This window comes from Convolutriloba macropyga, chromosome 10 (genome assembly GCF_964194025.1).
Source record: "Convolutriloba macropyga chromosome 10, txConMacr16.3, whole genome shotgun sequence".
In the NCBI taxonomy this organism is placed as follows: Eukaryota; Metazoa; Xenacoelomorpha; order Acoela; family Convolutidae; genus Convolutriloba; species Convolutriloba macropyga.
The window spans coordinates 53,586,024-53,646,971 of record NC_134477.1 but is presented as its reverse complement, the minus strand read 5'-3'; the positions used below and the strand labels follow the sequence as shown (position 1 = coordinate 53,646,971).

General features: G+C 35.3%; 2 protein-coding genes across 4 annotated transcripts; both read left to right on the top strand.

The window, feature by feature from the left end:
* The first annotated feature begins 1,104 nt into the window (after positions 1-1,104).
* Positions 1,105-26,674, top strand: LOC142348704 (uncharacterized). Its single transcript, XM_075400157.1, has 7 exons — positions 1,105-1,682; positions 7,250-7,393; positions 11,584-11,721; positions 15,061-15,183; positions 19,594-19,971; positions 22,195-22,282; positions 26,456-26,674. The coding sequence occupies exons 1-7, from the start codon at positions 1,223-1,225 to the stop codon at positions 26,616-26,618; spliced, it is 1,494 nt and encodes a 497-aa protein (XP_075256272.1). The 5' UTR covers positions 1,105-1,222; the 3' UTR covers positions 26,619-26,674.
* A 12,580-nt stretch (positions 26,675-39,254) lies between these two features.
* On the top strand, positions 39,255-58,049 carry LOC142348703 (uncharacterized). Of its 3 annotated transcripts, none has more exons than XM_075400156.1 (3): positions 39,255-39,327; positions 55,960-56,227; positions 57,474-58,049. In XM_075400156.1, the coding sequence occupies exons 2-3, from the start codon at positions 55,997-55,999 to the stop codon at positions 57,858-57,860; spliced, it is 618 nt and encodes a 205-aa protein (XP_075256271.1). In that variant the 5' UTR covers positions 39,255-39,327; positions 55,960-55,996; the 3' UTR covers positions 57,861-58,049. The 3 variants fall into 3 exon arrangements, with proteins under 3 accessions (XP_075256271.1, XP_075256269.1, XP_075256270.1); XM_075400154.1 differs by lacking the exon at positions 39,255-39,327 and adding an exon at positions 43,462-43,564; XM_075400155.1 differs by lacking the exon at positions 39,255-39,327 and adding an exon at positions 46,209-46,335.
* The last annotated feature ends 2,899 nt before the right edge of the window (positions 58,050-60,948 follow it).

Genomic DNA, 60,948 nt, shown 5'->3' with positions numbered 1-60,948 from the left:
CACAAAAATTGGTTGAACGCACGATAATTGGGTGAACGCACGAAAGTCTGGACATGAACGCACAAAAATCGGTTGAACGCACGAAAATTGGGTGAACGCACAAAAGTCTGGACATGAACGCACGAAAGTCTGTAGAACGCACGAAAGTCTGGACATGAACGCACAAAAATCGGTTGAACGCACGAAAGTCTGGTGAACGCACGAAAGTCTGGACATGAACGCACGAAAGTCTGGTGAACGCACGAAAGTCTGGACATGAACGCACGAAAGTCTGGTGAACGCACGAAAGTCTGGACATGAACGCACGAAAGTCTGGCGAACGCACGAAAGTCTGGACATAGGCAACTTCCGTCTGGGACGGTCTGGACATAGGTACTTTCCGTCTGGGACGGTCTGGACATACTTGCTTCCGTCTGGCACCTCAGCCTGGGTACACTTTCAAAAAATTCGAGTTAAAAATGGTCGAGTTCTAATGTACTAATAGTTTGTCGAGATGAACTTTTAATTTTCCCACTGAAGCTGACAAATTTGGCAGGCTTTGATGTGAGAACTTGCTGCTTTTATTTTTGTAGATTGTCAAATTGAGATTGTGTTATGCACGGGTCATTTGCAAATAACAGCTTTATGAATTATCGATTTGGATCTCCTTATTTTTCTCTCTAGTAAGTGGGCCATTGTTATAAAACATTGAGATAGATCACAATTTGGAGTAATTGAAACCAAAATTTCAAAACATGTCGTAAGTAATAATGAAATAATGAATATGCTTGAAATTGTTTCTGTTATCATTATAATTTGATAAAAGTACAAAAATTTGAAAAACAAGTAATTATATTTAAGTTGAATGGTGCTTGCGATAAAATGGTTCAAGTTATTATTTGGTTGACAAAATCTATAATAGAAAGCACTACAAATTTGACAACCTTTTTCACAATCAAAGCACTTCAAATCTCAGTGGACAAATAATGTTTTGTGACGCGAGTTTTTTGTTGCACTTTAAAAATGAATAACGTTGCATTTTATTGTTTCTAAAAAATAAAGTGATCATTGATCATCTTGGTCAAGCTTACCCACAATCGTAAATGCTTTCTTTTGTTCGGCAAACAAAAATACAAAACTAAGTAGGGCAATTTACAAGCATCGCTTAGAAAGTTGATAATTTCAAAGAAATAATCGCATCATAAGCAGAAAAATAAGATACTAAAAACTGTAGTCAAACTAAATGAAGAAATACAAACACAACACTTTGAAGCTATTTCAGAAGTTAATTTTGATCGCTGTTGCATTGATTGGGTGGTTATCACTTTCTATTGCTCAAACAGCAATTGCAAATTCCGAAATTTATTCACCCAGAAAAGATATTTGTTCAGACGTTCGACCAATTGAGCAATGTTTGTTCCCAATCCGCAAATACCCAATAGCCCGAATAGTAAACGTCGTTCACGCGGGTATCGGCAAACATGCATGCGTTGATAAAATGGCGAATTTCAAATGGCCTGTAGGAGTTTATTGCCCAAAAAGTGAATTTTGTGGGTTTGGAATCAACACGAACAGGGATTACAGAGATGACTTTCCGAATGTTGTCGAGCCAACTCGAGAACTTTGTGAGGTTTTGATCAACTCAAAAATGACTGATTGTGATAGTGTGGAAATACTCCTGGATGATGCAAAAATAATTCAAAGTAAGCCAGATATTTATTTCATCGCTTTTTCTTTTTTGTTCCAACGTTTAATTAGATTCATGATAAAAAGCTTAAATACTTACATACCAAATAATACAAATCAATACAAAATTGTTGTTTAGAAATGAAAATTATATTTATAGCTCATAATAGGATATCGAATGCTTGTTGACGTGAGCAAAAAAATAGGACAAATGATCCCAACTCTCTCTTCATCGGAAATAAATTCATGTTGACTCATTAAAAGTTCTGCTAAATTCTTTTTGATTAATCTTAAGCGACTTGGACTATAATATCCAGATGACATTTTGAATTTGGCCTTACTTGTGAGCGCAAATTCGCTCCAATATAAAAAAACTCATTTTATGTTAACACATGTTTGTTAATACAACAAGGAAGCTCGATAATGTGCGTTTGCACATAATGTTCCGACTCCTCTTGTCCATATTTTTGTTACAAAACATCTACCAAGTGAGGAACAGATACAAAAACGCCCAAAATTTTTTTTTTCCAAAAAAATCTGTAAAAAAAATCGCCTCCAACGCAAGTAACTCAGTGGAGTTAAAAATGCCGGATTAGACTGATGAGATCAATCATTTTTAATAAAGCTAGTCAAGACGAATGACAAATTCAAACAAAAATAACAACAAACATTAATTACATCCAAAACTTATGTCCAAGTTTTTAAAAAAAGAAAACCCTTTAACAAAGTCAAAACAGATAACACTCAAACTAAATTGTCAGATAAAAGTAAAACTAAAAAAAATAACTTGTACTACATTAGAAAAGATATGGGACAGTGGGCCGACTCCATAATAAGGCTTGGTAACAATTAGACAAAAAAGAACAAAAAACAACAAGTTATAAAATTGGCTTATAATTTTAAAAACAATTAATTTCAAAGAAATGAAAACCATTAAATATCAATTGAAAGCATCCAAGATGTTTATGATCACATACATCTCTACAAAACTGCATTAGGACCTGTCACCATTAAATTTTTTAAGTGGTTACAAAAAGAACAACAAATAGAGACAACAAACGAAAATTCAAATAAAACATGCGAGAAAATACTGTCGAAGCCGTAAATCCATGTTTTGCCCCTCAAAATTAGTCCAATTGAGCTTTCATCGAACGCCAATAATGTGGAATGGAACTTCTCATTAATAGGAACAGGTAATAAGTAGACAAAAAAGGGGTCTTTCTCATTATAGCCCCCATGAAATTATAGCCGCCCCATTATGGTATTATTACCATGATTGGGAGGCTTTAAGTTATCTGACCGCTCAGTTGGGCGGCTATAATGGAAAGAACCCCCCCCCCCCAAAAAAAGAAAAATGTTAAAATTTAGTAGTACTTTGTGTTCTTCGAAAACAAATTTTCTCAAAGCCATGAAAGCCTTTAGCTACAAAAAGAAAAAATTTAAATAGGTTCGTTTATTTGTTCAAAGGAAGCGCTTGAGACCTGTAATTTATCAGAGTTCGCCTTACGTCTGCATAAAAAACGTCAAATATACGCAAAAATCAAAAACTGGTTTACATTTTTTGTGTATAAACCCGTGTCGAAGCCTTTAAACTCATAAGAATTCTTTGAAAACTTTAGTTTTTGTACAATTGCACCATCAGCCAACAACAAAAATGTTATATAAGACCTGTGATTAACGATACTAGATAACATATAGCCAAAAAAACAACAGTAATGCAAAGTCAGAAAGTGTTTTTTTAAAACAATTTTTTTCAAAGTCATGAAGGAGATCAGCTATCTACTCAAATCAGAATATGGTTTTTTCCTCCATAAAAGAACCAATGAGACTTGTCATTATCCAGGAAACTTCATGCGACTAAAAAGAAAAAATAAAATCGAGAGTTAAAGAAAATGAGTTAAAAAATACAATCCAATTCTTAGAGAAAGTGGGAATCGAAGCAGTTAAAACAATAATCCATGCTTTTAAAAACTTTATATGTTCGATTTCTTTTTAATGTGAACGGCAATAAAGAAATATGTGAACTGTCAATTCTGTGATAAATTTGAAAAACGAGAAAAAACGTGAGAAATGGGCCAATGCCTAAAAAAACAAACTGTGAAATCTAGTACTATCAAAGCCAGAAAACCATAACTTAACGCCTAAAACCGCTAAAGGATAAAACTTTAATTCAGTAAAAAGAAAAGGAAGAATAGTCATTCTTTCTTTGCTGACACTAAGCTACATATTGACCCAACTTAGAGAAAAAATAGTTACAAAGTTTAATAAGCCACTGTTTATTTAAAAATAAAATATTTTTAACTTAAAACGACCATAATCATTAAAGTAATTGAAATAGACCCAATAATTTTGGAATGTTTATGAAACCAATTGAAACTACCGACAGTGAGTTTTGATTTGAATTGTTCTGTTCTTTAATTAACATAAAAGAACAATTTTTTAAAAAGACTGACTGATTACAATATGATTTTTCTTTGGAAAAGGACAGTCCAAGTTTGAACCAAAACCAGCACTGCTAATGCTGTTTGTCCATCAGGAACATTCAATTGTGTCGATTGATTTATATCCAGATAATTTGTTACTTAAAAGATTAAAAACAAATACTGAATTTCTGGTAATCACAGAGGAAAGTAAGCAACAAACGGCAAACATTCAATTCAAGACTACTTTCGAGGGAGGTAGAAATAAGACCAGCTCCACTGTAGTTTTAAAAGACCATGCTGGTTGTTTTTGGATATGTACTTCCCGCAAATTTAATCAAAGTAGACTAAAGAGGGTTACTTTGTGCAATTTTGATGAAAAAGTCTGAATTTTGAAATATTTAGCCGAAAGATTAGCCAAAAAGTATAAATCAAAATAGTCAAAAATATTTTTTTGCGTCTTTAATAATAAACTCAAAAGTACTATTGTTAACAATTTTTGGCATTTTTTAGCAAAACTGATGAAATTTTAGGCAAAAATTCCGGAAAATGTGAACAAAATAAACGGAAATTGGTCTGATATTCACAGAAATTCAAACAACGATAACTCGGTCTAAAAAGCAAACTTCAAAAAAATCTTTTTAATTTCATATTTTATGCTAGACGGGCCTTTGAATGATGCTACCCACAATTAACTCTCTTCGATGAATATATCGATCTGTCAAAATTATCTGAACAAAAAAAAACAGTTCAGTATATAGATCCTCACCCCTCAAGACGGTTGGAACAATTAGTTTTGCCAAAATTGATGAAAATAAAATTTTGAGCAACAAGTAAGCGCAATTTTACCTTATAAGAAGAATTTGTGATATATTTGCAAGGAAATGTAAAAAAGAGGAATGTTTACATGTTTTCAAATGTATTTCACTAAGTTGTAATTTTTGTTCATGGAAACCCCAGTTTTGTTTCTATTTTGTTTTTATATGATTGACATTGATTTTTTTTCTTTTTTTCTTTTAGAAGTTTTTAGCTTTAGCGATATAGTTTTTGCTCCCAGTACAGTACTTTTGACTCACAAAATGCGATTGTTAATTTTCTAATTCAATTCTTACGTTGAACTAAGAAATGAATTAAAAGCTCAGAGGTTGACACGCGAGTACGGATTCAAAGCATTCAGACCACCTCCACAGCTCTCGACTTAGTTGTTTTATTCCCGGAATTTGATCGCAGTGCTTTTCAGCGCTGTACCATTGACTTTCTATAGAAACCATTACTGTACAAGACAAAAAAGCGTATAAAAATTTTTGTCAGTCTGCACACACTCAATTAAGAAACTTCTCAGCATGACCTCAGGCTGACTATCCATTTGGGCCCACTGTACATCGTCTTCGCGGCCTCAATTTACTTATTTTACGAAACTTAACGGAATGTTTCACATTTCTCTCATAATCAGACTGTACATAAAAAAAACATAAAGCGTTATGAAAAGCGTTATTTTTTGCGTAGATTACAGACAAGAAATTCAATTTGGGGCTCAATTTTTGAGAGAAATTATTTTTAAAAATGTTAAACTCAAGGTTTTTAGGGCTCTGACCGACTGTGTTCGTAAAACTTAGTTGACTTCTTATAGTTAACTTGCATTTGTAATACTTTTCTGTCCAATGACGTAGTCTTTCCAATCAGAGCTCCAATTGATTTTTTATGAGGTCTAAATTAACCTAGAAAATGAGTTCAGTTTATATCTAATGTCTCTTATGACTTTGAATGTATTTGTGTTAAAAAATGTCAGTGAATTTTTTGAAGGTCACTGTTTTACCTCTTTTATCTCAACCTCCTGCAACTTTCGGCTTTGTTACTACTGTTACTACGAGATCTCATAAAATGTTGACTTTTGTACATTTGAACATTTAAAATGATTTTTGTTTTCTTTTTTCAATTATAACATTGATGATGGTTAATAAGCTTTGAAATATTGCGCAACTGAACATTTTGAATGCTCAAAGTGACAAGCTTAAGGTTTCAATGGCTTCAACGCCATTGCCATTTTTGCGCCAAATTGATTTGAACTTTTTCTTTTTGCCGGTTTTTTCCTTCTTTTTGTAGTCGTATGACGTACTCTGGTTAAAGACCGGTCTAATTTGTTTTCTATGGACATATAAGGTAACATTTTAGTTATTTTCCGTTAATATCTGATGATATTAATCATTTTGAAGTTAAATGTTCTCAAAAATAGAAACTTTGATTTCCGCACCTTTTTCGCTCTTTTTGTCAAGGTGTTGCCCAATCGATCGGGGACAGGTGCCATAATATTTCTAATGAAGTATATGTGTTTGTTTTGCTTTGCTTTTTTCTCAGGCGAGTTTGTTTTTGTTATGATTTTTTCATTATACACATCGAGTTATACACATGTGGTCGTAATTAAAGTTTGTTATTTGATTCTTAGATTTGTCTTTTCTAGTAGTCCTATTAACATTAAGTTTCATCTGCCCTCTAACGTAACATTAGCTTATTCCATTAGTGGTCTATTCAACGGTTGTATTTTTTTGAAGGTTTTCATCCTTTGGTAGCCAAATTATTGTAGCCATTGGTAGCCATTTGGTAGTCAATAATTTGGATGAGCGGGGTCGCAACATTATGTGCTTACGCATATTACCGATTGTTTGTTTGGTTGCTAATACCAAGCAAAATTTAGTGGAGTTTAACCTTTGCTTTCCTGCTCTTTTGAGCGAAAAATCATGCTGAACTTGTCACTAAAAAAGTTCTCTCGAAAAAATTTATTTTGAAAACTGTTTTGGACTTAATTTACTTTGTTCAATTTTCAATAACAAAATTTAGAAGTTGAACATCTTTCTCAGTTCATAACAATTTTTTTAATCAGGAAAATCATTTCTATTTTTGTTTACAACTTTCAACGTTGTAGGTTGCAATAAAATATTTTAGTCTGAGAAAAAGATTTCAGTTTGATGTTTCAAAAGTTGTTGACGAAAGCGAATGTTTAGAATTTTTTGAGAAACTGGACATAGAATGTTGAAGATATTAAACCAGCGCCGGCTAATTGCTTTTGGTCGCACACTTAAATGCAGAGTTTAAACTTTTTCTATTTGTCTCTTACTAGATATTTTCATGCGTTGTTATATTATATTATATAATTATTTTTCTTTCAGCTCCCTATTCGTGCGCCAGACGAGGTGTGGACTACTGTTTCCAGTTCTTTGCCTCATGTGTTGATGTGACTCTGGGGTTCGAATGCGACAGTTGTCTTCTGGGGGCTACTGTTGAAAGCTCAAGGGGTGGTCTCAAATGCCGAGGTACTCTAAGACAAGATTTTGAAACCTATTTCACAATTTTTTAATATTTTAGGAAATTGTTCAGAAAATTAGACTATTTTTTTGAGTTCAGTACAGAGATTGAGGCGAAGATTAAGCACTAATTAGTGAAAGCCATTTACTCCTATCTCTTTTTGTAAAAAATTTTAGCATCTCAAAAATTTTGTCACCAAAAAATTTGAGAAGTTTTTACAATAGGGGGAGCTAAGAGCCAAACGAGAGCAGAACCAAAACCGAAACCGGGGGGGGGGGGGGGGGCGAGGTCGTCGCAAACGACAGATTTTTGTTACGCCGGCTTGTAACTATTTTTTCCACAAAAAAGCTTAAAAAGCAAAGTCTTCGTGAGCGACCAATCAGATCTCCGGAATAACGTGGTTCTGAATGACGTCAACTGGCAGTCAGTTCTACGGTTGTTTAAGCGCTACAAACGCCCTGTGCTTAGAACTTACAGAGTTGCTCGCATGTATTAAGTAAGTAAAATCCAAGCTATATGAGGATTAAGCAAATAATTAGGAGTTTATAAAAGCGATTTCGACACAAGCGACGTGATTTTATTGCCGTTTCGTGAGATAAACTAATTTTAGGTGATTCCGGATAATTCTTTAGTCAAATCTGATGGTTATCGTGCAAGATCTTGCATAAATTTTGCAAGCGTCCGTATGATTCTTGTAAGAACCGTAAGAATCTTGTAAAAATCATAAAAGGTCTTGGAGTCTAACAGTCGGATTTGGAATAGAGTGATAGGAATCTTATGTTAAAGTGTATAACCACTAAGAATTCTGTATGCCGGCAACCCGGGACTAATAATTTATTTTTAACCATGAGTTGAATAACCAATAAAAATGTTGGTTCACATGGGAAATTACTTTTTGTATGACTACCGCTGTTTTCTTGTTAGAATCCAATGATTCGGATTGTATTAGGGCGCTGCCATTTTTAAGATGTATTTACACATTTATCCGACATTTTAATATCAATGAGAAGTCAAGATTGAGTGGTGATTTTAGTCGCGCATGTGCACTAACAAAAGCAAATTGGCAAATTAGTTTGAAGCCCAATTTCGTTCAAAATACCCTTAAATATAAAGACAATTTTGGTGTTTGCTCGACATTTCAGTTTTCGAGATTGAATTTTTTATTTCGTGCGGCATTTTGACTCCTGTTTTCAAACTATTTTCTCTTGAGCTCTATAAAAATTGTTGCACCTATTCTAATTTCGTCTGTTTGCAATTGCTTGAATCTGTGAACCAGTAGCTAATGCTTTTTAGGACTTTGAAACCGTATGTTGCTATAATTTGTTTTCGAAATTATTTCCTCATTTTTTAAAAAAATTTTTGTTCTTTTACTTAGCCCCATGAATGGCAGGTCTCATCGGTTGCCAATGAGGCAAAAATAAAGATCATCAATGGTTCAAGTTCTCAACCAGCAGTTTTCATAACTTTGACACTAATATTTTCCGAAAAGTATTTAAGAACTCGAGTTTAGCTTATGAGTTTGCCTGTTTTTTTTGCATTTTGTTGTTTTTGTTGACCTATCAATTAATGCTCTTAACGAAACGTGTCGGTGGTTGCGCGCGAAGTTTGAATGAATCTATCTAGACGCTTGAATTCAAAGCAGCAGTTTTAATGACTTTGCCCCATTTATTTCTTCCAATCTCACAATTATAGTTCCTAGTGGCCTTCTATTGGGGGTTAAATTTTCTGTTCTTATTCAATTTGTCGACTTGAGTTTTTGGCTGTTATTTTTGGCGACTAAGATACCAGTTGTTAAAATGTTTTGGCAGGATTCGAATATTGTTTCCATTTGTCTTTTTGTCATTTTTTCGCCTACTGGAACTTATCAGTTTTGTCAACTGTAAACTTGTATGCTGTGCTGTTATTACTGATTTTGTTATATGGTTTTTACTTTGAGGCAACTAATTTTCAAAAAATTGTGGCTTTTGCACTTTTATTTTTACTTTGCCTCTCTTTGATTGTGGCAGGGTTGTTGTATAGCGTACCCGTTCCAGGAATCTTACTGTCTATGAAATGTTGGCATTTATGTCGGTCATTTTTAATACGCTAGTTTTTTGAGAATTAATTATTTTTAAAGGGTTTGCAGAATTGTTTACCTTCGTGCATTTGTTAATTTTCGTGCATTCGAACTCAAATGCTTAGTTGACTGGGAAAATTTGATAATGGCGGACAAATTGATGTTCAATTTACTAATTAGTTGAATTTTTTGCATTGTAATTCAGGATTTGTAAATCAGGATTCATGTTTTTTTAAGAAACTTGGAAAATTGGCCAAAAAGTGGTTTATCCAACAGAGGAAAAATCGAAAATTTATCCTAAAGCATGATTCTAATTAATTGTCAGTTTTATTAGTCAAAATAACAATTGCTCGTCCCACCATTCCAAGTTATGCATTAATGCAAGATTCTTGCAAAAACAAATGATTATCTTGCAAGATATTCCAATATTCTGGTAGAAATTCTTGCAAGGCGACGTTTCGTCTGGCAAGATTCTGCCAGATTCTTGCACGATCTTGCAAGATAACCATTCGTTTCCGAAAAGGGTTGTCAATGGTTAGTTTTTTGGTTGCCAGGAGTACCCCCGAGTCGGCAATTTGTGCTAGGTTGTAAAAGTTACCTGCTTTTTTTCCGTGACATTTACCCACGATTGGTTTATCGCTTTATCATCGTGATTAACAATGATTTTAAATACATACGAGAGTATGATGCAGTATTGTCACTGTTGTCCGGGAACTGCCACCTCAAATTAAAAACTCGCAATTGTATTTTTTGCCACATAATGCAGCGATCGTTACAAAATTAACTTCAAAGTGTGTTGTTTTTCGGGTTGTAAAGTAATCATATTAATATAACGTGATCCACTTAAAAACTAATTTAATTTTTGCTCTCGAACAAAGTTTGTAGCAATTACATTAACCTGCTGGTCGTTTTTATGCAATTTTTTGTTCTACAAACCTTCCGTCTAATCTTTTTGGTTTTCTGATCGTTTGATTTTCGGCCTCCTCAAAAAAGTGATAAACAGTTAACGCGCGGAGGGCCTTATGTTCTCTCAGAGCCGCAGCTAGCTACTAACAAAGCCGACGGCTCGCCAGTCGTTTGAGAGCAATTCGGCTGACTTTATTCCATTATGCCCAGGTTTTGGTCCAGACCCAAATTGAGCTTTGATCAAACCCAATCGAGCGCACATCCCTGTGTTCCCAGACCGAAATTACAGGGTCCGGAAAGCGGTTCGAGCGCACAATAGTCTGGAACATTGTCTGATATCGGTCTGATCAGAGGTCAATTCGGTCTGGACGGTCTGATCATAGTCTTTATAGTCTGGACCATGGTCTGGGTTCGGTCTGATCAGAGGTCAATTCGGTCTGGAAGGTCTGATCACAGTCTTTATAGTCTGGACTATGGTCTGGGTTCGGTCTGATCAGAGGTCAATTCTGTCTGGAAGGTCTGATTTCGAGTGCATTGTTTTTTCAATTTTTTTTATTGAGGGATGTTGGCTCTGCCAAGAGGCAACAATAAAGCAGCGTTCCGATCAGAGACTCATCTAAAGTCCAATGACTCTGATCAGAAACACGGAGTCCAGCTGATAGCAAATGCCGGTCACCTCAAGAGGAAATTTCGATTAACTGAAGACCACGACGTTTCTTGTCGAAAGCTGTCTAAGTTCATCCATTGAGTCAGAAATATGAACTAAGGGGTATGGTAAATAACATTTTTTCTCAACAGTTAGGTTTCGTTTTCATTAGCAATATTTTCAGAATTGGTTTTTCCTTAGACGATTTTAATACTGCAAACACCAATTTTTATGAAATGAATATATTATAGCAAAATTAAGAAATTCGTTCATAATTAAAATCTTTCTCTGGTCGGACTATTTTGAGCGCACTTGAGTCTGATAATAGTCTGATTAAGGTCTGGGCAATGGTCTGAAATTGAGTCTGGACCATGGTCTGAAGATGGTCTGATCATAGTCTGTTTATAGTCTGGATAATGGTCTGGTTTCGGTCTGATCATAAGCGCACTATAGTCTGGGCAGCGGTCTGGGTTCGGTCTGATCAGAGGACATTTTGGTCTGGAAGGTCTGATCTGAGGTAAATTCGGTCTGCATAGTCTGATCATAGCTAAATGTGGGTCTGGACCTAAACCTGGGTGTTATTATTATAGATGTAAACGAATGTGTCGAGACTCAATACTGTGCTGGACCAATAACCATCAGCTGTCAAAACTATCCACTGTCTTACAATTGTATCTGTCAACAAGGATACAGACATGAACAGTCCCAATATGGAGATGGGTGCACTGGTAGGTAATCCTGAGTTTCATTTCACAAAGCATAAGGATCAGACAGTCGAAAAATTTGAAGTAAATCAGATAGCCGAATTATTTGAAGTGTATCACATCGCAGAAAAATTTGAAGTATATCAGATAGCCAAAAAATTTGAAGTGTATCGAAAATTTGAAGTGTATCGAATCGCCGAAAAATTTGAAGTGTATAAGTACCTTGAGGAGTAATGAAATTAGCTCAAATTAGCATGACTCAGCTGATCATATTAATTTGTTCGGTTGTGATAAATTCAGATGAAAACACACGGGCCGCTGAAGCGAGGCCTATGAATTGAATCCAAAATTGAACCCATAAAATTACCTCGATAAAAAAATGTAAATGTTACAGGTTTGGCGCTTGTAAAGAAAACAGTTACGGTTTAAATCATGACTATCAGAAAAGAATCAGAATTTAGAACAGTTCACAAAAATAACTACTGAATTGGAAAGGATGAAGCCGGGACAAGGTTTTAACGTCAAAAACCGCAAAGTTATGTAAGATTGGCGGCGAATGCTATAAATAAATTTATGTAAGATCTACGCTTAAGCGTAGATATTACATAAGTTCAATTTAACACCGCTACTCTTACATAATTTTGCATGCTTTCTTACACAGTTCCTCTTACACAGTAGATCTTACACAGTTTAGCGTTGAACTTAGCGGAGATCTTGCACAATTTTGCGTCGAATTTAGTGTAGACCTTACATAAATTCAACGCAATAACCGCGAATTTTATATAATTTTGCGTATAATTTAGCGTAGATCTTACTTAAATGCTTGTTGAATCTACCCAAGTTGAAGTCCAGACCAAAATGGCCTCTGATCAGACCATCCCAGACAACAGTGACCTCTGATCAGACCGACCCAGACTGATTTGTCCTCTGATCAGAATATAGCGCGCTCGAAGCTGCTTGTGCGCTTAAAAGGCGCTCGAAAATTTCCTCTGATCAGACTATAGTGCGGTCGAAAGTCATCCCCTGATCAGACTAGTGTGCGCTCGAATCCTTCTCTCATCAGACTGAAGTGTGCTCGAAATCGCCTTTGATCAGACTGAAGTGCTCTCGAAAATGCTTATGATCAGACTAAAGTGCGCTGCATATTAACATCAGACTAAAATATGCTCAAAGTAGTCTGATCGGAGAATGGATTAGAACATGAAAAATTGTTATAATACATTCATTTCATGAAAATAGATGTTTTCAGAAATATATTCAACTCAAGAAAAGTCAATTTCGAAAGTTTTGCTAATGAAAAGAAGTTCCAAGTGCCGAAAAAAAATTTGTTGAGTATGCCATTAGTTCAAGTTTTTGACTAAATAGATGAAGTCAGACAGCTTCGCTTAATAATGTCTTGATTTACAGTTTTTCCGAATCTATTCCAAAGGGACCGGTAGTTGCCATCAGCTACCATGAACTTGACAAAACCCACTTTTGTCTAACCCTAACCACTATCCCCACGTACGCAACTACCCCTCATCCCCAGCCCTCCTCTTACCTATCGCCAACCCCCCCGCTCAAATCTCTCTCTCTCACACTCACAACCCCAGACTTAGTTCCCCAAAATTATGTAAATTCAATGCTTTGAAACCCAAAATTATGTAAGATCTACGCTTGAAAACGCAAATATATGTAAGATCTACGCTGCCCAGGTCGAGGTGACCAGACCGAAGTGACCTCTGATCAGACCATCTTCGAGTGCACACATCTTCTCGGTGCGCTTGAATTACATGGTCTGTAAAAAAACTTCGAGCGCACTTTTATCTAGACAATGGTCTGGAACTTGTCTGATCAGAGGTCACTTTGGTCTGGGACTGTCTGAACAGAGGCAATTTTGAGCGCAAACTAGTCTCATCAGAGGCCAATTCGAGTGCACACTGGTCTTTTCAGAGCCTGATTCGAGCGCACACTAGTCTGATCAAAGACCAATTCGAGTGAATATTCTTTCAAGTTTCTTTTTTTGTTGTTTTTACTGAAAGATGTTGTCTCTCACATCAGTCGAGAATACAGCAGCAATCTGATCAAAGACTCATCGAGAGCTTGATGAAATGATCGGAAACAAAAGACCTAGGTGCGTTGAAAACTCGTTTAAAACTCAAGTTTTATATTGAGGAAACTCAGCAATTGTGCATGGAACCCTGAAATTTGGCTGAATGCCACTATTAAGAACTGAATATTTGTAAGAGCTACGCTTGGAATAGAAAAACTAATTATAATCTACGCTTTGAACCCGCAAAATTATGTAAGATCTACGCTTAGAAACGCCAAAAATATTTGCAAAGCGATGTTACAATCCAATTTATAAAGAGTGCTGCTCGTGTGATATATAGGGTACTGTGGCACAGTGATTGAAGAGGCGACAAGCATGCTAAAAGCAGTGGTTCAAGTCATTTAAACATTTGTCTACGCGTTGACTCTTTGTTAGATCAACGCTGAATTGAAAGCAAAATTGGGTAAAATCTTCGATAGGAAACGCAAAATTTTGTAAGAGAAGCGGCAACTAGTGTTCACATGCCGGAAAATTCACTGAAAACTTTTTACAAAAATGTCCGTTGAATGTGTTGAATTTACTACTATAACATTAACACATTGGACGCCAAATTATGTAGGAAAATTGCGGTGAACTTTCCGGCTTGTCGGCGCTAGTTACCGCCTATCTAACATAATTTTGGCAAAAATCCTTGGGCGGGGAACCCAGTGTTGCTTTAGGTCACTTAGACATAATTTTCACTTAGAACGTGTTCTAGGATTTAATGGAGCTTGAAATAACGAACGGGTGAAATGATTGGGTACAGATGATAAGGAGTTGAAAAATGTTTCTACTTCTTTGTACCTCAATTCAAAGAACCCCGAATATTTTAACACAATATCGTGACACCACGCAAATTTTTCACCTCAAAGACCTTTTCTTAAAACTTTCGTTTCCCTTATTTTGATTGTAAATGCCAAAATTCGTTACCGAAACCCTTCGTTTCCTAGTCACTTTTAATGGTACCATAGTAAAATGTTAATGGCTGAATAAAGGATTAAACTCAGGGTGGAATGATAGAGGGGTGAAACAATCGGCATGAACTGATAGAGGGGTGAAATAATCATGAAATGATGGAGGGGGGGGGGGGGTGGGTGGGTTCCATGGAATTCCCAGGTTGAGTTCCTAGACTGAAAGTTGGTATATCCACACCACCCCAGACGGAAAGACTTTCGTGCCTTTAATTAATAGGGGTTAAAACTCGGGACACCAATGATAATACGGCTGCAAAAGTGTTGAAGAAGTGTTGAAAATATATTGGAACAAATTTTCACAGCAGCAGTCAATTTCAGACATAAACGAGTGTCTGGTTCCACTGGCGTGTGGTGTAGGTTCCACTAACTGTACTAACACACCGGGATCCTTCCATTGCGACTGCAAAGAGGACTTCTACTTCAATGGAACCAAATGTCGAGGTACTTTACTAAAATTCAAGCTCGCAGTTTATTTTATTGGAGACCACAGTTAACAAGGATTCTCTCGTGAGTATTTGTGTAGCACAGAATGTTCAAGCATTCCTAGTTCAATACATGAATACTAGCATTTAGAGCGCAGACCTATGTTGCGGGCAGTGGAGATTCGTGCAACATCTCGAACTTGAAAAATCTGTCCACAACCCTGTTGTTTACTCTGTTGTTAAATTCTGTGAGGGAATTTAAGCTATGAATGCTCGTGAAAACAAAAATACGTTCGCTTCGTTGCTGGTCACATGTTCACTTTTCGTGTAAGTTCTGTACGAATTAAAAAATTGTTTATTTTTCGTACTCCGTGAGCTAAAAATCTGCGTTTGCTGTTATCTCTATCGTATTTTGGATGAACTTCTTGAAGTGTCATGGTTCTTCTGTTAAAAAAAATGAAACTCGGCATCAGATGATATAACCAATCAATTATTGAAATGTCTTCACAAAATGAGTCTTAAAAATCAAAAATTTAATTTTGGTAAACTGAATCGCGCAACCAACAGTTCGCCCTCGGAAGCTTTATTTAAAAACCAGAATTAAATAGGTTCTAGTTGATCGCGCTCATTAAGACTATTCTGAGAATAGTAAAAAAAATTCAACTCTTTCATCCAAAATTCTAAAAACTTTTACATCCAAAATTCGATCTTTTCCATTTCTGCACCCAGCTTAGTGTGTGCATATTATTCGCACTGGGCATATTTTGCACTCTTTTTTGCACGCGCCCGCAGACGCACGTGCCATACTTTTTTATAATGATTTGCTACGAAATACCAAGCCCGTTATCTGTAACGGGGGTTGCATAATGTACTGGGGACACAAACGGAAAAGATTCCAAAAATTATGCAGTAAGATTTGCATTTTTTTAATTAAAAAAACAATGAATAAATAATAAATAATTAATTGTTCCGACCCCTCTTGAGGGGGGGGGGGGAGGAACTATATACTCAAATGGGTTTTTTTTGTTCAGTCAATTTTGGCCGATCGATATATTCATCGTAGAGAGTTGAGACTGGTATCATTAGAAAGCTTGTCCAACGTAGAATTTGGAATTAAAAAGATTTTTTTGATTTTCGTTTTTGACAAGGAGAGATATCGAGGTTTAAACTTTCGAGAAAATAGACTGAATTCCGTTGATTTCGTTCACCTTTTTTCGGAATTTTTCATTAAAATTTCGCCAGTTTTGATAAAATTTAATAAAATTTTCAAGAAATTGTTGTTGATTTTATGTTTAAAGACAAAATATCTTGTCGGCTGTTTTCGTTGAATTTTTTGTCACAAATTCCGGCTAAATATTTCACAAAATTCAGACTTTTTCATCAAAAACAGCACGAAATAAGTTTCTTTAGTCAACTCTGATTAAATTTGTAGGAAGTGCACACCCAAACACCACTAACACAAACGTTGTAAACTGAAAATGGGGCTAATTCCACTTGAACTTCCGTTGAGAGTGCTCTGTATATAAAACGTTGCCGTTTTTTACTAACTTTATTCGTTGATTATCAAAAACGCAGCATCTATTTTTTTTCCTTTTTTAACAAACAAAATGTCTAAATCAATGACATTCCACAAATTAAATATTCCTAATCGACAATCAGCATTAGCAGGACTAGTTCTCTACCAATCTTGGACCGTTCAAATCCAAAAACATTTCGGATTGTCATCAGTCGGTTTTTTATTTTAAAAAAATCGATCTTATTTATATTAATTAAATAAGAGAACATTTCAAATCAAAGCTCACTAGTGATAGGTCCTATTGACTTCCTAATTAGCTCGCAATTAATTTATCTTGTTGTTTGATTGCAAGCTTATGGTCGTTTTGACTTTTAAATATTTGATTTTTAAATAAAAAATTACTTATTGAAGTTTGCCTCAATTTTTCTCTTAATTTGGTCAACTTGAGCTTAGTGTCAGCAATCAAAGAGTGCTCCTTCTTTCTGCTGAATTCAAATTTAGTCTTTATTGCGCTTTTACGCCTTAAATTATGGTGTTCTGGCTTTGATACTACTAGATTTCACAACTTTTTTTTAATTTTTAGGTTTTTGCCCTATAGATTTTTCATGTTTTCTATTTTTGTCAAATTATCACGTTAATATCAGTCCAAATATCACATTTTTCGCGTTCAAAATAACGCACAATTGATAATACTTAAATCCTTAAAGAAATAGATTGTGGTTCTTTACCGCTTCGACAGTACATTCTCGAAGAATTTAATCAAATTTTTTAATTTTGTCTTCAACTGTCGTTTTTACTTTGTCTTTTTAGTGGTATTTAATTTCCTGTACAATGACCGGTTTGATTGAATTTTCCTAGAAGATTAGATGAGCCGATGTTCTGATATTAGAAGATAGATAATGGCTTCCATGACTTTGAAAAAAATTGTTTTCCAAAGTGAAAAAAAAACATTCAATTTCGCAATTTTGTTCCTTTTATTGTCTGTTTATTACCTGGTCTCGTTAATTAAAGGTTAAAGATGACATTACTTTTGTCGAGGGAAGGTGTCAAAAGGGATTGGTGTCACAAAATTACTGGCTTCGACATGGAATTTTCACAAAAAAAAGTAAATTAATTTTCGGTTTTTGTCATATTTGACGTTCTTTTTGTAGACGTAAGACTTGTTCTGGATAATTGCAGGTCTCGAGGGCTTCCTTTGGAAGAATAAACGAACCTTTTCAATCTTTTTATTTCATAATTAATGGCTTTCATATCTTTGGAAATAAATTTTTTTCGATGAAATTAAGTATTACATAATCTTGCTTTTTTCTCTTTGGTCTAATTGTAACCTAGTTTCATTAATGAGAGGTCACATAATAAGTTTCAAGGGAAGGTATTGAAATGGATTGTTGTCACAAAATCTAATCTTTTAGGGGAATTAGTTATGACTTTACTGGTTTCCACACTGGTTTTTAAAAAAAAAAATTAAATGAATTTTTGATTTTTGTCATATTTGACTTTCATTTTGTAGACGTAAGACATATTCTGGATAATTGCAGGTCCCAAGAGCTTGCTTTGGAAGAATGGACAAACCTATTCAAATTTTTCATTTTGTAATTAATGGTATTTGTGTCTTTGGAAATAATTTTTTTTCGAAAAAAAAACAAGTATTACATAATTTTGCTTTTTTCTCTTTTTTTTTGTCTAATTGTTGCTTATTTTCATTAATGAGCGGGCACATAATACATTATCGGTGTTCGACGAAAGTGCAACCGAACATATTTTGGGGGCCAAAGTATGGCTTTATGGCTTCCAAAGCATTTTCTGGCAAGTTTTAATTGGTTTTTAGTTTGTTGTCTATTTGTTGTTCTTTTTGTAATTGCAAAAAAATGAATAGAACGAAGAGCTCTGAAATATTTTTTTTTAAAATTCAACGATTTTTCTAACTGTAAAATTTCTGCTCTTTTTTGTCTAATTGATGCCAAGTTTTATTATGAACTGGTGAATAACCATTTTTTTTCTGGTGAATTACAGGATATTTTGTTTATTTTCCGTTTTATCTCACGCTATTTTGACTTTGTTAATAAGTTTTGATTTTTAAAACGGACATAAATTTTTTGATGTAATTAATGTTTGTTGCTGTTGTTTGATTTTGCCGCTCGTCTTCGCTCGCTTTCTTAATATCGGCATATCTCATCAACATAATGCATCATTTTTACTCCACTGAGCTATTTGCTTTGGAGGCTATCTTTTCGTTCATACACCAGTTTTTTTGAAAATTAATTGAATTTTTTGTGTTTTCCATCTGCTCTTCATTTGGTAGACAATTATGCCAAAATTGTGGATGAGTGGGGGTCGGAACATTATGTGCGATCGCACATTGCCGAGCCGCCTTGTTAATAAATAATAAATAAATAAATAAAAACAATAATTAAAAAGAAAACTTTGTTTTGATCAGATTTTGATGATACAAATAGCGGAAAGCCAGCTCGATTAGATTCATTCTGGCAAATTATTCTAACATATTTATATTAGATGAAGATAATTGCCGATTCTATTATTTCAAAGTCGTGTGCCTCATGAAAATTGCTAACTCTTATTGAACCGATTGCTACGTTTTTTTCTGAAAATTTGTGACACTGCATCACTATTATATTACATTGCTATTTTGATTATTATATTAAAACAATGGGTACATAAATTTTGCGCGCATTTGAGCGATCACGGGGGGGGGGGGCACTTTAACCTTCTGACATATTGTGCTGAAGAAGGGGAAGCTATAATGACCCTGACTTCAACCTTAGAGCATTTCAGCGCTGAAACAGTACATCCCATGAGCAAAAATATTAATTCAGTTCTGAAACATTTGCATGTTCAAAATAATTTATGTTTATTTATGTGCAGGTTTTCTTCATTATCCTAATTTTCTTTTAGCGTCATTTCCAAATTTTGACAACATCCTGACGTGCAAAGTTTCTGGCTCCTGTGACTTTGACTCAATTTATAAAGACGGAATCAATAATAGATGCGTAAATGAAGACTGCTTCGTGACAAATGACTTCGAAGGCGATATCAAAAATGCCCAAGAACTTCTGATGACGGTTAACTACACAAAAGGGACACTCAAATTGGTTTTGTACTTTCGAGGTTGGAATGGTTACGATTTATGGTTGAGTGATTATAACCTAATTGAGGCGATTGCGGAAGTTGATGGAGTCGAACGGCATTTGGATCCTATTCTGATTACATTGATGCAACTCCACAATGGTATATTGGAACAAAAATTAAAGCTAGAGCTGCGCGATACATCAGGTAAATATACGCTTTCCCTTTTTCTGCCCCCTCCCCCTCACCCCAGCTTAGTGGGTGAACATAACATGCAACCGCCAAGCGCACGTGCCATATTTCTAGATTATGATTTACTCCCATTTATAACTTATAGTCAAATTTACACAGCGTACGTTACAAACTTTTAAACTGAATTAAGAAATCTCCGATAAACGGATAGGAAAAAAACCCAGATTGCAAAATTAAGCAGAGCTCGACCGTAAAAAACTCTTCCGATCGTTTGCAAGTTGTTGCAAATGTAATATTATATCGCAAAACATTGTAAAGAGAGAACTTGCAAATATTTACAAACTTGACATGATGGAGCAAAAATTTGTAGAGTTGCAAAATTGGCATTAATTTTGACATGTTATGGCACGCGAAGTGCTCTGTAAATTGGTGGGGGGGGGTAGTTGAAAAGGTTCTTTAATTTTACAGTTACAAAGCGTAATATAGACAACTGAAGCCTGCTAAAATATTATGAGGAACCCAAATTTAAACCGAAAAAGAAAACTTCTATCTTCAAACCTTTTTCTGGATCTATTCTGTTTTGGCCCCCAGCTTAGTGAGCATAATTTTTTTTGACCCCCAGGCGCACGTGCCATTTTCTTACATAATAACATGCTATATAACAACCTACATGTTACTGGGGGTCATAAAAAACACTGGGGGGTGGGGGTGAAACAGAATAGATCCCATTTTCTTAACACTTGCCAGTAAGTTCCTGGTACTTTTCTCAAAATTAAAAAAAAATTGCAAGAAGAGTTGGTAAAATGTAGTAGGTATGTAAAATTAGCTAACTATTTTTGAAACTTCAAGCAAAGCTGACAGTTCAGAAAGTTTGAATTGTTTTTAATTACTAGCGTCTACTGATACTAGCGTCTGCCAGTACCAAAACAAAAAATAGTTACAAAAATTGTGGCCGGCTTTTCCCACCGTTTTTTGACACCCAATGTTGGACTGATTAAACTACTTATATGCAGTTTCCACACGGCCATTAAATGGCCTAAAAAGGAAAATACTTCCAAAGAGATGTTATTATAGTTACGTTAGGCAGTAAAGGAATTTCACACAATTTTAATCCGTTTACGATTTAATCTTTTAAGATTACCAGAATGACGATTGTACTGCAATTAATTTGCCGCACAACTCCACACTTCAACTTTGATTTTAAAAGGGAAAATCACTGAATGACATCGCTTTTTCGTCTTCAAAGTTTGTAATTATGTTTCACTCGTACATTGTATTAAGATAGGAAAGGTGAAATTTGGTTACAAAAATGTGTTAATTTAATCGCAAAATTCGGTACCCATAGACGCTAGTAACTAAAAAAAAAAGAGGAAAAATTTTTTCTGTACAATTCATGCGCGTTCGAAGCATTTTCTCCAAATTTATGCCTCAAAACGGCTGCTATAGGTATTTCACAAATTTTTTTCGTTGATTTTTTGTGTGTGAAATTTTGTTGATCATTACGCTTTGTTGTCACTTGGGACAGAAATTAATCCAAATTCAGTTAATATAGGTAATTTGGCGAAACACCTTACAAGCAATGCCTTTAATGTTTTTCATCTTGACAACTCGAGGCATCTAGAACTTTTATTAGAGATAATTTTTCAGAAAGTTGAGGTTCATTCCTCTGAACTTTTTAATCGCATGGGTTTTCCAGAACGGAAACCTAATACACCTTCATAACAAAAGTACTAAATCTTGGTGAATCTTGCAAATAACACGATAACACCAATACATGAAAGAATTTGCTACATATATGCAAGGGTTATCAAGATCGTGCATAAAATGACGCGAGATGTATCAAATTGCTCTTAGTTTGACTTTACAGAACGCTCACAAGTTGGTATAAATAACGATGAAAACTTTTGCCATTATTTGATGCTTTTTTAAACTAAGGGAGGCTTAATAACACACAAAAGGACGAGGTCGGTTTAATAAACTCGAGTGAGCTTTATATTGTGTTACTAATATTAAAAAAGAGGATTTTTTTCAATTTTTTCAATAATTTTCAATTTTAAATTTTTTATATAATTTTATTGCTCTTCAGAAGGACATCCAGAAAACAAAATTCAAAAAATTTCAACTAAAAAAAGAGTTTTCCTCATTAGTTTGCTCACGCAAAATATCGTGTCTATTTATTGCACAAGAAAAACTTTCACATGTGAAATGACACTCTTGGGAATCGGTGGTTGTATTCAGGTGATTTCGAGTACCGTCATGATATGGTCATAGATCTAAATACGGGCCAAGTTGTGGACTCCGTGGACACAATCAAGATCTACGCAAGGTGAGTTTAGTTACTAATGAAGGCCTTGTTTGTGCTCAATAAATTTTGACAAATCTCTTATAAATGTCCGCCTAGCCAACCAATAGCCGTAACACTGAAGATAGCTATAGCTATTAAAAAAATGCAAGAATCCTTCAGGGCAACATTACAAGTTATTTCATATCCGGGCGGAGATGTCAGCGCTATGAAACTCAAAAATATGTAAGATTTGCTGTGAATGTGTTGATTTTATGTAGATATGGAGATCTACCTTTCACGCGTTCACAGGAAAATATCACTGTTTCTAAAATTTGCTCTTATATAATTAAGAGTTTCGAAGCATAGATCTTTCATAATTTTAGTGTTTCTAGATGCAGATCTTATAAATAATTAGCGTTTCTAGGCGTAGATCTTACATAATTTTTCGTTTCTAGGGGTATATCTTATAATTCTTATATATCTTACATTCAAGATGAAAAATTAGTGTTGTTGTTGTTGATTGTACATAAATTGAACGCATAAAAACTACGTAGAGCTGGGGGTTGATTTGGGACAATTGCCAGAGCCGCCTGTTACAACTCATCAGCCCATGTGAGCTTTAATAGTGAAAAAAATTGGAACTGCTAGATAAAGTTTATAAAGAGTCGACGGTTCAAATTTGACTGTGAGTGTCAAATAAGATCCTTTTCAGTCCATATGAACTCCAGTAGTAACAAATATTGAACATTCAACATTCCCCCCCCTCAAAATATTGAAGTGCTAAAGATATGTAAAACGCCACTCCTGTCAAAATCAAAGTCACACGCATGAGTTTTTTTACGATCTCAATTGTTGGGCCTAAACTGTTTAAAACCTTTATGCTATTGAAGAGCTGCTGGCGAAATTTTTTCATAATTCAAAATTATTTTAAATAGTTAAATTAATTCACCATTTTACCTAATGTACCATTAGAATGTATTTCTTATCTCAAACGTAAAAAACAAGAAAAAGGAAACCACGACCGTGTCATTGTGGCTGCCACTTAATTGAAATAAATTATTCTCTGCTACATATTATGGCAATCAATATTAACCCGTACCGAACTACAATTCTAAATCAGTACTAGGCAAGTCTAAAACCAAGTCTTAATTCGTTTTCCAGTACTGGAAAAGTCTTAAAAAAGTCTTACAAGTCTGACAAGTCTTGGTAAAGAGTTGGGTAACACTTGCAAGCTGATTCCTAAATCATAACCAATTTTTCAAAAAAATGTTAAGTAAAATTTCAAATTAAAAAAGAGTGCAACGTGCCACGATTTTGGCATCAATTTTTGGGCACTTTCCCAGGTGCCATAAAATGATGCCGGGGGCATACCAATTGTATATTAGCACACTGGGGGTCTATTGAGGGTATTTCAGCACTAATTAAGGGTTTTTCAGGTGTTCTGGTCCATTTTCAGCAAACTTTTGAGCCCTTTCAGCCCTAAAATAGCCGAAATCACCAAATATATGTACTTTTCAGATAAGCCAAATGTCGAACTTGAATTGAGGCAAAATTGTAATAAAGGGTGCTTCTGTGAGGGTCCCTATGATAGCCCGAGGTCCCATTGTTCGGCACCAATTGGCAGCAGACCCTATTCTGGTGCAAACTCTTTGCTATTTTTGACGTTTTTTTCGGCCAATTTTGACGTTTTTTGGGCTATTTTTGACGTTTTTTTGCCTGCCAATACTTTTATTAAGACTTGGCAAATCTTGGACAAGACTTGGATTAAGATTTGGCAAGTCTTGGCCAAGACTTGTATTAAGACTTGGCAAGTCTTGGCCAAGACTTGGATTAGAACTTGGCAAGTCTTGGTCAAGACTTGGATTAAGACTTGGCAAGTCTTGGCCAAGACTTGGATTAGAACTTGGCTAGTCTTGGCCAAGACTTGGATTAAGATTTGGCGAGTTTTGGCCAAGTCTGACAATTCCTAAATGTGTTATGATCATAGCTCTGAATAAGAACTGATGCCTAGACTAGACTTGGATTTAGACTTGCCCAGTACTGATATTGACTTGGCGGTAAGTACGGGAACGCTTTTCAACAAATTCAACAATTCGCCGCCATATATGTTGTTAAAATTCGTTTTATAAAATCGGGTACCGACAACAATGTTACTTCAAGTTTCTTGCAAGTATTCTTTATTAGTTTTTCATGCATTATTCTGCCAAAAAAACTTAATGTTTTTCAACACTAAGATAAGAAATGCCGCCCATGTAGTTTCTGCTGAAAACCTTATTAACGAAAGTGAAAAAATTGCTAATTTTATTATAATAGCGCAAATCTTTGCTTTACATTAACCAGAAGCAATTACATGAAAGTGTCTTGAATTTTGGTATGAGGTTTTGACGTGCTTGCATTTTGTCACCACAATTATTGATAAATAATGAAAATGTTCAGTGAAGTACTTTGAAAAATAGTCTTACAGCAACAACTGGTTTCTCTTTGAAAATTTTCAGAATTCTTTTGTCTTTTGGCAAATTTTCAAACCATGTTTTTTTACTGCTGCTGAGTGTCAGTGCGTTGCTACTTCGGTATGTACTGAAACACAAATCAGTATAGTTTTTCAGAATTAGAAAAAAGCAGTTTTTGGAGAACATTTTGCTCGACTTGGCCGGCCAATAGTTTGACTGGAGCTCAATTATTAAAATGCTATTTCTCCAACCCTGAAAAAATCATGCACGATCCACCATGCCTTTGAAAATGCCATGCTATGCTCAGAAAATGAATGAAAAGATTATTCATCGTATTTAAGAAGGAAGCTCGACTGTGCGATTTTACTCAATGAAGACCCTTCCAAATTAATTTTTTGTAAGTGGAGGTCTAAATATTGGTTACATTATGTCGAAAACATTTGTTTTGCGTTGTTAAATTTTTCTATGCTATACATTTCTGATTAAAATCAAGGCACCTATCATCAGGCCACACAAAAACGTCAACAGAGCAGGTAAAGCCGCCTCTATTTGTTTAACGAGGGTAAACGAAACTAAAAATTTTTCAAAGGATAAAAACAATCCGTAAATTTTACTCAAAGTCCTGTTATTTATCAGCTGGTTATAAACAATAATAAAGAACAAAAATCCGCGATCTAGCCGAACTGAGGGGTAGAAGAGAAGAGGAGTGGTGATGCCTGGAACAAAGGAATTTACAGAATACTTGGCCGCACCTGGATTAGGATCCCTCAATAGAATTTAGAGTAGTCAAACAAGGGCCTGATAAGAAGGAGACTAGGTCTGAAAACCTGAGTAGAGGTGTCAACTCTAAAAATAGCTTAAAAATGTGAGACTTGTGGTGAATGCTGCAAATAATTGCAAAAATTGCGGTTTTCAGCGCCGAAGGCAATGAAAGCGGTGAAAATAGAACTTTCTTCGCTAAAAACGCCACATCTTACGTCAATAAACCGGTAAAAATCTTTTTGCTGTGAATTTTTTTAGAAGTTTTTATTTTTATCGCCTCCCATTGGTAGCGGTGAAATGAAAGATTTTGGGTCTTTGCCATGATAGCCCCCCCCCCCCCCCCCCCCCCCAGGGAACTATAGCCCCCACACCCTATTGTGGGCTATAATAAGAAGGGCCCCTTCTTATTTCACCGCTAAAAATTTCACCGCTAAAAATTGCTCATCTTTCAAGAAATTACCGCTAGAAACCGCAAATCTTTGAAAAAATCACTACTTTAACTGTATACATCGATAAAGATGCGGGAGTTTTCGGGTAATTTTTTTTATCTACCTTCTTTTCGATAAAAATTTGTCCCGGGATGGTCTGATGAGAGACGTTTTAGGTTTCGTGTGTCGCATGGATGTTTGTCTGTTTAGAGCGCGCGCAAGACAGGCTTCGTGGGCGCCAAGTGTGCGTGCTTTCAACGCAATGGTTGGGTCTCTCCCTTTTATGGTAGTTTTTTGTGCGGCGGATGTTGTGTGTGTGTGTGTGTGTGTGTGTGTGTGTGTGGGGGGGGGGGGGTTCAAGTTATATGACCGCTAACTAAGCTCCATGTGGGGGTCTCGGGTCGATGTTTTGCCGAAAAAATAATGTAAGAACTGCGCTTGAAGCATTTAGTGAAGAATGCGGTGAGCGCGGTCAATTCTTGTTATATTTGCAGAATTTCAAAATGATGATTTTCTATCCATTGGCTCTTTTTCTCTCACAGTGATAGATCCCTATGGCTGTTCGTGTTTTTAAGATCTTCCGTGCCTGGACTTGGCTGGCGTCTTCAGATGAGATACTCTTCAAAAGCAGATGTGGATTTCTTCGCTTTCTACAATGATCAAGCTGCACTTCATACTTCAGAGGCATATAGAGCTGTCAACTTCGAATCTGCATTGAACAATTCTAACCAGGGATGAAATCAAGCAAAGTGATACTTGAAAAACAAACAAAATGGAATAAATATGGATAAACCCAGAACAGGCCTTGAAAATTTTTTCAGTGGTAAAATTTTTCAGACATTTTAGCCTTGAAAAATAACTGAAAATTAAAAAAAATTTCAATAACTGCCATATTACCAGTATATCTGTTACCCCATTATATGGAAAGGGTAATATTTTTTTAAAATAAGAAGCAAAACAATAATAATGATAAAAATAATAAATTGTTTTTAAGTAGGCTATGGGCATTACCGTAATTAACCAAGCTGCAGCGAATCACGGCCCACTTGCTAGGTCATCAAAAGGTCGTTACGGATCGGGCCGAATGATGTCAAGTAGCAGCACAAAAGTTTATGGGAGAATTTATACGTGGAACAAGGAAAAAAGAGTGGAGATGTCGCCGTTTTTGACAACATAGTTATCTCCGTATTTCTTCCGGAAATATTTTACATCGCTACGCATTTTTTGCATTTTTTAAAAATAAAATTAAGTTTGAATGTTATTATGAAGTTAAGTAGTTTTCGAATTCCAATAGCAATTTTTTAGGGCTCAGGCCACTAATCATATTGGCTACTTTTAGCTGTCGCATTTTTGTTCTTTTTGACTGATTCTTTTGATTTTTTTGCGTTATAGGGCCATCAACAACACTGATATCAAACTTTCTCTTAGTAATACCCTTAGTTTCTTGAATAGCTCAACAATCTGTAATGTTTTTACAGAGTAGGTCTTCTGAACTTATCGTAGCACTGAGGTAGACTCTAAAGGTTAACCTGCTTATTTGCTTTTTTTACTCTAGAGTTCTTCATGTATTGTTGCTGTTCGTACTATAAACTGAGACACCTTAGTTTGAAATTGGCTGCACATATCTTCTGGGTCCATAAACAGTCCTCAAAGTTTTGACAACTTCTCGCATAGGACTTTCACATGATAATTAAAATTCAGTTTATCATCTATTTCAAATCCAAGGTTTTTTACATTTCTTTTAGTGTTACATTGATTATTTTTTTCATTTTCTCCAATAGTCTTTATGCTTAGGAATTGTAATTTTGTGCAGTCGATTGTCAGTTTATTGTCAATGGATGTACTTTTCGGCTGAGTCACGCGACTCAACATTTCTACTTAATTTCTGTTTCCAAACGGTGTCATCGGCGTACAATGATGCCGTGGGTGAACACAAAAATCTGAAACATCATTCATGTAAACAAGAAAAAATTGGCGCAGAACTGACCCTTTTGGCACAAAGTAATCTACTTTCAGAAGACTGAATTGTTAAACTGCAAACTTCAAACATTGCTGCCTGTCAGTCAAATGAGATTTTGAAACTCTTGCTTATGACCTCTCTTTCATACAAATTCCGGTTATTCTAGCAAAATTCTTTGTTTAGTTCTAAGAACATTGCCTACTTGATATTGGTTTTCCAAACTTCGCTGATACTTTCCAAAGAGGTTACGAATGGTTCCAGAGTTCCCTTTTTTCTCGAAAACCAAATTGAATTTCAACTGAGCAAGTCAAATTTTTTCATGAAAATTTGTCATGCATTTGTGGATAATTTTCCTAGAACTTTAGCTATTGCTGGTAATAGACTTATAGATCTGTAATTTTCTAAATCAACAAAACTTTCAGCATTATGCTTCTGTAGCACAATAGCTCTCTCTAAGCACTTCGGAAAAACTATTTTTCAAAAAATTGAATAATGGAATTGTAAGTGCTGGAGCTTGGTTTTCTTAAGTTGGAAACTATTAACTCAATCAGAGTCAAGACTGTACCTGTTTTTCAAAAAAGAATTAAATTTAGTTAAAAACTTTTTTTTCATTTGTTGCCGTCAAATCATGCTTTTCGAATTTTGTTTCACAGTAAGATTGCTCCCAACAGAGTTTAGTTTGTCAGCTAGAATTTTTCCAATAGAATGGAAAAACCCGAAAAAGATTTCTGTGTCTTCCAACGATAAACTCGTGTGCTTTTTTTAAATTTCTTTTCTCAAGTGTCTAGTGGTGTTGAGGAGGTATTTTGAGATAGTTCTTAAATTTGATATTAAACTAGTTGGTCGAAGTTTAGTCTTTTTCTGTTATCAAGGTTTGGCTTTATTTAACTTTTTTTTCTAATTTTGCAATTCTTGTTTTGTATTTAATTTTGCTAAAACCACTTTTTAAATGCTGAGTTTTTATTTTTCTTTTTGAAAATTTCCTACCAAAAAAAATTCAGTACAAAATAATCAGAAAATTAATTTTTCCAACAGATGTTTGTGCTAAGTGCCGCACATTTCCTAACAAAAGTTCGAGTGAGATTTTCTATAAAAAATTATTATATCTCAGATTGATGTATATATATATATATATATATATATATATATATATACATATATATATATATATATATATATATATATATATACACACATATATATATATATAAATATATATATATATATATATATATATATATATAGGTCAGTTTTTGAAGTTTTTATTATTTGAAGTCCAACCTTTGAGGAACTACAAACAACATTCATACTATACTTGGATTTCACCATCTGCCTAATGTATCCCAGACATGATATATTTGGTACGCTACATGAATAAAAAACGTCTTTCAAAACTTGCCGTTTTTTGCTTACGCAGTGGTCAGTGTTTCAGTCTCTTCAAACATTATGACCAAAATTGGATTAAACGTCAAGATTTTTAGGTAGCTTTGGATTTTTGCAGAAGAAGTGGCTGTACATGTGTTCGGTATAGTAAGACAATAAAGAAAATAGTTGGAATTTCGTTTTCAACGCAATGTATTTGTTCTTCCTTCAATTTCAACTGTTAGCAATTGACAGTTTTTGCTGCTTAACTATTGCACTTGCGCCTGTTCTCGCTTCCTCACAGTAATAACAACACCTCCTCTTTTTGAGTTTTCCCTATTACAGTTTATTTTTTTCTGGCATACATCAACCGAGATGCATTCACTATTATAGTTGTCTTGAAGCCAAGTTTTAGCCACGAATAAGACCGAAAATAATCTGTTCTGTTGTTTCAAAGAAAACGAAAATTATGTAAATTTTTGTATATTGATCTAATAGTTCGCAGTAAAATAATATTTTCCGAAATAAGAATTTGATGTTCTTGCATACTCTTATGCTGCCTATTTTCATACGTAGAAGTTTTCTCCATTAAAAATAAAGCCAAAAAGTACAAAAAAGTAGTTACTTTTTCTGGAATATGTCTGATGTTATCAACTTAAGCTAACATCTCACTTTTTCTGCATATCGCAAATATGGACTTAGGCCATTAACGAAGAAAGATGCCAAGAAAGATGTCAAACAACATTGACTGTGAATATCGCGAGACATTGGTGTTTCTGAAATATTTTTGTTTTCATAAGCCCTACTTCTTTTTGCTGCTGTTATGCGATCAAAAGAAATGGAATTTGCAAATAAATTTTATATGTTGATAGTTAAAACTTGTTTATAAGTGCTGTGGATATTGCAAGCAGAAAATAAAAATATTTTAAGGAAAAAACAATCAATATAATACACAAACAGTTTCATTGCAGTAAAATTAGCATTGATCTGCTTCCTGAAAACTATTATTTTCTGAATCATAGATTACTACTGCTACGTCTCAGAGGATTGCCAGTCTTACAGCATCGAAGTAACAAGGCCAAAAATTGAGTTAAGAGGAACGTTTTTGTAATGTCGCTCAATGCCTCTGCTGATCCATTGATTCGGGGGATAGTTTGCCTTGTCCATTCGCCATAACATCATTTTCAGTAGCTGAATTCAATTTTCTTTTATTCCTGTCAATATCGCGAATCACCAAGTTCTTAGTTTTCTTCAGGTCACTGACAAAATGGAACGATTGGCATTATATTTCATTTATCCATAACTGAGACAGCTCAATTTTTGCCTGATGAAATCATATCAAGTGCTGGACGTAATCATACCCATTTTTCGCTTCGCTGTTTATCTTGGCTTTATATTTGGGTAGTCTTTCATTGATGTGTCTTTTGAATTAGCGCTGAGGACTCTTTGTATGTCATTTGTTTATTCCGCTGCAATTCAAATTTTCAATGAGATAATTCTCAAAGAACTTGAGTGTATTTCACATCAAACGATTCGTAATTTGGATTGAAAAAAATCAGACAAATTTTGATTTTATATAATTTCTGATCTCTCAATTTCTCATTTGTCCTTTTTTGTTGCTTTTCCAGGTCACGAATTGTTGCCCTTGTTTTTTCTTTGTTAGAGTGGATTAAATTTGATACATCTTTCGACAATTGGTCAAAACATTTTTCAATCAAAAATTCATCACAGCTCATACCAGATGGCTCACCTTCAAAATCGTTACTTGATACTTCACCATTCATAATAACCTGTAAGTTTATATGAGCAAAAGTTTCATTGAGTAGAGTGTTTAAAGAGAAAAAAAAGCTATTTTGATTTAATTAAAGTAATCAATTTCTTACATGACTTGTTTTTTGCAGCCAAATAGCAAATGAATACGTATCAGTTTTTGTTTTTTACTGTTAAGTAATCGGAACTCTAGACAGTCAAGCAAACATTAGACTAGTATTTAACTTCGTAAAGAAATTTTGTATTAAACAAATGACAAAGTTAACTGACGCAATCAATTTTTATATGCCTTAGCTTGATTGTAGGAATAGAGATGAATACCCGACTGTCTGTTACGCTGCTCTGTTGGTTTTTAAAATGAAAAGAAGATTTAATTGAAAACTATTTGCCATTATTTGCATTTTATGCAAATTCCTCCTTGCAAAACGATGATAACCAGTTGCTGAAACCTGAGCTGAGCAGTATTTGCCAGTAGATAAGCAGGTTGAGAAAAATAATTTTTGGTGGGTAAAATTATCAAAAAATAAGTCTTTAGTTGTTGCACATCTGACCTTGCATTGAATTGAGTTGCATGTTTAATACTTTCAATTTAAGATTTGACTAGGGAAAAAATGTTTTGATAAAAGCCCAGCTTTGAGTGATGACAACTAGAGAGAATTGTCAACATTTTCTCTCAGAAAATAAAGACAAAACTTTTAGTTATTTTAATATTTTTCACCTGCCAAATAGTAACAATGTTTTTGCAAAGTGAGCGTAACAAATATCATAGGTTTGTTGAAGGCAATGAAGCTGTTTATTACTGTCGGGATATTAAAATAATGAAAAGATACAATATGAAAGCTGTTCTTCTAAATTTTTTATCAATTATAATAATTGTAAGTAAATTTTATTCAAAATTTTTTAAAATGAAAAGATATTTTTTGGACCGGCAGTTGCGGAGTTACAAATGACTATGTAGGAATACCTTTAAAGTGCAGTACAAACCAATCCAAACAGCCCTCTAAAATGCGAATCTATCATAGAGCAAGCTAAATATCAGTTGTAAAACTATCTCGTCACTTTAAAAACTTTCATGTTGTGCTATTTCCGGCAAGATTTGGGTTGTTTCTGCCTCCCTTTTTTCACCACAAGCTGGGATCCCGCATCGGTGGAGCTAAAGAACGTTTAAACCAATTATTGTAAACGTGTTGGTTTTCTTATGCAAAAATTTCCACTTAACAGTTTTGATTTTCGAGTGACTTTTACTAACTTACTTCATCGTTTTGCGTGACCTAAGTTTCTTTTTTTATTCACAAGTATCCTCAGCTTATCTCAAGTGGCAGCAGTTCACTATTTAAAGTTAACTGAAAAGTGCGCTCAAAATGTCAATTTGTTTAAGATTACATTTTTCATAGGTTATAGTGATATATAATAACCTGTAATGACGTCGTGAACTGGGTAGAATTGGAGAAATTTGTGTTCGATTCTAATTATTATCATTAAACCCGTAACTAATTATTATGTTTTCTTTTTGGAACCCGTTATATAATAAACGTCAGAACTTGAACTTTATGAAGAGCTAAATTTGTTGCCCATTGTTTCATTTTTTTCATAATTGATCTAAAATGGTTAATTTTGGTTGTTTTGAAAGTGTGACTTTTATATAGGAAATAAGCTGAAAGATGCTGTAAACTGTTTTGCGAAATGCTTTGCATTAAGCATTTTTATTCCGCACATTTAGCATCTCTATCTAAGTTTTCAAACATTGAGTTTTTTCAATTCATTCAACTTATTTAGTTGTTAAAAGTTATTTGAGAAAATCAGATTTTGCAAAGTTAATTTTACTTGAAAAAATTATTTTTTTAAATCCTTTTTTTGCATTTCATTTGCGCAAAAAGTAGCCCCTATAAAGGAACTAATTTATCAACTTTTCAATTTAAGTAAGTAATGCCAAAATTCAGCACCTTTAAACGTACTTTTTTTTAAATTTGAGTCAAATTTGGTTGAAAACTGAAGTAAAAAGAAGACGATTTAGAGGTACCATTTGAAAAAAAAAATTGTGGCAAGTTTATCGACGTGTGTTACAAGCTTCCATCTTTGATGGAACAATTTTTTTGGAAAATTGTGTCAGATATGATAACAAGTGTCAAACAACATTGTGTAAACAATAAGTGTACCAAATTTTATCCGTGGTAAGATCATGCTCGCGATATTTGACTGGAATGAAAACTATGTTGGCGATATTATCTTTTACTCAGCGTCAAACCCAAATAACAGTTGGCTCAACTGGTTCTCTTCAGCCGCCAATCCGTATTCAAAGTTCTTCAGATCCTCCGATTCTACTGAAGTTCAGTTCAACCAAAATTTTGGCTTACTGGGTCGAGTTTTGAACATTACTTCGACGAAGGTGTCATTGGCATATGAATCTGCAAATCATCATGGTGGAACAAATCCGCCCTCCGGTGGAGGATTTCCGATTTGGGGCCCATGTGGACAAACAGGGTGGCTTCGAATGTTCTGCTGGAGTGGTGGATATTATTGCGACTATTTTCAAGGTGTGAAAGTGGAACAATGCGGCCTGGAATACAGTGTGACTGGACATAAGGCATATTTTGGCTTCAAACGGGCATTTAAAGTGGCTTCCAAGATCGAAATATACACTTTGGATTAAAAGACTTCGATTAATATTTTGATACCCGGGCCAAAGATTAATCAAAATAATTATGAAAACTCAGCGGTCAAAAAATTCTATTGATCTCACCCGAAAAAATTGTAAACAAATTTGCGGTTACTTTATGTAATTTTTTGTAATTTTTCTCGGTAAATTTTTGTACTTGCACTGATTTCATCACGTCTCATTGATTGATTTAGTGCGCTTTTGGCAGGCGAATTTATGTAGTTTCACCACTAAGTTAAGCTGTGTGAAGTTTTTGAAACTTGAACGATAGATATCATTGATTTTTTTGCCTCACCTCGGATTTAATGGTTTTTCTGCATAATTGGACAACCGCCTACATCCACTGTTACAAAATTTTACAAACTTTAATTGTCACAACTACTTGGCCCGGATATATGTTTGTATAAATATATATAAAATATAATGTATAAATATCTATCTATCTATACACTCACATATATATATATATATATATATATATATATATATATATATAATCATAAAATGCATATTGTGTTGTGCAAACAAAATTACAAAATGTTATGTAGAATGTGTGTGTGTTATCTCGGGTTTCTGATCGCGTGTGTGTTGTGTATTTGTGTGTTTGTGATCGTGTATGTTGGTGTGTCTGTCTCTCTTTGTGATCGAGTGTGTGGGTGTGTCTATCTGTCTCTGTGTGACAGTTTGTGTGCGTGTCTTTGTGTTCAAATTTTATCAATAATTTACACTGTACTTCATTAGATGGGAAATATCGGATTTCTCAAATAATATTTTTTCTTTTTGTCACATTTTCCATTACCATGTTTTAAAATTAGGGCTGTAAGCATGCTTGGAAATCGGCAACAGTGAATTTAATTTACGCGATTTGCCTTTTTCGGCTTGTAGTGACCATAATTTGTAACCATGTTCCCCGCAGTAAATACCTTAGTTCCAGGCGTCATCTGTGCCTACGGTCGCACTACCTATTAGCTAAGATCGGGCCAATTAGACCAAAATAAAGGAAAGCCAAATTGGTGACCAATTTCAAAAATGTCTCTCGATACTAATTGTGGAATAGGAATGACAATTAGCAGTTTTGCGATTACCAGTATCACTGTTCACAAGATCCACAACGTCTTTGTATTTGGTCTCAAGTAATTACTAATAAAATTTGGACAAAAAAGATTTGGCTAATTACATGCCCAAAATCGTGGAATTAGGTTAATTCATTGTCAACACTCGTAACAAAGTTTAAGCTCTTTTCCCTAGACCTAAATGTAAACCTTTTTTCTAGATTTGAGTAACATATTTTCAACGCGGAAAATGGTGGCTAGAAATAAAAATTGTTTATCAAAGATTATCACCCGTTTCCAAAATGCCATTTTTTTTGAAATTTGGCCTTGGCTTTTTGGAGATTGACCACGTAATATTGTCATATTTCTGAGTTATCGCCGAGGCAAGTTCAGTAATAATTCAGAGTAGTTTTCTGACTGTGTCATATGATCAATTAACCGTTAAGAACTATCATCTTATATAGTCTAAGTTGAAATAGTTGACCATTCAAAGCTCAAAATATGCTATCGATAATGAATATGACCACTTAAATCTTTTTGTGTGCCAACGCTCCTACTTTTTGGGACACGCTACAGTTACAATATTGTTTTGAATTGCTTTTTGGTTCCAATCTTGCTTAGTGTCTTTTCTTTCGGCCAATACTTCAAAATGTCAGGAAACGCTCTATTATACTCGAGCTCTTTCTTATTAATTCTACCCCTATTTCTACCTTCCATAATTTTCTCTACCATTTGAGTGGTTTAGATTTGTTTTATAATCAATGAGGTCTAAGCTATATGTCAACATTATGTCTAGAAAACACAACTATTTTCTGGTCTGTCGGTCGTTTGTGCTTAGTGACTATTTTTCAGATGAGTGAAAGTGTTTACTTTATCTAAAGTAAAGAGAATTTGGACACAAAGAGACTGTATGTTTATATATTGTCTATATGTCGTCTAATGTCGTTTACATGTCTTCCTGTCCCATTATGATATTTTAATGCAGCGGCTCATTATATGCCACTGTATTTTTTTTCATTTTGAATTGGATTTTGTTAGTTTTTCATAATTTTTGAATAATTAAGTTTGTTTATTTTTTAAAACGTCTGCCTTTTCGGCCATTTCGTCCTCTTTGCTTTCAATTGCGAATCTGGTTCAATTATAACAACTTCTAAATACAAATGAGAAGTGTTCGAATTTGATGACTTAATCAAAATGAAACTTGTAAAATCAACAAGTTTGCAATTAACAACCTCTAGTTGCGCTTTCAGTGAAGTTTATCACTCGGTAGTTTTTGTTCTGTTCTTGTTTGTAAAAAAGTTTGACTTCAGAATAATGAGATTTAAACGTTATCATGAAATGTTTTTTGAGATAGTATATAAACATTTTCACAGTCAATTTTATATTGTTCTAACTAAATGATTAGAGTTCGAAATGGCAGATTTGCGGAAACCATTTTTCCCTATTGTAGTTTAAAATGATAGTTTTTTAAATTTCAAGATATATTTAAAGGCATCCTGGAACGACTATTCTGATTTTCCGTCGTCGTTCCAATTACCTCATAATTCTTAATAAACAGTAAAATGGGCCCTTTTTAAAATTATTTTTGTTTTTGGATGAAAAGACAGAATTGATGTTTCAAACTAGTATGATTAAGAATTTCGATAGAGTGTTGATTTCAATTGATGCACATGACTATCAGAAACTATTTATGATTTAATGAATTTATTCTTTGATTTATAAAATTGAGCCAACCTAAATACTTGGCCAATTGAGCAAATCTATATTTGTCCATAAAAACTCTCAAAAAATGATGCAGCTTCGGTTTGGAAGCAGATAACAGAACAACTCGCACCCACCTTGGACAAAGTGTCACTATTTGAACTGCAATTTATCAGGATTTCATTAATCTATGAAAAAAATCGACAATACCTAATAGGATATATAAAATTATCATGAAGGCGAAAATTATTATAAATAAAAATTAAACAGACAAATCATTTTTGAATCAGGATCAGCATTAACTGAATGAGTAGATAGGAACAGCACGCATCATACACTAAAACTAAGGTTACGCCTCATTAATCGGCCGGATGGAATTTGGTATGGGTTCTTCTTGATTTTTTTTTGAAAAACGAGCTTTTTGGCAGTACTAGAAGAATTTGACAAAATTTCATCGGCAAATTAAATTTTATTGTGATATCTTACACCACTATTAATCACAACTTGTAAATTTATTTAGATCTATCAACAAATTTATTGACTAATTGTTCTGTCAGATTGTGAGAATAAAGTTTGCCGTTGTAAAAAGAATGCCAAAATTAATTTAAATGCTTACTTGCTGTCTTTTAAATTTTGTTGAGTGTATAAGACAGCCCTATATTGTACTTACAATTGAACAGCTAATATGCTATTGATGCGTTTAAGATCGTGGAATTGAATCAAATGTTCTACGATTCTAGCAATGACTTCCCAATTTTACTGTTTTTTAAGAGTTATTTTAATATTCTGAGTAATTAAGCGCAGAATCACTGCTGGATTTTGCAGGTAACTGATAAAACCAAATTATCAGCGAATCTCTGATGTTTTCCTTGAACATAGTTTCGTACGTTTGCGCCTTGTGTCAAACTACGTAAAAAATTTTTCTACCTCGGATTGAGAGCTGAGTCTTTTACCAATGGTAAAATCTTTTTTCCAATTTATTACACATCGATCTTTTAGATAATCATTTTTTCACTGATTTTAATTGCCATAACTATAGATTAGGTGAAACCAAATGCTTTGAATTCCGTTTTGTCAGCATTGAGTTTAAAAAAACTGCATTCAAAGTAATAATTCAAATTTCTAACATCGTTTTCAGGAAATTCCATTCTCTTTAGAGCAATTTTTTGCATGAGAAAACGAGTGGGTGAGCTGCGTATTGAACTATGTTAGAAATGATGTTGAACTCGGTACGGGAGCCCTGTGATTACCCTGAGAACTCCTGGAATTAATCTCAGCCGGTCCCATTCAACATTGCTTACTGTAACAGAGTGACATTTATTGCAAAGAAAACTATTGATAATGTACCTGTCAGAACCGTTGAAACCCAAGCTTTCGAGTTTTGGAAATATTTTTTCATGGTCTTTCGAATCAAATGCTTTTAACAAATAACAACAGATGGCTGCTATGTGATCTTTTTGATCGAGAGTGCATCGTATTTTTTCTGTTAAATATAGGTGCGTCTATCGTTTAGTATTTTTTCTGACACCCGAATTGTGTTTTGTTGTATATAATTGCTTTCTGGATTTATTCTTCGATTTATTATTTATGCAATTTTTTAAAATTTTTTGATAAGGCTGGTGTCAACTACATTGGTCTACAGTTTAATGCCTTGTCAGTATTACTTTTTTAAACAGCGGTTTTTTGAGAGCAAATTTGAGTTGCGAAGGAAACTGCTGGTCTTTTAACTGAATTAAAAAAAAGTGAATTGTTCTGTACACTCCCTCCCACGATGTTTGAGCAAATTTGTCTCATCAGATGCTGTTGTTATTATATATTAACAATATATTATATAATAAGTTTGAAATCGGCTAACTATAAGACATTGCATGTTTCAACTCCAAAGAACAGTCAAACACATAAATTATGCCGATGAGCTTGAAGATAAGAAGTTGTAGGTTTGAAAATACAATGGGATAAGGAGCTGCTGAAGACTTTAGATCGAGGAGGAGTTAAGGGATGCCCAATTTTAAAAGCTGAAATCAGGTTGCTATAATGTTGCACCACCAGATTCTATCATGTTAAGAGACAGTGGTCCGAATCAACACCAATCCTTTTGATAATTTTTGTTGTCTCTGGAAAAATTTTTTGGTGATATTTTGGCGCTTTATGATGTTTATCTTGCGCATAACGTATGCAAACTGTCACGCGACGTGATAATAACTTTAATTGTCTGATGTTAAAAATTGAATTATTATGAGAAGTGACTCACGATCTTCATTGAGGATAAATCTGTTGTATACTTCTTTTAATTTATCCAATTGAGTTTCTTGATTTTGTTTGCCAAAATAGCTCCTCTTTTTTGTCCAAACAATTTAAAATTTATTAAATAACGAAAGTCTGAATAATAGTTTGAGTTAAGGCTGACCAGAGTCATTGTTGAACGGAAGAAAGTCTGATCGAAAGCCGCTTCCAACGCAAAAAAAGCCCGGATAGTTTTCGTGAACTCTTTCTTGAACTCCTCGACAAACACAACAGATTTGACATTCTCTTGTAAACTGAATTTTTTCCCGCAGTCACATTTCTTGAAACAAAATACAGACAAAACGAAGAAACAAATGAAACAAAATGAGGATTTTTAATTGAAATTAAAACATGAAGCAATGAAGTATTGAAATGAACATTTCAATAAATACAAAATAAACACAAATAGAACTGATGAAACAATACAATTCAGAAAGTTCCATTTGGTTCAATGAGGCGCTTTCGAAGAAAGCTCCGATTGAAATTGGGGGTTCGCTGGTTTCACTTGGCACCCTCAAACAATGACTAAAACGCTTTCATCAATATTGATTGATATTTGGGGTTATTGTGCAATTAATCTGCCGCTTAATTTGTTTTCCTATGTTTGTTCCCCTCTTTCTTATCTTAAGTCAAATTATGATGCTGGATTAGCGAATATTGCAGGTTTCATGCTCTTTCTTATCTTAAGTTTTCATGTTGTCCTTATTATGTTTCCCTTGTTGGGTTAATTATTGGAGCTCCTTAGTGAAAACTAGTAATATTTTTTGGGTATTTTAAGACTTTTCAATTTTTAATGAATGCTGCTTTTTTGAAAGTATCTATTGCTTTCACTCCCTAAAAGTGCAAATTGTGGTCCCAATTTATGTGAAATCTAATGACGCAAAATTTCTCTGATGGTGGCCTTGTCTAACATATTTTGCGTTGAAAAAACAATTTTCACTTTTTTAAATTCCAATTGAAAAGTGAAAAACACAGACTGAATTTTCCTTATAGGGCACCGCCTTTTGCCCACAATGTAAGAGAGTATGTTTCCAACGCAAAATGTATTGACGTAAGAAATTGAAATCTGTTTATTAAACGAGTAAATTTACTCGCAAAATCTGGTACCGGGTGACGTTCGTAACGACCGGTCTCAATTATAAACGCTTGTAACATCTATAATACAATATAATACAATACAATTTATGTACAACCAGAGGTGAAAGAAGCTATATACACAGTTATATACACAGTAAGAGAAGTTTTAGTTTAAAAAATTGAGTTTGAGAAGTTCCGATTAAGATTTAAAGTTCTATATAACTGTAGTAGAAGACTTCCTCTGCCCCGGATGCACTCAGACATTTCAAGTACCATGGAGGACTTCTGCTGGCTGAACTTGACGTATACAAACGCTATTGGATCGTTTTCTTGGCTAGCCTCGTGGAAATTGTTTAAAATGAGTGCGATAGTTTCTTCAGGTAAGTATGATAAATTACAACAAAAAAAAATAAATTAAAATTGAATGGGAAAGCTTTAAATGCTCGATGGGCGTGGGTGGGATTCGAACCCACGCGTCTTGATGTTCTGTTTCTTCGAGGTGATAGTTCACTGCACTAAGTTGACTTATTTTTCTGCAAGATTTTCGTTTCAAAGCTTTGTTCTTTCAATGTTTAAGTCGTTGCAAGTTTAAAACGGAGATCGACAAACTGACTTGAACGGTTTCGAACCGAAGCTCCCAGTTTTGCTGTTTTTTTAGCGGTCCGCGCTAAGTGTCATGTATGATGTTAAAAAAATTCAGCTTTCATTCAAATATGTTGCTGTCCGCTCGATTCAATTATAGATAGGGCTTAGATTGGTGTCCCTGATTTCAAATAGTCCTGCTTCGTTGTCCAGAAAGAAAAGATTGAGGAGGAAAAAAAAGAACGATTATGATTAATGAAGAGAGGGAGAAACAGAATAAACAAAAGCGTTGTTTCTGACTGGAAAAACGCATTAACATAAAAGTGACAGAATTAAGAAATTGATCAATAAAAGTGCTACGCTAACCTAAACCATAAATCCACTGAAACCAAACCACGCGCAGCACAAGAGTTAATATTTTTGTTTAATCTCAAAGACGTTTTCCTTTTAAATCAGTGGAGTGTTGAGTGAAAAAGTAAAATAGTTTTCAATAAAGTAGAAATGAGAGGCTTCGAAAGAAGGCGTAAGTGTTGGTCAGTAACTAAGCCTAGAGATATTGATGACAGCTGTGATCTGTTCAGCCCCGAATTGACTAGGCGAGCGGCTGGCCAAACAGATGAAGACAATTGAATGAGATGGTCAGAGAATGGCAAAGACTTAGTTGTATTTGGCCCCGAATTGACTAAGCGAGCGGCTGGCCGAATACATTTAACACGTCTGATGGTTCTGTTGTTTTTCATATTGTTAATATAGCGGGAAAAAATTAATTATAATAAGGAAAGTTGGAGGCAACTGAGCTGGATTCGAACCCGGGTCGGAGAAAAGAAATGTTCATTCTTTCGTTGATAATCCACGCGCTGTTGGTAACTGCGCCACTTTCCTCTTTTTCAAGACGTTAAAATTTTGATGCAGTTTATTGAATCGAGGAAACGCCTCAATAAAATAAATGTAAAGTTGCTGGAGTTGGAATCGAACCGTAGTAGTGTTTACATCATTAATCCTTTTTTGTGCTCTTCGCAACTGTGCCACTCGACAGCTACTTTTGGTTATCCGACTGCCAGTTTTTCATTTGCACTATCTGTAGATTTGTTTTCCTGTTTATTGTTGTATTTTTCCCCTGTTTCCTTAGTTTTCCTCTCTTAGTTTTTGTTTTTCTTTAGTCATTGATCCCATTTCTGTTGTTTGAAAGATGAAGATCTTTTATATTGAATTTCCCAGATTAAACTGGGATTGATCCTCCTTTTGTTTAGTCGGTCACTATTCTGAGCAGTCATCTTAGCCACTAGTCTATTGCGTATGCGGCCGTGAAATTTAGTAATTTAGATGATCAAGAGTGCTTTTGCAAGAGTTGAGCGGGCACTGTCGTTTCTTATATATCAGCTCTGATACAGACAGTATGTTGTTTTTGATTGCCCTTTGAATATACCTGTTGGCCAGATCAATCTGCATTTCTCTGACTGGCTTCATGTTTGCCTCTTCGTGGAGCTTTTGAGTCTGATACCATCTTGGTTTTCGAAGGCAAATTCGTAGGGCTCGGTTTTGAACGTTTTGTATTTTATTGATAAGGGCATGCGATTGATCCAGCCAGCAAGCATTTGAGTACAGAAAGAGTGGTCTGATCCAAGATTTGTAAACCAAAATTAGGCTTTCTTCGTTAACGTTTAGGTTACTAAGCTTCCAGAGTTGAAATAGCCTGCTGTTCGCTCTTCGTATTAAATCTTTGCAATGTTCATTCCATTTGAGGTTTGGAGTAAAAATGATACCCAAGAATTTTATCGATTGTGTCTTCTGAATGGTAATTCCTTTAATGTTGAGCTCTAGAGAAGATTCTTTCTTTGAGGGTTTTTTAAAGATCAGGTAATGAGTTTTATTTGGGTTAATTTTGATTTTCAATGAGTCGCACCAATTAATTAGACTATTCAGTGATGATTGGAGATGTTTTTCGATTAATTTCGGGGATCGTGACCTATAGTAGAGGGCAAAGTCGTCAGCGAACTGTGAGATCTGGGCTTTTATTTGCGGCAAACCACTGACGTAAATGAGAAAGAGAATGGGAGCAATTACGCTCCCTTGAGGTACTCCAGCTGTCGGGCTGAAACTATCACTGACAGTGGAGTTTATCTTCACAAAGACATTCCTTTGCGACAAGAATGAATTTATCCATCTTATGACCGAATTCTTTAGCCCTATCGAGTTTAATTTGTGCACGAGTCCTAGGCGCCATACAGCATCGAACGCTTTTTCGACATCCAAGCAAACGAACCATTATAAACGCTTGTAACATCGGCTGATCACGATATTTCCTCTGAAAAATGGTCTAGGTTTATCTATGTATCAGCAACCTTGTAGGGTTGAAACAGAAAAAAACTCAATTTTTCATCGTTTGTTTTTTCTTTCTAAACTTCGAAATAAAATTTGAGTTTAACGTTACCTAGCTAGGTGTTTTTCTACAGCCATCAATCTTTGACAAAAGAATTTATTATAGCGATACTAAAAAGTCGGCCAAATTTTATCTCTATTCTATGATCAGCTGATCTAAAGATCGCAACTGTTTAGAGACAAATTTGAGCGCAATTGCGTCGATTCAGAAACAAGTTTAAGCGCAATTGGGGACTGTTCAGGGGTTGATTTCAGCGCAGGAAAGCCGTATCTGGATCGTTTTGGAATGCACAAAGGTCTGGACCACGTTCGGCGAGTAGCTTGATCAGTGGCAGTGAAAGCACGAAAGTTTGATTCGAGCTAATTTCGAGTGTTCAAAGGTCTAGACAGTGTCATGGGTTGTCTAGTCTATGGTCGCGGAAAATGTTTGGGCGGGGGTTTAATTGAGTCTAATCAGAGATCCCTTTGGTCCGTGACTGCCTAAGGTCACTTTAGTCTGGGACGGAGTCATCTGAAGTATTGATCTGAGATTTCAATTAACTTGGTAAATGCACAACTTTTTACATTCCTCAATCTAAAGTATCTAAAGCAGTTCGAGAAATTCAGTGCTATTTTTTCACTTAGAAATCGGCTTTCTTGAAACTCTGGTTTTTTAAAACTGAGTCATAAAAAATTGTCAACTGATTTTCACGGCGGGAGATTACTTCAGTATTTGTCGCCACCCCCACCCCATCAGCGGCGCCGACTCTCCCTTGGAAACAAGACTGACGCCTCCCACACTTACAGAAAATATGTGATTCCTATGATCATTTTGTTTTCAATAATTCTTCAAGCAAATTGAAACTACTTTGTTCCTGACTAAGTAAGTTTAAATTTGATGAATACTGGATTTGGTTCTAAGTATAACTTTATACATTATGCAAAAATTTGTATTATCTTAAACTTTTTATTTGAAAAACAAGCAAGATTTACAAAAGAGGAGCGCTAACATTAAAGAAGTGAACGATACTGAACGTCCAACTCAACAAGAAAAACTGTCAGTTCGTAATCAATGCATGAACATTAGCATTTATTTTGCCCCAGTGTTTTTACGCCTCCCAGTTACAAACTATTTGTTGTTATATACCATTTTACTATGTAATAAGATAGCTCTCGTGCCTGGGTTGCATAAAAGTTAGATGTCCACTAAGCTTGGAAGAAGGTGCCCGAAATTTACCAGGTCCGAAAATTCGACTAATAAACTTCGACAGCTAGAAATTAAGTAAACCCAGAGGGCTCTTCTGTCCAATCTTTTTCGATAGATCAAACCATTTCTCTTAGATAATTGACACAAGTAAGAAGAAAACCCAGAAAACATAAAGTCTTTTAGTTTTATTAAACACAAAGTAAATTATAATTATAATAAAACATACTTGACGCTAAAAATTTTATACTAATCATACTAGTTTTTACTATAGTGCGGTCGGACGCACACCAAAGGCATCCTGAATGCACCACAATTGCTCTGTGTCATTATGCAGTATCAATACCAGCAGTGTATGTATGTATCTGTTGACTGCTAATGTGCCTTTACAAAAAGCATTCATTTTGCATGCTTTTTGCATGCTTTCCTGAAATGCTCAGGCTGTTTCATCATTTTGGAAAATTTCAGTGCACAGTTTTTACTATGAAATTACTCTGAACAGTCTGAATAGTTGTTCTGTTTTTTTTCTGGACATAATGACCCAATTTTTTAATGTAAATAAGCTGTTTCAGTATTGGTTTTATAAGTTATAATGGAAATCCGCATGCTCACTACTAAAACACTCTGGGTGCTAAACCCGGATAAATTGTCTCATTTGAGGGTGCAGAGGCGTAGTTTCAATTTTTTCTAAATCTGGAGGGCCAGTTGAGCTGTCAGTTTAGGACTCTTTTTGCATTGTTCGAGAAATGTTTGACTTAACACACCTAATTTTAACTTCAAGATTTAAAAACCGATTGAAAAAAATAAGACATTGGATCCTGTTGTTTTAAAACTCGGCTATTGGGAAATCAGACAAGTGGCCGATGGCATCGAGGAAATAGATTTCATTTAACTTACAAATTTGTCCGTCATAATCTATCTATCTGTGTATATTGAATCAATGCTGGCCTCTTTCTACTGATGTAAAAGAGTTGCATTTCGTAGAGTAAATTAATACATCGCAATTGATAAACGGCCACCTCGATTACTCAGTACTTAGTGAACACTATTAATTTTATTTGTAGGTGTTTTCAATTTTTTTCCACTTTGCATACCGATTTAACGGGACAATTTTGTCTATTTTAAGCTCTTACGGCGTGAAGATTTTTTTGAGTATGATTACTTTTGGTTTTTCTTTAGGGGAATTGAGGTTTATTTAAAAAGATTTGCCAATTTATTCTTTTTGTACATGAATAACAATTGCCATCAGGTTTGTTACCCTTCTCAATCATGCATTTCTGTGATTAAGAGCCTGTTTCTATAGAAGATGTCAAGACTGATTAGTGACACTGATTACAACTGATTGCGTATTCTACAATTGATGGAGCCCACACTTTGCCGCACGTTTTATTTGGCACATTCAAAAATGTCTACAATGATAGTCCGCGCGTTCAATTAAAATTTTCTATTCATGTCTTTTTTACAATACTGCAAAAACTTCACAAAACTAAAGGCAGTGAACTCAACTAACCAAATCTTCAATAATAATTGTGATTTGCCAATGCGCAAATACAGGGTTCATTTTTCAGACCTAAAATGCTGATCACAAAAATGCGAAGAAAATATCTCGACTACAATTCGAGTCATGTACTTGGTTGTCAATTTAATTTTGATTTACAATAAAATCTTCTTAATGATTTTCAATTTATTGAATTTGGTTCATGTTTTGATTCTTCATCTTTTCCAACTCCACACATTTTAGGTTTTCTGAAAACATACAATAAATTATTTTCAATCCGGAATTGTGGCAGGTTTATTTTTTCTGATGGTAGGTTTATTTTTTCTGTTCAGGGGTTGATTTCAGCGCACGAAAGCCGTGTCTGGATCGTTTTCGAATGCACAAAGGTCTGGACCTTGTTCGGCGACTAGCTTGATCAGTGGCAGTGAAAGCACGAAAGTTTGATTCGAGCTAATTTCGAGTGTTCAAAGGTCTAGACAGTGTCATGGGTTAAGTCTAGTCTATGGTCGCGGAAAATGTTTGGATGGGGGTTTAATTGAGTCTAATCAGAAATCCGTTTGGTCCGTGACTGACTAAGGTCACTTTGTCTGGGACGGAGTCATCTGAAGTATTGATCTGAGACTTCAAATAATTTGGTAAATGCACACCTTTTTACATTCCTCAATCAAAATATCTAAAGCAGTTTGAGAAATTCAGTGCTATTTTTCACTTAGAAATCGGCTTTCTTGAAACTCTGGTTTTTTAAAACTGGGTCATAAAAAATTGTCAACTGATTTTCACGGCGGGAGATTACTTTAGTATTTGTCGCCACCCCCCACCCCATCAGCGGCGCCGACTCTCCCTTGGAAACAAGACTGACGCCTCCCACACTTACAGAAAATATGCGATTCCTCTGATCATTTTGTTTTCAATAATTCTTCAAGCAAATTGAAACTACTTTGTTCCTGACTACGTAAGTTTAAATTTGATGAATACTGGATTTGGTTCTAAGTATAACTTTATACATTATGCAAAAACTTGTATTATCTTGAACTTTTTATTTGAAAAACAAGCAAGATTTACAAAAGAGGAGCGCTAACATTAAAGAAGTGAACGATACTGAACGTCCAACTCAACAAGAAAAACTGTCAGTTCGTAATCAATGCATGAACATTAGCATTTATTTTGCCCCAGTTTTTTTTCGCCTCCCAGTTACAAACTATTTGTTGTTATATACCATTTTACTATGTAATAAGATAGCTCTCGTGCCTGGGTTGCATAAATGCTAGATGTCAACTAAGCTTGGAAGAAGGTGCCCGAAATTTACCAGGTCCGAAAATTCGACTAATAAACTTCGACAGATAGAAATTAAGTAAACCCAGAGGGCTCTTCTGTTCAATCTTTTTCGATAGATCAAACCATTTCCCTTAGATAATTGACACAAGTAAGAAGAAAACCCAGAAAACATAAAGTCTTTTAGTTTTATTAAACACAAAGTAAATTATATTTATAATAAAACATACTTGACGCTAAAAATTGTATACTAATCATACTAGTTTTTACTATAGTGCGGTCGTACGCACACCAAAGGCATCCTGAATGCACCACAATTGCTCTGTGTCATTATCCAGTATCAATACCAGCAGTGTATGTATGTATCTGTTGACTGCTAATGTGCCTTTACAAAAAGCATGCATTTTGCATGCTTTTTGCATGCTTTCCTGACATTCTCAGGCTGTTTCATCATTTTGGAAAATTTCACTGCACAGTTTTTACTATGAAATTACTCTGAACAGTCTGAATAGTTGTTCTGTTTTTTTTCTGGACATAATGACCCAATTTTTTGATGTAAATAAGCTGTTTACGTATTGGTTTTATAAGTTATAATGGAAATCCGCAGGCTCACTACTAAAACACTCTGGGAGCTAAACCCGGATAAATTGTCTCATTTGAGGGTGCAGAGGCGTAGTTTCAATTTTTTCTAAATCTGGAGGGCCAGTTGAGCTGTCAGTTTAGGACTCTATTTGCATTGTTCGAGAAATGCTTGATTTAACACACCTAATTTTAACTTCAAGATTTAAAAACCCATTGAAAAAATAAGACATTGGATCCTGTTGTTTTAAAACTCGGCTATTGGGAAATCAGACAAGTGGCCGATAGCATCGAGGAAATAGATTTCATTTAACTTACAAATTTGTCCGTCATAATCTATCTATCTGTGTATATTGAATCAATGCTAGCCTCTTTTTACTGATGTAAAAGAGTTGCATTTCGTAGAGTAAATTAATACATCGCGATTGATAAACGGCCACCTCGATTACTCAGTACTGAGTGAACACTATTAATTTTATTTGTAGGTGTTTTCAATTTTTTTCCACTTTGCATACCGATTTAACGGAACTTTGTCTATTTTAAGCTCTTATGGTGTGAAGATTTTTGAGTATGACTACTTTTGGTTTTCCTTTAGGGGAATTGAGGTTTATTTAAAAAGGAGTTGCCAACTTATTCTTTTTGTACATGAATAACAATTGCCAGCAGCTTTGTTACCCTTCTCAATCATACATTTCTGTGATTAAGAGCCAGTTTTTATAGAAGATGTCAAGACTGATTAGTGACACTGATTACAACTGATTGCGTATTCTACAATTGATGGAGCCCACACTTTGCCGCACATTTTATTTGGCACATTCAAAAATGTCTACAATGATAGTCCGCGCGTTCAATTAAAATTTTCTATTCATGTCTTTTTTACAATACTGCAAAAACTTCACAAAACTAAAGGCAGTGAACTCAACTAACCAAATCTTCAATAATAATTGTGATTTGCCAATGCGCAAATACAGGGTTCATTTTTCATACCTAAAATGCTGATCACAAAAATGTGAAGAAAATATCTCGGCTACACTTCGAGTCATATACTTGGTTGTCAATTTAATTTTGATTTACAATAAATTCGTCTTATTGATTTTCAATTTATTGAATTTGGTTCACGTTTTGATTCTTCATCTTTTCCAACTCCACACGTTTTGGGTTTTCTGAAAACATACAATAAATTATTTTCAATCCGGAATTGGGGCAGGTTTATTTTTTCTGATAGGGAGTTATCTTTGTAATTGATGACCACTATTCATCGCAGTTATTCAAGAAAAATTTTTTGCGCGGATTGCGATGATTTTTGATTTCGTTGACCGACATTTTTGTGCTGTGATGTTATCTAAACTGAGTTGTTGTAGCTTGAAATTATTTATTCCACAGGCAAGTATGAATATTTTGTGTTTTTTAAATGTGCACAGAGTTCTTTCTGAAAATCGATGTCCACATTTTTTGCAGAAAAATACATCACGATTTACAGTGTTTGCTTCGAGTGAAAATATTCAGCTAATTTTTACTCTTTGGCAAACTTTTTTTCTTCTAAGGAGCTTCTTTTCTTGCGTTTCGTGGTGAGAAAGAGAAATCATTTGGTGGTCATTTCACTTTTCCTAATATAATCTTCTTCCATGAGGATTCAGAGTTGATTTGTTTGTTCTTGATTAGTTCTGCAATGCAATGCAATAAAAAATAATAACATATTGCATATATCTTCAATAACAAAAACTAATAGAACATTAAAAAAAAGCAAATTTGGGTACTTGGCGGCCACAGTTTTTTGCCAAAAAGGTATATTCAATCCACCACGAGGTTTTGATTTCTCTTTCAAAGACTTTTAGTTGACTAAACAAAAAACTAGACATAGATTGGATCATGAATGGATTCGAAGAAACATTTACAAAATCTCCGATCAAAAACATGAAAAGAAACAATGAAAATCATGATGAAATCATGAAAAAAAAACAATGAAAATCAATGGTAAATTGCCGCATGTGACAAAAAAAACAACAAGCGAGATAGCAACTTTTTTGTTCAAACACCGTTTTCTCACTGTGCTGTAAAAATAGTGAAAAAAGTTCACGCTGCAAAACCGCTCGCTTTTGCGCTCTGCTTCCTGTTTCAGCGTGACCAAAATCATCACTGCAATTCGACTTCTGAAATCAAGAAAATGTGTGAACAAATCTTTGAAAAAACAGAGCCCTAATACAAATCAGTTTCTTTGAATTGTAATAAAAACTGACCCAATTAGAAACATTCGGAGAAAATATATGATTAGGTATTAGTTATGTGAACAAGCTTGATTTCACATGATGGCAAGTGCACAATCTTCAGGTGTAAAATCATAAAAGACGAGTGTGAAAGATATCGACTCAATTACCGGCAGAGATCGATTGAACTGAATAAATATTTATGTCGAAATGGTATCATAAAAATGAAAAACTATATAAAAATTTAATATCTGGTTTCAGACTCCACGGAGTTTTTTTGACTCATTACTTTATTTGCCCCCGGAATGAAGTGCCACTAACAAACAACTGTAAAATAATGGCGTTGATTGCGGTGAAAATTTGTAAGATAGTCAATGAGTGTGCTAACCGTAGTAAGTATCGTCGTACTAAAAATTATAGCTCTGAATAGCGCCGAACGCCGGAAATTTTGTAATTTGATCACTGCAAATAAACGGCGAAGTTACTCAAATTCACTGCATTGAAAAAGTTGTCTTCACCGCATTAACGCTATCGGTGGATAAGTTGTACTTCAGAATCTTTGGATTTTACTCACTAGAAGTAAGAGGCAATGGTACGCAAAAAGGGGGAAAATGGAAAAGAAATGCTCCAAAACTAAATGGAATAATTAAGTTAAACAACATACTTCAAAATGCGGCGAAGTTAAAGAAATTAGCAATGAAATATTTTGAACACCATGTTTGGCGGAAAAGGACTAAACCTTTTAATAAATTTGTACATTTTCAGTTTGCTGTTAGATTTAACTGTTAGATGTGAAAGCGATAACACTAATTATCATAACTTTGGAAGTTATTACAACTGTTTTTGTAATTCTGCCGTTCCATTCTGATTTGTGACTATAAAATTATCAGCCAAACTTAGTTGACAATTAACTTGGTTAACATAACGGTGGTTATCAATACAACAGGTCAACAGTTTATGAATCTCAATGTTTGTTTTTATTCTCCCCATTTTGATCAGGTAAGAATAAAAATAGCAGAACTGCACATTAATAAGGCTCCCGTTTGCTGCAATCGTTTTGGCGGCTCATCATAAAAGGACCAATATGTACTGTTCTTTTTCTGAATTGGTTAATAAATGAGGTCAAAAAGAGCAAGTAAAAGTCATTGAGACAGACCCCTTGATCATATCTGTCAACAATGATTGCAACAGTAATGGATCAACCATCTCCCCTCCGATCGGTCGAGCACCCAAAAGCAAAATAGTCAACTAGAGAGCCCGTGCCAACACCATTGCCGCTGATCCCCGAATACCGGTGATTGAAAAGGATTGCATCAATTTACAGAAGGGTACAGACAACCCCTGCGCTTGGAAAGAATGGTTATCACTTAACACAGCCAACCACTTGATTGTTTTCTTGAAGGTTGCCGATATTCCACCAAGGACTTCAATTGCAAGGGGAAAAAGTAATTCCCATTTTTGCGCAGCTATCGTCGTGGAGGCAAAATTTTCTTTCATCTGCCGCATCAAGCGCGTATCCTGCTTTTGTAGCCACATTAGTGAGAGAGTTGGATTGCAGCGACGAAGTAACAGTTGCATCAAATGCAGCAGGTATCCCCGCTTTCCAAGTCGGGACAAAGATGTCTCCGGGGAGCGATTGGTTTTTGGAATGAGGTTCTTTTTTCATCTAATGGTGAGAGATTCGCAGATGAGCAGCAGGCACTATTTTATCTCAAATCCGGTCATGTCTTGCAAATTTGTCTTCTCGACCGTGACACGCAATGGCATGATCCCTATAGATGTCAAGAACTCCTGCTTTACAAAACGGGCACTTACTTTGGGCGTCGTAGACAGGGACACCCAACATGAACTTTGCACTAATTCTAAACTCATTTGGTGTCATATGAAGCCCCAGAGCTGAAATGGGGCAGCAGACAGCTCCAGCTTGTCGAACAGACAATGAGAGAAGAAGGGCGGAATCTCTCTCACAAGCTAGATTCTCTTTGAGACCATGAAATTTTTCATTATCAAGAGCATGTTGGATCGTCTTTCGAGAAAGGTTTGAAATGTTCAGTTGTGCTCTACTGGAATAAAGATCCTGAAAAACTTGGCAATTTTTTGGGCTTTCACCGGTTATTTTTGAAACAAGATCTTCAGAGGAGAGAACAAAACCAACGTATGATGCTTTATACTGGTCTTGGCATTGGCGAACACCCAAACCTGATAGGGTTATGGGCAGAGTTGCTTGAGTCCAGGATTATTCTGGAAGAACAGTTGCAAGGTTATTCTCAAGTTTTTGGCGCTGTTGGGCATCATATTCTGTTAAGGATTTAATAACTGGAATTGTGGGCTTTTGACAACGCAAAGAATACACAATATTGGGGTGCCCAATGCAGTGGCGTAGGATACCTAGGGCGCACTGAGGGTCGTCAAGTTAGTCCAATTTTTCAAAAAGAACCCTTATATTCCCTATCTTTTCGTTAAATTTCATGCAGACAAAATCTGGGGTCCTAACGCAGCTCCAAGAACCTCAAAGCCCTAAATATCAATTTGTTTCACTCTTATATGCAGTCTGTCTACGTGGACCACAGTTTGCACTTATCGACCCTGACGTGGAGGCCGCCATCAGGTCCGAGCTGTCATAGAGGATCCCAAGCTCTAATGAGATCGTCCTCTGAGCCCACCAAGACACCATCATCTAGATACCAGGAATGTTGTCGGAGCTCCTGAATTTTCTCTATAACGGACCTGAGCATCAGAGAGAAAAGCAAAGGGCCCAATGGGTGGCCTTGTTGGATACCGCTTTCACTGCTAACAACAAATTTGTCATAGAATAATTGGCTGTGTTGTGAATAACAGAAATTGCTGAAAGCGGCAATGCCAGGCATTGAACTGGTAACGGCTTTCAGCAATTCACTGCGCTTTATCGAAGTGAATGAATTGCAAAAGTGATTTTGCAAAATACCCGAGAAACTGGACGAGTTGAGTATTTTTTCATGCGAAAGTTTAGTCGAATATATAATCGCTTCCGCCCCACACTTCACTCCGACACCCAATTGCAGGCTCTGGAAAAGTTCTTTCGCTTCTAAATTTGCTTCCTTGTCTAAACATTTAGCTTTTAGCCTCCTCAAGACTTCTCCAACTGCAATAGGGCAAATACTGCCTTTCTTTTAGCCAGTACTATCAAAACAATTTGTGACTGATCTGAAGCGGTACACTGTACAGCATGCAAAAGATGTTCGGGAAACATTTTTGAAGGACCAGCTGCTGTAACTCTAAAAAAAACGACAACAGTTGTTCTGGAACCTTTTCCTCACTGAATTGATAGGCTTGCGATAAAAAAGTTTAGACTACAATAGGCTTTTCTTCAGTGGGATGCAATTTTTTCAAACTATCGAGAGTTGCCTTGTTGACTGTTGCAAAACCATCAGAAGCCAAAATTTTTGCTGCTCTGCCATATTGGCCCTGGAAACACAAATCTTTGCATGTCACTCTCTTCAGAGTTTGTATCCTTTGATCGGTTTGACTGTTTCAAAGAGCAAGCTTCAATCCAAAGCCCTCCAAAGCCTCCGCTGTTCTAGCGACTAATTCTTTCCAGAATTCTTTGGTCGTTGTTCCCTCTGTGTTTTCTGCCCATCTCTATTACTGGCCCGTAAATATATCTAACTTTTGTTTCCTTCGAAAGATGTTCTAATACCCGCATCTTATATAATTTGTCGGCTGTGTCAGGAATAAGTAAAATAGAGCCAGGTGTATTGTGAAACCTATTTTCTATTATAAGGTTGGACATCTGTTGAGTTAGACCGCTGCTTGGGATGGGATTTACCTCAGTCTCGGAACAAATGTCTCTCTGAGATGAATTTTCAATTCTCAAAGCTTCTTTTGTTCTTAAATCGGACTTCATTTTTGAGCGTGCGAAAAACTGTTTATAAGAAAACAATATACCACTTCTCCTCTTTATAGACTGCCATAGTACTAAAAACTGGATTTATTTCACCGGGGAATCTGCAAATTGAGACTGATAGAGTTGTTCCACCCGCAGCAAGAGACTGCTGAGTGGATTTCTTGAAGAAGACCCCAATTAAAGGATAACAGCCACTGATTTAAAAAAGGGGTTTTCAGTTTTGGGTGCTAAAGATTCAAATTTCAAATGCAAATTTTTCTAATTTCTTGTTTTGCTCGTTGAATTTGAGAGATCAACCGGACGCACGTGGAATTACTCCAGCCAAATTCTATTTTGATAGATATAAAGCACTTAAATCAATTCAGTACTTGCGATTTTCATGTTGTCAATGAAAAAAATTCATTTTAAAATCTGAGGGGGGGGGGGGGGGTAGGTACTATGGAGTAGGAGTGAATTCAGTAGCTCCAAGAAACAATTTTGCTTCGATTCATAGCTGATTTTGGTGAAATACTATTTTCACATGCTTTGTAGAATAGGTCACTGCTTCAAAATGTGAAATTTACTCGTTGTTGTAATTATACATACACTATCGTACCAAAAAGCTACGTACAGCATGATTTCTGCTTTTAAAGCATGATTCGTGCTTCATAAGCATGGTTTGCGACAAGGCGTAAAAAATGTGTGAAATTTACAAGTTTTAAGAGATATTTCATTCTCACTTTCTCCGCTTAAACAGAAAAGATGGTTAAACCGCTTTGTTCTTATACCGTTTGCCAAGTTGTTACGCTAAGAGATGTCGGATTTTCAAGGTCTAAAATACAAAAGCAACTCAAATTAAAATCAAGATCCAGTGCACAGTATGCATACAACCTTTACCTGAAAACCAACAGTATCGAGGCCCAAAAATCGAGCGGAAGCACCCCCAAAATTTCAAAAAAAATCAGAAAAAAAGTTAGTTGCCGATGTTTTGAAAGATCCCGAAACCTCACTGGAGCGAATTCGTGTGGCTCATAACGCTTTCTCTTGCTACGATACAATTTCCATAGGTACAGTTATACGAATAGTCAAAAAATATGGCGTTTTTTCAAGAAATGCAGCAAAAAAAGTCAGTTTGAAGAATAATAGCAAGTGTTTTCGTTCAAAATGGTTTATCAATATGCTCAAGAAGCCGTTCTCTTTCTGGCAGAATGAGGTTTTTACTGATGAAACAAGGGCATCTCCAGCGACGGAATTGTTAGAGTTTTTCGAAGAAATGGAACGAGATTTCTTGAAAAAACACAAAAAATTTGAGTTCGGACAAACGATCACTTATGTTTTTGGGTGCAATACGATTAGATGGACGGAAATTGCTTTTTAAGTGTCCAAACAAGCTAAACGCTGTCGGTTATTTGGAAATTTTGAAAATTTACGAGAAAAAATGCATTTCCTGGACCTTAGTTTTCAGCAAGATGATGCTCCTGTGCATAAATCGAAGATTATCGGCAATTTCTTCCAAGAAAACGAGTGGGAGGTACTGGAATGGCCAGCATACAGTCCAGATCTGAATCCTATTGAAAATTGTTGGGCGATTTTGAAGCAGCGGTTACGAAAACAGACAGTTTTTTTGGGAAAATTTAGAAGAAAAAGTGTATGAATTTTGGAATGAAATTGACGCAGACGTCGTGAGAAACCTGTATAAAAATTATACAAACTTCTACTAGACGTTACAAAAGCTAAAGGTGTAATGACGCGTTATTAGAGAACTAATTTGAACTCAAAATGTTATATTATTTGTTGTTTCTATTGCTTTTTAAAAATCTTTAGGTGTACGTAGCTTTTTTTGGTACCATAGTGTATGAAGATTTCAGTCGGCAGAACTTTGATGTCTTTTCCATTATCACCCCTTCCCCATTTTTAGAGCGGAGATTATCTTATCTCTAGCACCCATCCTGGTAATTATACCATAATGAGGGCCTATAATTTCGGGGGGGGGGGGGGAGGTGTTATTATGGGAAAGAGCCAAAATTTTAAAGACATTGCAGATGGAGCATTGGTAGAAATGGAAACTGAAGCCAGCATGATGAAAGTTAAAAGTTCAAAAATGAGACCAAATAGTAAATTTTTGTTAATTTCACCACTTGATTTAGCGGTAAAGTTACTATTTTAGCAGTGAGAGATGTGAATTTACTGTATTTCACCGCTAATTTAATTCATATTGAATAACGTCCCCCCGCTAAACTTTTTCACCGCTAAATTACGTAAAACTTTTCAAGTGAAAAAAAAAACATTTGTTTTTATTGCTTATTCTACATGACTTTTCATTATGTCTGTTTTTCGTGATATTGAACGCGTACATTTTTTGTCGTTCAGGTGAATTCTCCAAACAGATGGACGTTCTGAAATATAATTAAGTAAAATATCTGTATATTCTCATATCCCTGTTTTGTTGTGTAAATAATTAATTTATTCAATAACTTAAAATTTTATCTATCCGATGGGTCATGGTTTTGAGCTCAGTGAATTACGCATACTCGTTAACTCTATGGCTAAATTCACATCACTTTCACATCAAAATTATTCAGTGCATAATTATACAAAATTTAGCCTATATTTCTTAAAATTTCGGGATTTATTAATGAATTTTTTGAAACCTTTTCAGCAAATTCTTCAACCTGGCGGTTGGTCGGTATCTGAAAATGATCACGCATGTCTTCGTATTGTTGGTGTTATTGTTATTGACTGTGGAAAAAACGGAAGCCATTGGACAAGAATACTGCCAGGATGGAAGTACATTTTTGGAAGCGACTGCAATCGGTAACTGCTTTGCTCTGGTTGACATCCGAGAAGGTCCAGTGCCTATGGAACAAGCCTCAGATAAATGTGACACTCGTTTCAGTGGCGGAAAGCTGGTGAATGTCATGAGTAAAGTAAGTTTACATCCCAGGATGAGTTCTGTGACTCGGGACATGTATGGGCCAGAGGAATCTTGGGTCGCTGGAATAGAGGGAGAGGGAAGGGGAGGGGGAGGGGAGGTGAGGGTGGGTTGAGTTGGAGCCTTGAGCTTATAGTTGTACACAAATTTGGTCACGCCTCCCACCATGCCTTCCGTTTGGCCTTAATTAGTTTGGTGTGTTTGTTCTGTTATGCTTACCCATTCCAACTTTTGGTTCTGCTCGGTTTGACCCATATACCCCCGGGCTAAAAATTAGATTTTGAAACACAAATTTCCGATGTACTCTATTTTGCCCCCACCAGCTTAGTGGGCTTATTTCTTTTACACCCCCCAGGCGTAAAAGAAATAAGCCCACTACGCTTTTTGTGGGCCTTTTCAACCCTGTGGGTTGTCACCAACTTAATTTAAATAGTCAATTCCTTTCGTTCAAATGTTGCTGGTCCAAATGGTGCTTTTTGGGCACATCTGGTTGCATGAATTGAATTTAGGTCTGGAGTCCCTGAAAATAAAAAAATTATTCCAAATTTTTGGTTTAAAAAACCTTGAAGAGACTATAAGTTGACTATATGTGGGTATGAAGACTTTAGGTCACCCTATGAAAAAATTTTGCGTCAACTTTTGTAGCGTGTCCGGGTCTTTTCCATTATAGCCCCCCCCCCCCCCGCTTAGCGGTAAGATAACCTATAGCCCCCACCCCCACCCCTCAATCATGGTAATTATACCATAATGGGGGGGGGGGCTATAATTTCATGGGGGGGGCTATAATGGGAATGACCCGCGTGTCCTACCATGTAAATGTTCCTACCTAAAAAATAATAGTCTTTTCACATGATTGACACGTGTCAATTATATGAACAGACTATTAATGTGCTCTCAAAAGCCCTTTGATCAGACTATCCCCAGACTCGTGTGACCTCTGATCACACTATTATGATCCAACCAATTTCCCAGCCCTGCAATTTTTATCTGGTAACACACAGTGTGCGTTCGACTTGGGTCTGATTAGAGGTCAATTCCGTCTGGCACCCCAATCTGGGACCGCAATTAAAGTAGTCTTTTCAAATCAGGATTTTTTTTTCAAGTTCACTTTTTGATGGTCATGGTCATTTCGTATCATGTTTAATTTGATTATTCGTTTTCGATACAGTTTAGTTAATCATGGGCGCAAATTTGAACTTTTAACTCGCTGTTTATTTATTTGTTTGTTTTGTTTTGATCAGGAGGAGCTCGAGATAATTTTGAACTGGGCTATCAACCACGGTCTTCCGAATGATACCAACTCCGGATTCTGGACGGCTTGGAAGAGAGACCTACCTGCCCCCGCGGAGCTAAATGGGTTAGTCACAAAGACTAACCAGGACATCAGAAAAGATCGGGAACTCTTCAAATTGCCGTGGAGGTGGAACGGAGGTCGTCCGATGGACAGTATCTGGCGAAATGAGACACAGCCTGGAAACACCCTGGACCAACGAGATGAAATGTGTACAGCCCAAAGTCGCCCTGGAAAGCAGCCAGAGTTCTTGGGAATAGATGACTACGAATGCAATGGTACAACTCTTCATTACATTGTCTGTCAAGTTCCGATGGTTAATGATGATTATGAATGATAATGATATTGACGGAGAAGGTGTGAATGAAGATTAAGATCTACCACCTGACACTGATTTCATAGTAACCTGGGCCCATTTCAGCACTATGTAAATAGGTGTGGTGGTTTTGGTAAATTATGATAAAATTTGAAGTTTGAGTTAAACTGTTGGTGTTGTAATCCAGGTCGGGGTCGCATAGAATTTCATTGTTGGAGCTTGGTTATTTCATACGAGCGCATTGTCGAATCATACCATGTTGCATTACCATTTTACAGCGGAAAATACTATTATTGATCCATGATTTTCTCTAAATCATAGAAACCGGATTAGATTTATGTACTATGCTCCGTTCCTGCTGCTCAAATGATAATCCGTGCTCGTACTTTTTTCTTCTAAACGTGGGATCGATATGTCATTGTTTTGTTGAAGTGCCGAGCATTAGAATTCTAAGTTAACCTCACATACAATTCCAATACGTGACATTCATAACATTAAAAATGCGCTGTGATTAAGAGTGAAATAAAGCGACCATTTTTTTTGCCCATATAAAATCTTTCTATGAAAATAAACCGATTCACCGACGAAATTTGGAGATCTTAATGAAATTTTTATGGAGAACTTTTATGAGCGCACTATGATCCATTGATGCAGTTATTTTTTTCTTTTTTTCTCTGAAGTATCGATAATAAATCACTGGATAATTAAGCTTCTTTGGCGTCACTATAATCAATTATTGTTACGAGCAAACAGAAGTTTAGGCGCCTGGCAGATTATAATTTGTATAACCTCCTTAAATAGAATTTTCAATTTTCTAGAGAATGTATTATTCAAAAGTTGAATATTTTTAGTTGATTCACATGAAAAATATAACCAACTAAGTCCAGCGAATTGGAATAGGGGGGTCCAGCGATTGGGGGGCCGGTCAGGCGATTGGAGGAGTTAAGGTTTGGAGTTCTGGAAGAAAGACCGTTGCAACCGCCAGGTAGAGGAGGGAAGACTGGGTGTGTGCTGGGTGAGTTAGGGTGATTGAGTGGGGGTGGGTGACTGGAGGTCAAAATTTCGAGATAAAGAACTGCACTTTGCACCATGAAATTCTCTCCTCAAAACAGTTTTGGTGAATCCCATTGTTAGACACTGGTTAGGCTTAAGGCGCTCCAAGTGTGACCTATTTTTCCCGGTTTTGAGGACAAATTGTCAAACAAAAAATCGGTCAAGCAAAAAATTGCATACAAAATATAGGTACCACCGGACTATTGTTGCTACAAACTTCTTTTGAGAGCAATTACTAAGAATAAACGTTTGCCGCAATGTTGTTGACTACGCTCTTCTTGACCAGGCAATTGGTAGAAAGAAAATAAGGATTTGAGCGGTTACTTGTGAGCAGTGCATACAATAACATTACCACAGCTAAAAACCGCACAACTTAAGTCAATTCACCGTTAAAAACACACAACCAACATTTTTTCAAAAAATCGCGGTTTTTTGGGGTGTAACTTTTATTTTCAACTCTTCCAGTTGGTAGCGGTGAAATACTTTTTTTGCACCGCTTATGCAATAAAAATAAAAAATTCAACGCTAAAAATTTCAGATTTTACAAAACATCAACGCATATGTTTGGGTAAAAAATATTTATAACGAAATTTTCTGTGAATCATTGAATATTAAACAGCTACAAACCTCAAATCTTACAAAATTTCACCACTTTTAGCGCAATCATTGCTAAACGATTCGGGCACGTGGCGTTGAAAAACCATTCACAGCTATTCGCTGAAATTCTTACATTACTTTTATCACCAAAACCTCGAGCGATATAATCGCAGCGGAGCATCTTTAATCTACAGCCGCCTGTTTGCAGCTGCCCCTTTTCTTTTTATTCTCTCTGATTTCAGATTTTTGCTTTCATGAGATGCATTGCTATTTTGTTAGTGTATGACCATTTTTTACGTCTGATACGGCTTCGATACGTGTACTTGTAAGCTAAAAGCGGCAAAAGATGGCAATGGAGGACTCTACAATGCCCGAAATGCCTATATACAATTCCAGTGTTACATTTGATAGAATCTGTTCTATACATAACTCTGAACTCTAGACACATGCTGACATTTATGATAGCGTACTAGTCTCTTATTTCGTAGCGTTGAAAAACTATGAATATCAGCAAAATGTGTTTTGGCCTTTTGCTTCTTTTAAGTAAGAGTATTTTTTAAAGAAATAGGAAAAATAAATCATTTTTTCGGGAAACGAAAAAGAAAAAACTTTCTTTCTTTCAAAGGAATTTTTTCGTTTTCATTCAAGGAGTTTTGCAATCAATGAAAAAGTACAGAAACGCCCGAGGACCGGAAAAGATCAGTTTGAAGACAAAATCAAACAGACCTCAGATTACAATAGAGTGAAAATACAAACTCAAAATTAAAAAAAAATAATTTATTTGACGAAAAAATTCCCGAAAAAAATAAATAATTTTGTTTTCTTCTCAAACTTTGGTTTCTATCCGTCTATGTTTTATGCTCGTTAAAAGCGATTGTAGCCTCTGTATCAAAATTAATTTGGGGATAGCGATTGTTTCCTCTGTATCAAAATTAATTTGGGGAAATTGAAGGCTTCATACAATTTAGAGCTCTCGAATTAGCAAAAATCAACAAAAAATAAAACACTAAAATCAGGGAAAAGTTTTTTTCTTAGTTTTGGAGTTGTTTTGCAAAAAATTCCTCTGATTTAATCAGAACTAACTATTTGAGCGCTTTTTAAGAAAACAGTATCATGAATTGAACATCAAATCAAGCAAATTCATTATTAAAAAAAGAAACAATTTCTTGTCTTCTTATTTGTACACTTTATATGTCAAATTCCGGTTTTAGATATTTCTAATTCCATGGATGGAGATTTTTAATCTTGCTGAACATGTCGACGAGATTTTGAAAAAGAAACCAATGTGCCCTTATGCTCACAAAACATCAAAAATGACAACAATTTTAAAACCATCAAACCGTTCATTTCAAATTTTACTGTCAATTTTACGATTACCAATACAACTGCCTAAATAAGTTTGCAAAACTAGATATCTAGAAAAAAACAGAAAGCCAGAAAAAACCGAAAGCCAGAAAAA

Excerpts from the sequence above, each read along its gene's own strand:
- LOC142348704 (XM_075400157.1), top strand. The coding sequence starts at position 1,223 with ATGAAGAAATACAAACACAACACTTTGAAGCTATTTCAGAAGTTAATT. Across the intron at positions 1,683-7,249 it reads TGATGCAAAAATAATTCAAA|CTCCCTATTCGTGCGCCAGA; the intron begins GTAAGCCAGATA and ends TTTTTCTTTCAG. Across the intron at positions 15,184-19,593 it reads CAATGGAACCAAATGTCGAG|CGTCATTTCCAAATTTTGAC; the intron begins GTACTTTACTAA and ends ATTTTCTTTTAG.
- LOC142348703 (XM_075400156.1), top strand. The coding sequence starts at position 55,997 with ATGATCACGCATGTCTTCGTATTGTTGGTGTTATTGTTATTGACTGTG. Across the intron at positions 56,228-57,473 it reads TGGTGAATGTCATGAGTAAA|GAGGAGCTCGAGATAATTTT; the intron begins GTAAGTTTACAT and ends TGTTTTGATCAG.